The sequence below is a fragment of the Amblyomma americanum genome, chromosome 2 (assembly GCF_052857255.1).
Source record: "Amblyomma americanum isolate KBUSLIRL-KWMA chromosome 2, ASM5285725v1, whole genome shotgun sequence".
Classification (NCBI taxonomy): domain Eukaryota; kingdom Metazoa; phylum Arthropoda; class Arachnida; order Ixodida; family Ixodidae; genus Amblyomma; species Amblyomma americanum.
In genome coordinates this window covers 120,610,411-120,682,499 of record NC_135498.1, presented here as the reverse complement: position 1 = coordinate 120,682,499, position 72,089 = coordinate 120,610,411, and the positions used below count along the sequence as shown (strand labels likewise).

Here is a 72,089-nt window from a genome sequence, read left to right as displayed (position 1 = left end):
GAAGTCCGGGCTATCAAAAGTCTTTTCCTTCCTGTTTACTATTATTTTAATAAAAAAACCACTACCACCACAAAAATGCGTATTTGTTGCCGGAATTTCTGCCAAGCAGAAGCACTGAACAAAGTGCAGACAAAGGAAATAAAGATGCTCATTCCGAGTGATAACTTGTCATGAACGTCCGGCGTGAGTGGCGCAGTGAGCTTTCGAGCAGCTGCCGAAGGTGGCCCATAATTATCTGAGCGTTTAAGTATAGGCAAATGTTCGAATTATTCCGCATGTGAATCAAATTATTTTCTAACGGGGTTGTGCTTCTACTCAACTCAAGGAGTAAACCGTGCCGAATCTTAAAACAATTCTGACTAAGACGAGGGTACGAACGCGATTTCGTCCGTAATAATGCTCTGAGTTTTGGCGGTGGCAGTCATCATGCTTTTTTTTTGTTAAACAATTCAATACAACGCCTCCCGTGCTTTAAGCACCGCGAAATTAGCGCTGGGTGCTGACAAAAACTCTATCGCAAATAAAGAGTTCAAGTTGGATTTCCTATACCACAGACAGTGGTATAAGCTGAGCAAAAGAATTTCTCAATACCAGAGTAGCACAACTTGCATCAGAAAACATGCCATGATCATGCCAGGTGTTCCCTAAGGTAATCGTTGAAAATTTTGAGGAATCTTAGACTTTCGTTGACGAACGAAGGTGGCTGGCCTTTCTAACGGCGAGGGCTGTGGCCCTTATTTACACCTTGAACAAGGTGATAAAGATATACGCAGAATATAAGCAACCCTATATTTTCCCGCGTATACAGTAGGAGAAAACGTTTCACTTATATGAATCCACAGCAGTTCAGTTGGCATTGCCTTTCCAGTGCTTATAAGATAAATATGGAACGCTGCTGAAGAATACAACTATAGCGGCCTTTTTGTACAATATACATCCGTAATGAATGTAATAATATCCATGACGGAAAGGACGTCAGTCCAGGGCGACAATATCTATTCGGTACTATTCACCGCGCGTTAAAATTATGTATTCAAGACCGTGGACTGAGAAGAGTTAGCGGTAAATGCTGATCGGCAACAGCCTTTTCATTCGCGATTCGTTGATCCCACTGCTTTGATAAGTACCTTAGCAGACAAATATATCAAAGCAAAATTCAGTGCCCAGGCAGGCAAAGTATAAAGATGCACCTTCAAAATATTTCAAACATGTATAAAGTTTCAAGAGCGTTAGGTGTTATTCAGGACGTTTCTCGATTTCGTGGATCCTGCTACCACCTCCATTAGGCGTGAAACCAAAAAATTGAAGATGGTGGCCACCCATAGTAAATCGATATAGCAACCCAGTTGGTGATTGATTGGTGACATCATTAGTATATCGAGCAGGTGAATGATTGGTGAGGTCACTGATTTTGTTACGCCAAATTATTCAGTGACGTGACTATGACTGCTCGCACATACTGTGTAATAATGAGGCCATCCTAAACGAAATTAGTTATTTGGACTCGACTATATCAGTAGAACACGTTAGACACCAAAATTAACAAATGAAGTTAACAATTAGTTATAGTTAAGATTAAATTCATTGCTTTTAATTGTATAACCGATGACGTCATAACCTCACTAATGGCATTTCGTAACGGGCTCGATTAGTACAACATGTAAGACACCAGTATAGCCTAATTAGGGTATTATTTATTTATGGTCAGGATTAAATTTGCGGCGTTGACGTCAGTACTCGGTAGCTCGCAACTTCTTACCTCATGGTGAATTGTGGTGACAGGGGCGCCTTTCGTCACATTATTTGGGAATGCTCCGATTCCCCGGGCGCCGGCTTAAACATTAATATTAAGAAGCCTGACAAGTCTCGCTGCGGAGCGAGGACCCCGGCATCCAGCAGCAAGCCACCCGCAAAGCGGCTGAGGCCGCAAAAAAGCAAGGCATCTTCATTGTTTGCGGAGGATACCCTACCCGCGTCCCAGGTCTGCGTGCCGGGAGCGCGGATTTGGGGCTCCTTCTCGGTGGAAAACAAAGCTGTCATTCATTCATTCATTCATTCACTCGGGGCACCTACCGCCTTGAGGTAACGAAAAATGGCGCTCCAGAGTCGAAGAACTTTTTCAGCCAAATTGGTCAAAAAATATCCGACCTCAAGTCGGAAGGCGCCCGCTCCCCGTGATGTATGGAAAAGTAGCTTAATCACGTGGGAATGCATCGCATCGACAATAGATCGCTCTACCAAGCAGCCAACGCTCTTTACTCCAACGTCTTCCAGACGGTGGCGGCACATTTTTTTCACTTGTCTCTCAAGGGCAGAGTATTTTACTTTTGTATGCGAAACATGAATGCATCTACTAAGGACAGATAGAGACTCATTATGACGACGCAATGGAAATAACCAGGAAAATAAAAAAAATAATCTTGTGTCGTATATTGAGCAGCAACTCTCAGGTCATGAATAGCTGATTTCCAGTATCCTTCGCGACAAAAGCATTAAACATTTTTATTTTGCCCGCGCTTACATATGACGCGGAAACATTGCCTATATTGACGGAAAGCCTTGTAATTAGGTTGCAGGCAGCTCAGCGGACTATAGAAATCAAAATGGTAGATGTACGTTACGACACAGGAAGAGAGGAGAAATGGCCACTGAAGACACGGCTACATCTTAGCGTATTTGAAATCAAGAACAAACGGCCATTGCGAACACATTTGATGTGAAGGCAGGTAACCGATGTCCATAAGTGGAAGGATCGTAGGAGGAAGCAAGCGAAACAGTTGGCAGAATATCAGATGGGCAGATAAGAATAAGTGGTTTCCAGCGATAAGGTGGGCGAACCTGTAAAAGGACACGACTTGTTTTAAGGATATGTTAGAAGCCATGGTCCTGAACCGGGATTAGTCAGGCTGATTTACATGAAGGTGATGATATAGGGTGAAAATATAGCGCACGCGGCCTCATAGGGGACTCAACGAGAAAGATGTGCCATTCAGGAAAACTGCAAAGGTTACAAGGCCTGTTGGAATGCATTACGTGTCAAAACATGCAAAAATTGCGACATTTTAAAAAGACGACAGTGTCAAAATTACGTTGGCTACACTTCAATGCTGTTCTATTACAAATCCGTCTCCGGCGATCGACGAGTAGTCGTCTGCATATGTGAACTACGTAGTAACGAGTCTTGGAATATATTACTCATTCGTTATACACAACCATGAATTAAACCAAAGGGACATTAGCGTAAGCATCCGATAACTATACGGAACAACGTTAACTGTTGCGATGCTTTGAAAAAATGACGAATTATAAATCGCCATGTTTCGGGAATATCGAATATACAGGTTGTCCCACATAACTAGAGCCAAGGTTTCGAACATGAAAGCAACTTTGGACGCGAATGGAACCGAGTGCATAATATTGGCACTAGCGTAGAGTAATTAAGTCTATTTTGAAGCGAAAAGCTTCACTACGCTATTCCACAGCGACCTTCGGGCGAGCCGGCGTAAGTCGGAGCACAGGTGACGTCACGCAAAACGAATTCTCTCTCTCTCGCTAATAATAATAATAATAATTGGTTTTTGGTGGAAAGGAAATGGCGCAGTATCTGTCTCATATATCGTTGGACACCTGAACCGCGCCGTAAGGGAAGGGATAAAGGAGGGAGTGAAAGAAGAGAGGAACAAATAGGTCCGTAGTGGAGGGCTCCGGAATAATTTCGACCACCTGGGGATCTTTAACGTGCACTGACATCGCACAGCACACGGGCGCCTTAGCGTTTTTCCTCCATAAAAACGCAGCCGCCGCGGTCGGGTTCGAACCCGGGAACTCCGGATCAGTAGTCGAGCGCCCTAACCACTGAGCCACCGCGGCGGGGCCATCTCTCTCTCTCGCTCCCTAGTCACTACTGCGCATGCACCACTAGTAGGACCGAGCCACAAGTGTTCCGCCGCTGCGCAGCGCCGCACCTTTCCTCAACATCCTACTTTCCATTTTCAGTTCTATCTTCTTTCCCTCCCTCCTTTTCCCCTTCTTTTACGCCGCGGTTTGGGTGTCCACCGAGATAAGTAAGACGGTTACTGTGCCATTTCCTTTCATCAAGAACCAAACAAAACAAGTTAGCCTACGGTCATGCCTTTGCAAAGGCCGTTACTTTTCATGATAAGAAAGGCGCACAAACGACTACGTGGGTCAGTGGAAACCTCAATCTCGCTTTTATGTGCGTGGTGTTGGTGTCCAACTGCAAAACCCTGCTTTGACTGCTTTCCGCACACTGCATAGGCAGCGGGTCCTCCCTGCCACCCTGGCAGATGGAAATGCAGTTAATTGTTGATCGCCAGAGATTGATCACCAAATGAACGATGCGGCCTAGCTCTTGCTGCAGTTCCGCATGTCAGCCACAACGCTGTCATCGCTAATAAATACAGGCCACATCTCTCTCTCATCACCGCCAACGCGGAGTTTCTCCAATGCGTAGTTTCTCCAACGCGGAGTTTCTCCAACGCGTAGTTTTTCCAACGCGCAGTTTCTCTGCCACATGCATCGAAGCACGAATGAGGCCTCCTCCTATCTAGCCAGCCAGTTATGCGCCCTTGCTTTGCTGAAAGCCATCGCCATATAGAACGTCGTCAACGCCAACGCAATGAACACACTGAACGCCGGTACCTTTCGCTTTGTATACCCTAGATTAGCTGAGGTAATCCCTATTAATTTTTTAATTTTTCGCGTAACTAATTCACTTGCTTCATTTAATTCATCAACTTTTTAAGTATTCGCTGCAGATCCCAAGTGTGATACGCAAACTTCTAGACCACCTGCAGAAACCTCTAAAAAAATGGTTTCCTACACGATACGTCTCACGTGGTCCTTTTTTCCGCGTTCCAATGAGAAACCGCGAAATATGAAAGATACCACGTGACAGGGCTCTTGGCTAAAGTCTGAATTGTGCACGCATGTGCCCAATTCTGACTTTTGGAGAGAGCAATGGAGGGCACAGCTGCAAGCATAACGGTCCGCTATGGTCGCCGCATCCTGCAGGTTGGCTTCATTGTTTCTGAGGGAACCCTGCGTGGCTCATATTCTGACGTCATCGGCATACAGAGCATGCTGCACACTGGCAGTCGACTGTGCCCAGCTGGGCCCGTATGTGCATCATAGCCGTAGAGAATAACAGGTAAGAGAGCACCGCGCGCTGTGGTGTAGCCCTGGCTCCCTAATGAAAAGGACCATGTTCGTTATCCTGGATTCGAAGTAAGATCGTCTGCGGGTCCAAAATAGCCGCATGTATTGAAATTGGGGTTTTTTTTTTGGGGGGGGGAGGAAATGCCACATATCGGCGGACACCTGAACCGCGCCGCAAGAAAAGAGATAAAAAAGGGAGTTACAGAAGAAAGGAAGAAAGAGGTGCCGCCACAGACACTTAAAACTGGTTACGAGTATGAATTAGAAAGCTCTATAGCCCCGCGAGTGAAACGTTTGAACGTTTCAGGGAAGTAGGGCCGTGCGGAGGCCCAAGCACCTGCGTGTCCTAAACTCCCCTGAGTCCATTAAAGCTTTCACCACCACCACCTACCTGAGCCTCCTGTTCGCGCCTCTGCGGCATTGCTTCCGCTTCACATTTCCGCAACCCGACGTTGGCCGCACGCTTCTGTCGCTTCATGTCCGCTTCTCGTTGCGTACATCAACGCCTCTTCAACCGGTCGAGACTAGCTTTCCCAGCTGTTACCGTAGCGGTGATCGTCGATGTTGAAGCCCGCCTCTGCAGCCATCGTGTAGGATTTATCGGCTCTCGTCCCATGGAGCTCTCGTCCCTTGGAGCGTACCTTTGTGGGCGCTCTCGTCTCCCTGTTCACGTAGACGCGGTCGCCTCGCATGCCACAGACATTGATGTCGTCGCCGTTCCATCACACTGCATCCAGTGTTGTAGGCGTTGCCGAAAAAATTAACGTTACTTTTTACACTAAAAAATAAGGGACGCGTTACTGCCCTACCTTAGCTACAAAAAAAATGTAACGCCTTACCGTTACCGTTGCCCTAAAAAAGTACCACTCGTTACTTTTTTATTACTGCATGGCCACAAATTTTATTCAGTGAGTCTTCGCTGCAAGAACTCACGTTAAAAATTTTATAAAGGTTGTATTTAATCTAAAGCTTCTAGCCAAAACAGAAATTTTACCAAAATTCTTGATTTAACAGCAATAATTTACACACATGTGCTGGAGCTCAGCTATTTTAGAGTGACCTAAAGTTGCCTGCAGAGTTCTATGTGATGGTTTCAGACACTGTGGCAAATGGTGAAGCCATTTTCTAAACATGACATTAAACACAAAATGACCCTACAACATTAATTCCTGCTTTCCAAAGAAAACATCGCTGAACTCTCAGAAAATTTACAGTAATTTTGAACAATGTGATGTTCCAGAATGCCGGGCACGCTTCCACTCTTTAGAGATTTCTGTGTGCAGTGGTTTGGGAAGGGAGGTGGGTGAAGTAATAATAATAATAATTGGTTTTTTGGGAAAGGAAATGGCGCAGTATCTGTCTCATATATCTTTGGACACCTGAACCGCGCCGTACGGGAAGGAATAAAGGAGGGAGTGAAAGAAGAAAGGAAGAATAGGTGCCGTAGTGGAGGGCTCCGGAATAATTTCGACCACCTGGGGATCTTTAACGTGCACTGACATCGCACAGCACACGGGCGCCTTAGCGTTTTTCCTCCATAAAAACGCAGCCGCCGCGGTCGGGTTCGAACCCGGAAACTCCGGATCAGTAGTCGAGCGTCCTAACCACTGAGCCACCGCGGTGGGTGAAGGCAAGTGCGTGAATGCGTGTTCGTTCACGTGTTTCGTGATATATGGGTATTCAGTCTTTTTGTTTCAGTTGGGTGCGTCGTCAAGGGCAAGTGCTTCTGGCATGCACGCGAGCCGCAAGGGTTGTCGAGAACACCTGTATATTTTGTTTATCTGCAACATCACTTTAGGCACTCCGCGCTTTCTTTTTTAAAAAAGTGAGGCGAAGGGGGTCCTAAATGAAATAAAAATGTAACTAGTAACGTGACACCTCACGTTACCGAAAAATGTTAACGTTAGTACGTTAACAATTACAGTTTCAAAATGGTAACGGGTGCGTTACTAACTTACTGAAAAAATAAAGCGTTACCGCCAACACTGACTGCATTGCACACACATCGTCGGCATTGGAGTCTGAATACACTGTGATGACCGCGCAGCCACGGAACCCTTCGCAAAGACACTTATAACTCATACTGCGTGAGCACTGGTGCGACTAACTCTTGCAGCAAGTGGTCGGATGCTGGCCCCTGCTGCCTCCTACGCTCCGCCGCCTTCTGCCATCTGAAGTCATATTTCGACTGCGACGCCCTTTCTGGTAATGCCTCCTCGCACAGAAGCTGCTCCAGTCGCTTCTCTCTCCACTTCTTGCCAGGTGTATTACATACCCGCCTTTTTGTCAAACCGCTACCGAAGAATCGGCTGCCTCACCGACACGACGCGCGCCTTTAGCACAAAGTCCGAGAAATGGTTGATTTCTATCGTGCTGACGAACCCACTACACTCATGGACGCGGCAAGATAAGGTGCAACCTACGTGGTCCGTGCAACCACGCCGAGACCTACCCTTATCTCCATCGCCGCGGTGTGCGCCCCCTCCCCCGCCGCAGCAGGAGAGAGTGCGACAGCGCTATAGCTATCGCTGACCGCCGTACGCGCAGTCCTCGATGACACAAAACGAGCAATCCTATTCTCGGCAGGCTGCATCTGCATTGCCGTCGCACGCATCCTGCGCAGCTGCACTACCGATCGGAAAATTAACACAATCTGGGTACCCGCCCATGAGGTCAGCTGTGGTAACGAAGGGACATATATGAGGTTGGGGCAACCTAACAAGATTGAAAAATAATAAGCCCCTGCCTAAACCACTGACGCATAACAGGCTGGTAAGGAAGGGGCCGGCCGACTTGCCCGAGGGTTAATCCTGGCGACTGCGCCACCGATTCTAGAGTCCTCGCTGAAGCTCCCAGACTTGTGCCGACATCACCAATGTTCATAAAAAGACGTGATGCCCTTTCCCGCCTCTCCAACCCGACCTCGACAGAGCATAAGCCATCCTGCTCCGAAGATTGCAGACGCTCTTAATTCTCAGCCACTCAAAGCTATCACTCATCACCAATGAAGAATACAACCCCGCATGCCCAAATTGCAACCACGTCCACGTATCGTCCGCAACTCAGGCGCACATCCTCTGGGGATGCGAAAAAAACCCTCCTCCAGAAGCCCTCCTGCCAGCTCCCTCTGCGGAATGCTCGGACCAACTCCTCAACCAGCCAGATAACACCACGCAACGTTCACTTCTTTTTATGGGCCCTGTACGTCGCCCCCACCTGGGGGCCGCACAGGGCCCACCTGCCCTAGTTCGCGGCACCTGTGGCAAAAAAGTTCTCTCTTTCTCGACTTCTTGCCATCTCCATGGCTCTCCGATCTTTTGTGCTCCGACTCCGTCAACTAGCAGCTTTGAATCAGTGGAACATATAAAGCGTTCTCCTTGAAATAAAGTGTATGAGCACGAACACATGCTTATATTAGCCCTCATAAAACTTCTCCTCGGGTTCGGCATCGCTCGGATCTTTGCAATACATCAAAAATAACTTCACAGTCCCGTTTACATAGCAGGCGAATCATCTTGTGCTGCTCGCAGTAGCGGCGAAAACGTTTTCACCGAGTCCACCGTGACAAGTGGATGTCCAAATTCAGACTCGGTCAGCTGGCTTCTATTCTGCGTGGAGCCGACGAAGGTTGTAATGTGAACGGTCGGCGCGCTACTCGTCTTGAGTGCGCAGCCAGGCATGATGTCGGGGTTCTTCTGCGGACTGCACGATGTAAACATAACGGCGCTGAAATATAGTCTGGCAGCTTCATCATCCTGACTACACCGACTGCAGGGCAAAGGCCTCTCCCAGGGCTCTCCAATTAACCCTGTCCTTTCCCAGCTGGGCCCACCCTATGCCTGAGAGCCTCATAACCTTATCCTGCCACCTCACTTTCTGCCTCCACCTGCTACGCTTGCCTTCTCTTGAAATCCACTTCGTTACTCTTAAGGACCAGCGGTTATCTTGCCTTCGCATTAAATGCCTTGCCCGTTTCTTCCTCCTGATTTCGACTAGGATGTCAATAACCCGGGATGGTTCCCTCACCGACTTCGCCCGCTTTCGATCTCTTAATGTTACACCTATCCTTTTTCATTCTATGGCTCGCTGCGTTGTTCTTAACTAAAGCTGAACCCTTTTCGCTAGCCTCCACGTTTCTGCCCCGTAGGTGAGTACCGGTATAATACAGCGGTTGTACAGTTTTCTCGTCAGGGATATTGGTAATCTGGTATTCATGATCTGAGAGAACCTGCCATATGCGCTGCACCTCGTTCTTACCCTTCTAGTTATTTAACTCTCATGATGAGCTGATACTACCTGCCCTAAGTAAATTCTTTACCACTTCCTGCACCTCGCTGCCAATTGTAAACTGCTGTTCTCTTGGTGGACTGTTGAACATCACTATGGTTTTCTACATGTTAAAATTTAGATCCACCGTTCGGCTCTGTGTAACTCATACATTATGATTTGCCGTTCATCTCTTGACTGTGCAAGGAAAACTCATTATCGAATAGCAGATTATTTACGTATTCTCCATCAACTGTTATCCCCAACTGTTCCTTATTCAGGCCTCGGAATACCAACTGTGAACAGGCGGTGAATAGCATCGGCGAGATCGTGACTCCTTGCCTGACGCCCTTTTTTATTGGAATTTTATTGCTCACTTTATGGAGGACTGCGGTAGCTTTGCAGTTCTTGTATATATGATCCCGTATTTTGACATAAGGCTCTTATGCACCCTGATTACGCAATGCCTCTATGACAGCTGAGGTTTGCACTTGGTCAAATTCTTTCTCGTAATCAATGAAGGATATATGTAGGGCTCGATTATGTTCTGTGCATTTCTCTATCCCCTTATTTATAGTGTGAATATCATCAACTGTTGAATACCCTTTACGAAAGCCTGCCTGATAATTTGGTTCATTAAGGTCTAAGGTTGTCCTTACTCTAATAGAGATAACCTTAGTGAATATCTTGTAGGCAACGGGCAGTAATCTGATCGGTCTGTAATTTATTTAAGTTGTTGCCGTCTACTTTCTTATGAATTAAGAAAATGTTTGCATTCTTCCAAGCTCGTTGTACGGTCGAGGTCGTTAAGCATTGCGTATACAGGGTTGCTTTTTTTGTAGCAGTATCTGCCCTCCGTCTTTCAACAGATCTGCTGTTACCTCATCCTAGCCAGCTCCTTTTCCCCTTTGCACTATTGCTAATGCTTTCTTTACTTCCTTTTTCTTTACCGGCGGGACGCCGCAATGGTGTGCGCTACTGTCTTTATCATTAACGTTCTGATTACATTGGCTACTGTATAGATTTGCGTAGAACTCTTCGGCTACAATAACTACCTTATCCACACTGCTAATGGCACTGTCCTCCTTGTCTCTTAACCCACATATCTGGTTTTTACCTACGCCTAGTTTCCTAAGAAGCATACGCCCTTTCTTACTCTCATATAGGCGTATTCGTGCTTAGAGTGGAGTGCAGGTAGGCTGCGACGTCAAGGTGGTCCTCACTGGTGACGTCCTGTAACCTTGCGACGAGCGTTGTCATGGCCTCCCTGCCATTTACGAGGTAAGGGTTCCACGGGGTTGCCTCCTTAACTGGGGTTTGTAGGCGAAGGAAACGTAGAGCAAGATCGCGTTCACTGATCTGTGTTCGGTGTCAACGAAGACGGAATGTACTTACATGCAGTTCTTTTCCAATTTAACCCCTTCACGAAGCCTTTGACGTGTCTACGGCAAGCGAGAGGTACAGCCGTCTAACTGCGTTTTATAGAGTCAGCGTAGGTTATCTCACAAAGCGGATTGCAAGCAGAGCAAGTTGTTACTACTAGTGAACAGCATTAAGAAAATAAACGAAATACATTTACGCTTGTCAACTGCCATAAATTATGACCGGTATCAACCTTTCTTGATTTTGGAAGACATCAAGGCACTGACAAAGAACGCATTACCCCTTAAAGAAAAAGCGCTAATGGTCCCGTTCGGAGGAAAACCCGGCATCGGCGCGACTGGGAAATTCAAATTCGTGGAATGAGTGTAGTGACGTAGAAAAACAGGTTCGCTGCAAAGAAAAAAAAATGGGTCAGCTTAGCTCAGCTAACCCTAGCTATGCAAGCGAAAACACGGATTACCGGTGAAGTCACTTTATAAGGTTCTTGGGGCCGAAGCACAGTCTGACAGGCAGACGGACCACGTGGGTCGTTGCGGGTTCAGTACTGCCAGAATTCGCTTCCAGCGGGTAGCCAGTCTCCTCCCCAGGTGCTAACGAGGCTCGTCGCTGTCTTCATTCGGTAATTCGGCATTTTAGCTCTCCGTAGAGCCAGGCGAAGCTCCCGTCCTCCCATGCTTTCGGCTGACCGTTTGGCGGGTTTACGCTCTCTATCGATTGCTGAATACCTCGACCAGTTTGCAATGTCGACCGGGTGATCATACTCGGTCCGATGTCTGCGAGTACCCACTCTCGAGGACGTCGGCTCCGACGGACTTGCTTCGTCCACAGCGAGACGGTGGTTAGACAGCGCGCAGACGCCGCGACGACGCGGGAGCGCGTGACTGCAGCTGCTGCGAGTCACGTGGTACGTCACGTGGTTACTTACGGAGCTCCGCTCCTCCTGTTCAGGGTCATTCGTAAAGACGCAGCAAAATCGGAGCCGCGTGGATAGTAAAGCCACGGCCGCTCAATGGCACCAAGTCCGTTGCAATTTAGCGGCCGTGATAAAGATTTCGCTTTAAAAGGTTGTCAAGCGGAAGTGAATCAGAGTCCCTCCGGTCGGGAGCGGGGCGCTTCTTCACTAATGAGGATGTTCGTACACGATGATAAACAGAGGATTTGTACAAGTATGTCGCAAAGCATCGTGCGCAAATAACATTAAAGGTAAACACAATTTTAAGGGCCAGTAATTAGCGGCTCGGATTACGTGCGATGACATGTAGTACAGCAGGATGTGATGCCACGTGAAAACCTGCCGCTATCTGCGTAATGGTGCGCCAAGAAATCCCCAAGCGACCGCACGGACACTTTAAAACTATCACGCCGAATTTGCAAGGTGAATTTAAATATCGAATAAAGTTTATGAATACGGGTTGGCTAGCCCTAGCTACATACGCCTATTAAATGCAAAAACCGAACCTTGACCGCCAGATCAGCAATAAATGTGTACAAACAAGGGTACATGGGTGCACATGAAATGCCTGGCCGAGACAATTAGTTACAAAACCAAGTAGCGGTGAACATCAACTTGAGCAAGCCCGAGTTCGTGAGACCGAGAACTGAACCGCAAATAGAGCCGGTGCGTACTTGATTAGGTACTGTTACTAATGCATTCAGCGAACAAAAAATCAGTGGACCAGTAAGATTCTTCTGCTAAATAAATTCAAAATCTAAGTAGAATCCTTGCTTGCTTTCAACGCTGTTAGTGTACTGGCGGCGTTTCATAGACGTTTTAGTCAATGTCAATTAGAATCTGAGATTTAAGCGAAGCGGGATTATTATTGTTACTCTTAACTTTGCTTTGCCCTGTTGAAGACGCACAGAAAAAAACAAAAAAATAAACAGCCGTGTGCTGTACAATGAAAATTGGCTTTTGAAAAATAGGTTGTTTCAAGAAAGAAAAACCCGCCGCGGTGGCTCAGTGGTTAGGGCACTCGACTACTGATCCGGAGTTCCCGGGTTCGAACCCGACCGCGGCGTCTGCGTTTTTATGGAGGAAAAACGCTAAGGCGCCCGTGTGCTGTCCGATGTCAGTGCACGTTAAAGATCCCCAGGTGGTCGAAATTATTCCGGAGCCCTCCACTACGGCACCTCTTCTTCCTTTCTTCTTTCACTCCCTCCTTTATCCCTTCCCTTACGACGCGGTTCAGGTGTCAAACGATATATGAGACAGATACTGCGCCATTTCCTTTCCCCCAAAACCAATTATTATAAGAAAGAAAACGGCGCAATAATTGTCTAAGCTCGGTGGACACCCCAACCGCACTGTAAGAGAGAAGAGGAAAGTGGTAGTGAAAGAAGAAAGTGTTGCCGTTGTGGAGGACTCCAGAAAAATTTAGACCACCTGTGGATCTTGAATCGCACAGAACTCGGGCGCCATGTCTTTCCTATAAACTACCATTTTCATTATATGGAGTCGGTTGTGCGCCTTTCCTTTCGTGAAAATGAACGGCCATTGCAAAGTTGTCAACGCCAATAAACTCCGAACGCCGTCATCTCACTTGTTTTGTTTGGATATTGAGGAAAGTGAATGGTACAGTAACCGTCTCACATATCTCGGTGCACACCACGGAGCGAGACAGGGAGAGAAACAGGCCGTTTATCCAGACGTGCCTGTCGTACTTCTGGTGATAATAATAATTGGTTTTTGGAGAAATTGAATGGCGCAGTATATCTCATATATCGGTGGACACCTGAACCGCGCAGTAAGGTAAGGAAAGAAGGAGAGAATGAAAGAAGAAAGGAAGAATGAGGTGCCGTAGTGGAGGGCTCCGGAATAATTTCGACCACCTGGGGATCATTAACGTGCACTGATATCGCACAGCACACGGGCGCCTTAGCGTTTTTCCTCCATAAAAACGCAGCCGCCGCGGTCGGGTTCGAACCCGGGTACTTCTTATGCGAAGCATACTAGCCGCACAACCGAGCTCTTCCTTGCTGCGCCGCGCGCGGCCGCGTAGCTACCACTTGACCTACATCGGCGCACCACGTGATATGACGTCACAACAGCTGTGAAAGCTGGGGCTCAACTCGTGCGCTCGCTTTCGGACGCGCAGCCTCCGCCGGCGGCCTAACTCCCGCTCCTACCGCTAGGAGATACTGACGTCACGCAATTGTATAAAAGGCGACTAACTCATTGAGTCAGTTGAGCAGCGAGATGTCGGCCAGGGAGAGGGCGGCTCGCCAGACCGCAAAGCGCAAGTAACAAAGAGCCACGGAAACGGGAGAAGAACGAGAAGTACGCCTTGCCAAGCGACGTAAGCTTCGCATCCTAGGCTTAACCATAAGCTAAGCCAGGCCATTTTTCAGACTCGGCTTTCCTGCGCTGTTTAGCGAGACGTTCTTTTCATTCTTATGGAGGAAAAACGCTAAGGCGTCCGTGTGCTGTGCGATATCAGTGCACGTTAAAGATCCCCAGGTGGTCGAAATTATTACGGAGCCCTCCACTGCGGCACCTCCTTCTTCCCTTCTTCTTTCACTCCCTCCCTTATCCATTCCCTTACGGCGCGGTTCAGGTGTCCAACGATATATGAGACAGATACTGCGCCATTTCCTTTCCCCAAAAACCAATTAATATTATTATTCTTGTCGTTCTGGTGTCTCGGACGCTCGTTGAGCTTTCAGCCTTTCATTTCTTCGCTGCATTTCAGCCAACTCTTGTGGTAGCACTTCTGTATCGGTAGTATCATTCTTCTCCTTCCACGTTGAATGCGCACGCCTATTTTCTGGCAAGCGGTTATACAGTCAGCCTCAGTAATAATAATAATAATAATTGGTTTTTGGTGGAAAGGAAATGGCGCAGTATCTGTCTCATATATCGTTGGACACCTGAACCGCGCCGTAAGGGAAGGGATAAAGGAGGGAGTGAAAGAAGAAGGGAACAAATAGGTCCGTAGTGGAGGGCTCCGGAATAATTTCGACCACCTGGGGATCTTTAACGTGCACTGACATCGCACAGCACACGGGCGCCTTAGCGTTTTTCCTCCATAAAAACGCAGCCGCCGCGGTCGGGTTCGAACCGCGGCGGCTGCGTTTTTAGCGATAAACACGCGTTTGCGGCGAACGTCAAACGATGACGCATAGCGCGCGGCAGTGGCCACCTGCGCCGCGCGTGACGTCACTCGTGCTCCGAGATACGGCGGCTCAAGCGAAGCGCGGTATTGACTAGCATAGTGAAGCTTTTCGCTTCAAAAATTGGTGAGTGCACGTTGAAGATCCCCAGGTACTCGAAATTATTTCGGAGCCCTCCACTACGGCACCTCTTTCTTTCTTTCTTCGGTCAGTTCCTCTTTTATCCCTTCCCTTACGGTGCGGTTTAGGTGTCCACCGAGATGTGAGATACTGCGCCATTTCCGCCAGTAGCACAAATTGGGCTCTGAACTGCGGGCCCTTCTGGGCCCGGCACGGGCTGCCCATAGGGGCCCGACGTGGGATATGTGCGGGATTTGCAACTCGGCATCGGGGGGGGGGGGGACCCTCAAGGGCTGCCCAGTGGGCTTACAGCATAGCCCCACAAGGCTCCGCGCTGGATACCCTTGGACTGGCCCGTGGCGGGCCTCTGTGAGCTGGCCCGTGCCGGGCCTCCGTGGGCTAGCCCGTGCCGGGCCTCTGTGGGCTAGCCCGTGCCGGGCCTCCGTGGGCTGGCCCGTACTGGGCACCCGTGGGCTAGCCCGTACTGGGCACCCGTGGGCTAGCCCGTACTGGGCCCCTGTGGTCTAGCCGTTCTGGTCCCAGTGGGGTTCTTATTTGATAACTTGCGGGAAGTCAACAAAGGTAACCCATATAGAACCAATAGCTGTATGTCTTTGCGCCCACCGACCCAATTAGACTTCCGGCCCACCTTGCCAACCCAGAGAGGCTTTCTTCACTTCATCAGTATTCTTTGTGTACGTGTTACTACTGAAATTACAATGCAAGTAAGAATGCTTCTTATTTATTTATTTGTTTTTACAAGACATTTTGGGCATTCTTGCATACAAAGCCCAAATTACTGGGGTGAAGGGTCCGCCCCCTTCATCCGAACTTTCCGACCGCCATCCGACTCTCTCGCCCCCAGCACGAACGCAGCCACTCTGTTGTTGCCTTCCATGATGGCTGTTTGGATTCTGCGCTGCATAGCAGATGTAAAAGTGAACAAATATACAAACATCAAATTTATATTCAGTATGGTGGATAAAAATTACTTTCCAAAGTATTACAGTCACATATTTCAGGAAATGCTTCATAGCCGTATGCAATGCTAGAATGCGCAATGCTTGAAATATCAGCAAATGTCGTTTCCTGTTAATATCCGTAACCATAATAAACATAAATATCTATAAATAGAATAACCGAAAGGTGCATGAGCCATTAAAGGAATATAAGCATCTAAATTTATTGCGCGTTTTCTTCTGTCAAATGATGCAATAAATAATAAAATACATGGATTACCAGGTAGTACTTGCCTACAACCCCGCTAAATAATTTATAATCAAATTTCTTCTCTCATGCTGTTTTGGTTTCGTAGACCGAACGCTGACTGTCGTCAAGTTGATGTCTTGGTCACATGATGCTACTAGAAAAACTAATACAATCGCTGATATGTAGCTTTAATTGACTACGACATTTAATCCAGCCTCTTCCAAGACCTGGAATGACAAAAAATGACCTGTCAGCAATAATATAACCGATTTTTTATGCCTCGTGTGAATTAAACACAAACTACACGTCACAGACACCGTACGACTGATGAAACCGAAATAGCGTCATGAAAAAATTAAATTGCAGAAAAACTGCACATTGCGCTACTTGAGTTGATGCATAGTGGTGGTTCAAAAGCGCAAACACACACGGACCATGTAAGAGACGAGACACACAAACCAGCGCTGAACTCACTATATATTTTTTCTTAGGAAGAAGCACGTCATATATACACACACGAAAAAACAGCGCACATGCGCAGTGACAACAAGACTCCTAGTGCTAGTACAAGGAAAAAACTGCTTTAAAAGCACGTGAATATCTGCAGAACCACTACCCACTAAGTAGCATATTGATTTCTCGAAGCGATAATGTAACAGATAGCATACTCACGCACCCATTACTTTTTCTGAAATATGAAATGCCTCAGCTACTTCTCTAGTGCGCTGGTCAGAATGAGCGAACAAGACATCAGTATCGTCAAAAAATGGCGTACATTTGCACGTGAAACAATGCTTAGCTAGGTTAGTTTTTTCCTAAAGAATTAGCGTGCTCCATTAGCCGCACGTTAACGCAGCGGCCAATTTGACCTATGCAGGTAAGGCCACAGGACTGAGGGATTTGATACGCTACGCCAGTCTTACAGGGAACACATCTATTTTCATGAGTTGTGTTGCAAGCATTTCTTCTGCGCCCTTCATGCTTTATTTGAACTGCCGCCCCCACTCTCTAGCTTGTTAGATGCAGGGAATAGAACCTTTACCCCATGCTTGCTTCCCACTCTTTTTAATCCGGTGCGATAGCGTGTGGACATATGGCATAACCACTACATTTCCTCTCCCTTCTTCCGAACCCTTTTCCAGCCCCGAGGTACTTGCAGACGATTTCAGCTCATGGAGGACTTTGTCTGCACTCGAAACGAGAACTGAGTCCCAGAAACCAGCTTCCCTACATCTGCCTATTTGGGCTAAGAGACTGGGCATCATTTTATGATAAGATTTCTTTACTGCCATGCCTAAGCATCCCGTAACGATGCCACTTTTTGCAAGCTTTTAATGAAAGGGCCTGTAATTCAAAAGGGACTTTTCACTTCTAGGGGAATACTGCCAACAGACATGGTTGGGTTCGAAAGAGAATTTTAAATCAAGGAATTGCAAGACTCTTTCTTGAGGGACTACATGTGTGAACCTCAGCCCCGACCAACTACTTGCAAAACTATGAACATTTGACACAAATGCGGGATTCACGGACCTAGCCAGCACCAGGTAATCATCCACATAACAGAAAATGCATGTGCAATAACCGGCTAGATCAGTCTCAACTTTCATATCAACCTTGCTTAGATAAATGTTACTGAGAATGGGAGCTACCTTGGCCCCTATGCACACACCCGATTTTTGCATATAAAGACGACCATCCCACTCAACAAAAGTGTTACACAGGCAGTAAGATAACAGTTAAAGAAAGGATCCTTATGTGATTCCACACTCATTTTGGAACACGCATTCATCGCTCTCATCCGGAATACAATGCTGAACATACTGGATTAGGTCAATATGTGGAAGAGAATAAAACAAATCAACCACATCTGCGCTAAAACCATCATATAGTGCCCGGCTCTCATTTCGGTGGAAATCCGCTACTGCCTCAGAATTAGGTACGAGAAACGGATCCTTTACGCGAAGTGACGACAAATGTTTGCGAAGATAGGTAGACAAACAACTGCCAAGAATTGTGCTCAGATACGCTTGCCCAAAAAGGAACTTTAGGCTTGTGCATCTTAGCACTCAAGAAAATTTCTAGAACCGATTGTTCAGCTTCCCTCACTTTCTTTGCTATACCTTCATACTTAAAACTTCCGAAGTAAAGTCATTGCCTTCTCTCAACATCGGTGCTAGAAATTTTCTTAGCGTTAAGACGCACAAGCCTGATGTTCCTTTCCGCGCAATCGTCTCTGAGCACAATTTTTGGCAGTTGGTTGTGTCTATCTTTGCAAACATTTGTCGTCACTTCGCGTAAAGGATCCGTTTCTCGTACCTAATTCTGAGGCAGTAGCTCATTTCCACCGAAATGAGAGCCTGGCACTATGTGATGGTTTAAGCATTGATGTGGTTGATTTGTTTTATTCTGTTCCACACTTTGAACTAATCCAGTATGTTCAGCAATGTATTTCAGAGGACAAGAATGAATGCGTGCTCCAAAATGAGTGTTGAATCACAATAGGTTCCTTTCTGGAACTGTTATCTTACCACCTGAGTAATACGATTGTTGAGTGGGATGGTCGACCTTATATGCAAAAATCGGGTGTCTGCATAGGTGCCAAGGTAGCTCCCTTTCTCAGTAGCAGTTATCTAAGCCGGGTTGATATGAAAGCTGAGACTGATCTAGCCGGTTATTGCATACGCATTTTCTGTTATGTGGACGATTACCTGGTGCTGGCTAGGTCAGTGAATCCCGAATTTGTGTCAAATTTTCTTGATGTTCCTGCACGTAATGGGTCGTGGCTGAAGCTCCCACATGAAGACCCTCAAAAAAAGTATTGCAATACCTTGATTTAAAATTCTCTATCGAACCCAACCATGTCTGTTGCCAGTATTCTCCTAGAAGTGAAAAGCCCTTACGAATTACAGGCCCTTTCATTCAAAACTTGTAAAAAGTGGCATCGTTACGGGATGCTTAGGCATGGCAGTAAAGAAATCTTATCATAAAATGATTGCCAGTCTCTTAGCCGAATTAGACAGATGTAGGGAAGCTGGTTTCCGGGACTCAGTTCTCGTTTCGAGTGCAAAGTCCTCCATGAGCTGAAATCGTCTGCAAGTACATCGGGGCTGGAAAAGGTTTCGGAAGAAGGGAGAAGAAAGGTAGTTGTTATGCTATATGTCCACACGCTGTCGCACCGGATTAAAAAAAGCGGGGTGCAAGCATAGGGTAAAGGTTCTGTACCATGCACCTAACAAGCTAGAAATAGTGGGGGCGGCAGTTCAAAGAAAGCATGAAGGACGCAGAAGAAATGCTTGCAACATAAATCATGAAAATAGATATGTTCCCTGTAAGACTGGCGTAGTGTATCAAATCCCTTTCCTGTGGCCTTACCTACATAGGCCAGATTGGCCACTGCGTTAACGTGCGGCTCATGGAGCACGCTAATTCTTTAAGAAAGAAACTAACCTAGCTAAGCATTGTTTCACGTGCAAATGTACGCCATTTTTTGACGATACTGATGTCTTGTTCACTCATTCTGACCAGCGGACTAGAGAAGTAGCTGAGGCGTTTCATATTATCAGAAAAAGTAATGGGTGTGTGAGTACGCCATCTCTTACATTATCGCTTCGAGAAATCAATATGCTACATAGTGGGTAAAGGTTCTGCAGATACACACATGCTTTTAAAGCGGTTTTTACCTTTTACTAGCACTAGGAGGCTTGTTGACATCGCACATGTGCGCTGGTTTTCCGTGTGTATATATATGACGTGCTTCTTCCTAATAAAAAAAATCAGTTGTAAGATCAGTGCTGGTTTGTGTGTCTCGTCTCTTGGTCCGTGTGTGTTTGCAGTTTTGAACCAACACTATGAAATTAAATAATAAATTATTTAGTGGTCTTACATGTATAGAATCTCTAACGAATGGTTTGGAAGAAGAAAACACACAAGCAAAAATTTGGTACCTATAGTCCTTTAAATTTGGATGGCTACTCAGTAATTGATAATGGAAGTGCTGAAAACCACACCAGGTAAATTGAAAGTAGCTTTTACCTGCAATTAGATGGTGTGTTCACAAAGTGTCTATAACCTTCTGAAGATTCACATGTACTCACCAAAAATTGCGCTGTACAGCCGTAGGTTCTTATACGCTTCTTTTTCGCCCCGCCCCTTCAATGTGTACCTAAGGGCCACAGGAGTCTTCACTAGTCTTCATAATAAGTTTTGTAGCCTCATCAGCTGGCTCACTCCCAATGAGTGCTAGCTTTTTGATCTGAAATAGATTGTACAGATTATACAAAGTGAACTATGCTACAAAAACCATACTTTGAACCATTCATAAAACTCCCTCTTCGAGGAACCATGTGCAAATCAACAAAAAATCAGAAGGATGTAGAACAGGATAATACAGAGGACTCAAAAAGACCTATGATCACAGTGGTGTGACTCAGCTTAATGATAACAGAATTCTCTGTTTTCTAAACACCCTTTGCATTGTCATATTAACTTCCTTTTGTGCACGACTCAAGGGCATACGCTTCCCAAACAATAAGATAAGGGGAAAAAAGTGAAGTTATTACTTTAAGGCCACCTTAAACCATGGCAAAATTTTAGTCTGGAGCTAAATGAGTGATGTAACAACATAACCATCACCTGCCACTATGAACAGCAAGGCTAATGCTTGTGCTAATTTCTTGTAGTAGGCTAGATAATATATACAGCAAATCCTCCTTCAAATACACTTGTACAAAATGAAGATTTTAGGTCTACAAATCCAAATGCAACATGTGGCAATTTCGAAGTCCCATCTTAATCTGAAGTGGACTCACCGTATATAGAAGGCTCAAATTAAAGTACAGCTGAAAAAAACACTATGCATCAAAATTATATTAAAAGGAATCAATACGTTGCCAGTAGTTCATGGGCAAAATTCAAAGAAATGCCATATACCCAGTCGAAAAAATACCAGCCAGTTTCTGGTGTTTACACCAAACTGGCTTTTTTAGACACGGGTTCTGGTGTGACTGTGTCTGGTGTTCCGACCAGACCAGAATTTTCAGACACGGGTCCTGATGTGGCGTAGTGTTGTGTGCTTTAGTGTGTTCTCGTCTGGTTTTCTGTGATGTGACCCGGTTGTCTGATACCGGCTCTAAAGTGGTTTCGTTCGGTGTTTCCTGGTGTGGTTGATGTACCATTCGATTTGGTGTGGTTGGTATACCGTAGAATGTCTAGATTGAGATGCTGTGAGTTTGAATATACTATCGTGAGAAAAATTAAGAGATCCAAGCGAATGCATGCCAAATGGTGTAAAACGGCAATCACTCCTGATGTCGAGTCAGGTGCACTAACATCCATCAATCGCTGCGCCGGCCTTGATGGCACGAGCATTTCATCAGATGGCACCTGCACGCAGTTAGGCATAGTATGGCACACACTCGCAGCGTCATAATTTTTCACATGATAGTACACTGGAGCATGCACATAACCGCATCATTTCTGTTCTTGCCAAAGACGAAGAGCAAGCAGGTATCGTAAACAGAAATGCTCAGATTTGCACAGAAGCATCCTTAGCTTCATTGGTAGGCAAAATTGGCAGTATAGTCAAGATGGAGGCTCCTGGCATCATAGCGTGCATCTTTTCTGACAAAGTCGAATAGGTTGAACTTACCTGATAGCAGCTTGACTCCAGCTGTGTAGCCACAATGCCTGAAGAACAACAGAACAAAATCACGAATTTGTGTGAAATACATTATAATAATCACAGTGCAGACAACCAGCAAATACTGCTATTAAATTTAGCTCAGTGGTGCAAACATACAGTACACATTCAATACGACTTGCAATGCCTTTGCAGTAAATCAACTGTGTTCTGCTTTAGAGTAAATCAATGCTACTCACATAAAGCACCCCACTTGCATTAATTTGCTTGAAATCAGTGTCTGGATGAGCAAGTATTTCACACTTTTATTCACACAGTACAACGATGAACACGGACAAAGGGGAAGACACCGAAAAATACTTTGAGGTGCCTCCTCCCTTGCCCCTGTTCATCATCATGATGTGTGAATGAAAATGAGAATTATTGCGTTGTGTTTTTCTTTTGTATTCATAGCTAACTGCATATATTTACAACACAGCTGGGTACGCCTGCATCATAATCTGAATTCCTATAATATTTTGGCATTGCAGCTGATATTGAGCATGACAGTCCTTCTAACAGTCAGGCTTTCTCAGACAATCAACAGCACTCTAGCATCTCCGGTAATTTGATTCATTACCAGGCTCGGAGATACTAATACTTGGTAGCGTAGAGAAATAATTTGATATGAAAATTCTACTGCTGCAGAAAGCAAAAATAAGAGAAATTAAGGACTTACAGAAATTATTACAAGATGACCCTAAAGATGGGCACAAAAAGGAGATAAGATGTAGTTCGACTAAAAAAAAATATCTGATGCGAGTATATTTCAGGGTGACAAAATCCATGTATTGAGACTTTTTATGTGCACAGGGTGCAGGACTGTAAAGCACTGCATGGCTGGCTGCTTCTATTTAGAAGACCATTCCTCTTCCTTTCTTCTAAAAAAGTGGCAGCAAAGCATAAAACCCGACTGCTGAAATTTATTTTCAGCTGAATGCCACATACAAAATGACAAGGGTGAAATGTTAATTATTCGAAAGGAAACCTTAAACAAGATGCGATGAACTCTGGCACTGATAAAACCCCAACAGATGTGCAAAAAAAGCTGCAGGATTATTTTTCCTGCTGAATGTATTAAAACCAAAGCTGCCTGAGCGCACTTGAGTTTTGTTTAGGTATAGCTTGCTATACACATCCTGAGCCTCTGGTGCAGTTGACTGCAGAGTTCCTGCAGACACTTGCACACATACAAACCCACACTAGATTCTGCGTACTGTGCATTACCCACTATAGTGCCTAGCACGCCCTTTCTTCCAGTGAGATGCACTTATTCTGGTGCATCCAGGCGTTAGGGTTCCAGTTATAAAAATGTCCGAGTTGATTATGAGTTAAGTGAATAAGCTTAACAAGTTGACTGTTTCTAAGCAGGCAGATCACTTGCAAGATCCGCTTCTCACAGCAAGGCAGAAAACAATAATGGCTTCAGGACACTGTAGTGCAGGGCTCCAAAATAATTTAGACCAAGTGGGGTTCGTTAAGCTTCTCTGAAATTGTATGGCAGACCGGCGCCTTTTCCAAAGTAGCAATGTTTACTGCCACACATATGCGTAACTCACAAGTCGCATGATTCCTCCCAACATGTGTGCAACAAAGTATTGCACCCGCTTCGAGCCATCTCTACAGGCCCCACTGGGCCGTCCCTGCTAAGTGTAAAAAAGTAGCTAAAGTATGCTTTGTCATATTCAATGCTACAAACTATTTTTACAAAGCATGCAGCAGAGCTAGCGAAAAAGTGCTCAAGCACACCTATGCTTGAGTAAAAAGTAGCCAAAATCTTTTTACATGTAAACTGAAGTATCCGAAGTTAGAACGTGGCTTGTAAAACTGTGTGCATAACAGCTAGACAAGAGAGCAGAGAAGGTAAGGGCAAACAGGGGCTCATTATGGGCTACATGATGGACTCTAACAGTCACTTCCATCATGGCATCTGACAGTTAAACAATAGGGCAGCTCGCATTCAATTCAAGCTTATTTTCATGCAAAATGCTTTCGGTGATGGCTACAAGTTATAACATACAAATTTTCGTTGTTAAGTAGAGGCAACCAGAGGATTCATGGACGATGGCAAATGTGGGGGCACCCACGAATGCCTACACTGAATCAGCATCACTTAGGCCTCAGTACCTAAAATCCAAGCTTCAGGGCAAATGACTGCTAACTACCGTCCGTCTTCTGTTTGCATGGCATGAGAAGTACATATTCAATAAAAGTTCCCAGAACTGCGGATAACACGAGCGAACAACAAAAATGAGTTTTTCCTACCTGCTCCCTGAGGAACTAAAAGATGTTCTTGGTTTGAAGTACCATTCATTATTTAAATGTTTTCATATAAATACGCGGTCGCTAAATAATAAACTTTCGGAAATAGAGCTATTGTTATCTTCATTTCATTTCAGCAATGATGTTATCATGTTCACCGAAACTTGGTTGTCTGATGACGAGACGTTCATTCTGCCCCACTATAAGAGCTTTTTTCTTAACCGCAGCAGTCGTCGTGGCGGCGGCGTGTCTTTGCTTGTAAGCAACGAACTGAAATCTGACACGCTTGATCAATATTGTGTTTGCAGTGATGACTATGAGATATTGACTGTAATTACCGGCGACATGGTTCTCTCTGTAATCTACCGACCACCAGACGGAAACATTTCGAACTTCATTAATTTCATTGACCACTTTCTTGCCTTTATAAATGAAAAAAAGTTAAAGATAATACTTGGTGGTGACCTGAATTTAGACATGATGTGTGACAATATTCATACGCGATGTTTCAATGTTGTGGTTAAGAGCAATAACTGTGAAAATGTCATTTCTAAACCAACTCGTGTTACTTGTTCTACTGAAACTTTACTTGATCTCTTTATTACAAATTATGACACCTCATGTGTTGAATCAGAAGTACTGCTATGTGACATTAGTGACCACCTTGGTATATTTATGGGTGTTGAAAAGACTAACCGCCATAAAAAAACAAAGTCATGTCACGCTACCCAGTTCGTCTCTGAAAAAAGCTTAGAAATGTTCCGCGATGATATTAGCAACGCAGATTTCTCTGAGCTGTATTCTATGGAAGACTGCAACGTCGCCTATGAGTTGTTTATTGATACTGTGAAAAAAGTGTACGCAAAGCATTTTCCATATGTAACCAAAAGGCAATCGACACGTATAAGAAAACCATGGATTACACGTGATTTATTAAAGCGAATAAAGGAAAAACACAAAATATACAATAACTTTATCAAATGTAGAGATCCTGCAGTGTTTTCAACATTTAAAGCCTATCGAAATAAGCTAAACAAAGATATTAGGCTTGCTAGAGATCGATATTTCTGTGAATATTTTGAAGGATGTAGTAATAATTCAGACCTGCTATGGAAAAAACTTAATTCGCTGTTGAAGCCCTCGAGAAAGGAAGGCGCTATTGAAACCATAACATGTGGCGATAATGTCCTCACGGGTGCCGCTATGTCGAACGCTTTTAACAGCTTTTTCACAGATGTCACAAGCATGCCTTGTGACAATACTGACTACCCCTACATTAATGATCGCTTAGAAAATAGCTTGTTCCTTCATTCTGTTTCTGAGGCTGAGGTTGTGTCGGCATTTTTGGAACTTTCTAATAGTTCGGCCTGTGATGCGGACGATATCCAGGTCAAGCCAATTAAGTTTGTTATAGACATATTATCATCGCCACTAAGTTATTTATTCAACTTATGTTTTTTAAAGGGCATATTTCCAAATAAAATACAGGTGGCTAAAGTAGTAGTTATTTACAAGAAGGGTGACAAGAACTCCCTTGGAAATTACAGTCCTATTTCTTTGCTCCCTGTCTTTTCTAAAGGCTTAGAAAAGCTTATCTTCTCTCGACTGCAAAAATTCATAGAAAAAAATGATATTATAACAGGATGGCAGTTTGGATTTCGGAAGAATAAATCCACTGAGCTTGCGCTTCTTCACGAGAAAGAATATATCCTAAACAGTTTTGAAAAGAAACATATCGTGCTAGCTACCTTCGTAGATTTCAAAAAAGCATTTGATTCTCTAAATCAAGAACTGCTGATTAGAAAGCTTTAAATGTATGGAATTAGAGGTCTTCCTCTGGAACTTTTAAACTCTTATCTTTCTAATCGTGCACAATATACAACCATTATTGGTATTGAGTCTTCTTTAAAGAATATAAAATGTGGAGTGCCGCAGGGTAGCATATTGGGGCCTTTGCTCTTCAACTTATTTATTAACGACATAGTAAACATCACCGACCAAGCATCGTTTTTTATTTATGCAGACGACACAAGTATATTCCTCTCAACGAATGACTGCGATTCCCTGATAGACAAAGGAAACAATATTTTATGCCAACTAAACACCTGGACAGAACTAAATGGGTTAAAAATAAATGTGAATAAAAGCAAGGCTGTTATCTTCCGACCGAGGAATAAACTTCTGCATACAAATAAAAAGCTACTACTTAATTCAGAGGAGATTGAGATAGTAGAAAAATTTAAAACACTTGGAGTCGTCTTTCACGAAACAATGTCATGGGACCATCATGTAGATACTATCTCGCCTAAACTCGCTCGAGTCGTAGGACACCTATATCGCCTGAAAACAATGCTTCCTTCGAGGATTAAGGAGCTCATATACAAATCGTTGTTTTTGTCCCATTTAAATTATTGTCACCTTGTCTGGGGCATGACCACTCTGAATAATCTAGACAAAATTTATCTACTTCAAAAGAAAGCGATAAGGTGCATATTCCAGCTTAGTTTCAACCAGCATACAAACCAGTACTTTGAAGATGCATGTATTATGAAAATTTTTGACATCTATAGTTTTCAACTGCTTTCGAGATATAAGAAGGAGCTACTTCGTCATACTGATTATTTGGGGAGACTGGCCTCCCTAACGCCGAGCGAGAAGCTGTATAACACTAGACAACACTCCCCGTGGCAGACTAAAACTCCAAGAACAAACTACGGATTACAAATGATTGCCTTCCAGTTGCCTAAACACCTAAACACGTTACATCATAAAAATATTGACATAATTAGTACGCCGATCCGTGACCTTTGTAAACACTTCCTGTGTTTCAAAAATTAGTCTGCTTTTATAATCTTTTCATTTTTCCTTTTTATTCAGTGTTTGCATCAAAAGTTTGTAGTACTAATTTTGTTATTGTGATACTGTTGCACAATATGTATTCTTTGTTCCGCTGATGCCTTTGTATATGTAGGGGCCGAGGGCTCGTCAAGCCTTGCTGGCTTTTTTCCTCGGCCCTTTTCATCGTTGTGATGAATAAATCTCTATTATTATTATTATTAATATTATGAGTAATTTCACTGATCATGCACTGCCGCACTGCACATAGAGCCTAGGCTCTTAAGGTGCTTTTATCCTCACACGAGCTAACTGAACCCATCAATTAACCTCCTGTAAATAAACTTTCACATGAAGGCAACATCTACAATTATTTGATCACGTCTTGTATGTTTGGCATTAACCTTTGTTTGGCGCTTTCATATTATAAACCCCTAACAAACCTGAGTCGTACTTCTCACATACACTGATGGGGTGAGTATATGCCCCTTAGATAAATGCAGCTACAGCTAGCAATTACCACTCAGTGCATCCATTTTTCACTCTCCAGCGCATAAAAATACACGAACGAAGAGGATAGACACCACGGACACCGGACATATTTTTTGTGCGCTGGAATGATGCCTCGTAATTCTTCCCAGAACCGACTATCCCAGCCCACTATGCTTAGCCTTGTGGAGAATCTTTTCCTTGACTTCCGCTGTCACCTCCTGAGCACTTGCCACTGGAACTGCATGGTACAACTGCTTCTGTTGACCAGATGGGAATGGAAGTTCTCTTGTGAAATACTGCATCCTTTGGGATTCCCTTCACGGTATCATACATTGCCTTCTCTACCTTGAATTCAGATACACATAAAGGAAAAATAACACGCATATATAAATTCTCAGCCATATTTGCAGCCAGCAATATGATAATAATTGTATTTGTACGCTTCACAGCAACAACAGCAGTATGCTTCAACGCCTGTTGAAGCAAGAAAGTAAGAAATCATTTCGTTTATTACCAACACAAGACTTGCACCTTGACGTTGATGGTGTCATCCAATAGTGGTGAGTTCTGATAGCAGTGTGAAGTACAAAATGCAACTGATTGCTTCGAATTTTAGAACATGCAACTTTAACTGCACACTTATTGAAAAAAATTGACTTCATCCTTGAACATAGCTGATTAGGATGTGTGGTAGCAAATACTGAAAATAAAAATAGTAGGAGCACTGCCAGTGTTTAAATCAACACGCAGTGACTGGTTTGGTTTATGGTTTGGTTTATATGGGTTTAACGTCCCAAAGCAACTCAGGCTATGAGAGACACCGTAGTGAAGGGCTCCAAAAGTTTCGACCATTTGGGGTTTTTTAGAGTGCTATGACACCGAACAGCACACGGGCCTCAAGAATTTCGCCTTTATCGAAATTTGACCGCCGCGGCCGGGACTGAACCCGCGTCTTTCGGGCCAGCAGCCGAGTGCCATAATCACTCAGCCACCGTGGCGGCTTTGCAGTGACTGGTAAGAGCAGTTTTCTAATTGCAGTTCTTGACCATGCCCTTGTCAAGCAAGGCACTAATGCCGGTTGACCTGCAGTAAATCTAATGTGTCCTCAACATGCTGCCTAGTTAGCAAAGTTCTTGTCGACAAAATTGAACGAAACATTACTTATTTTTTCAGCAAGATGCGCATGAGCTATTGATATAGTCCAAGGCAAACAACTTAGTGCCTTAGAATAGTGTTCAACGAGGGGCCCACACGCAGAGACACTTGACTTGCCACTGTTTCCGTATACAAAGTAATATAGGAGTGCATGGCCTGTGGTGTTCATGGTAAGAAATACAAAATATAAATAGAAACAAAACTGAAGTGCAAAGAAAAATTAGAGACAAGTTCTGTTATTACACCTTATGTGACACTAGAGAGTACATGTTCATAAAGAAGAAGTAAAATGGTCATTTTGAAATTTTGCACAATCATCAAAGTGTCATGAGCACAATCAGTATGCCTTTTCTTCACACAAAAGGTTCCAGCGGCTCCAGTGCACTTCAGTTTCTTTTTAGTACAGTGCCTTTAAAGGACAGAAATTGGTCAAGGGCCACAAAATGGTATTAACTGTGTATCACCATTTTCATATCTATGCTTCATTACTTTTTAACACAACCTCAAATATGACCCACATGATTTGCTGCAGGAGCAGGATTCCAGTGTGCACCACTCGCATTCAATGATGGACCTGATTGCCTTTTCCCAGCGTTATACTAATTTTCACAATGAAAGTGCCGTTGGGCGAGTTTGACAGCAAGCAAAAACATGATTTGAACCCAATAGCATAAGGAAATTTTAAAGTGGTCCGTAACATTATGCTTGTAACAAGACAACTTCAGGTGTCAATACTGATCAAAGTTGCCATCAGATCTCAGCTTTGGTGTGCTCATAAAGGGAGGGTGGGGTGCTTAGTTATAATGACCAATTGCCACGGCTGGTACATTGTGCTCCTACTTCAATGATGAAGGATGCGACAAACTAACCTCCTAAATCTGACATCTGGCATACAGGTTGAAAAGCAAAAGCAAATGAAGGACCACTAAGACCTGAAATTATTTACTACTTGAACAGTTATGCACACCATGAATAAAGCTGACTAACAGCATAAAGTTATACTGGTATTTTGGCCTCAGATGCTCGCTCATTTGAGCCCCAGTATCCTAAGTAAAACAATAAAAAAGATGATTGTTGAAGACATCATAAGTTCCTGTAAAGCTCATCAGCAGTGAGAAAAACAAATTCTAACCTTCATAATAATATAAAAGTCAGCCAATGAGGCCACTGTGTCAGCCACCAACTAAGAGACCATATACAAACTATACACTGTAAATGCACACACTCTACATGAGAGCAAAGCATGCCCTGCACTTGTGAAACAATATTGTGTCAATGTAAGATTCTTGGCAACAGTAGGCATCACCATTAATGGCATGTGCTAAAAAGGAAGAGGGCACCTTAATGATGCTGTACAATTTAGAATTCAGCTTTTCAGTAAACTATATTTTGTCTAGTACCATGAGCACCATCAGAGGAGAAGGCAAAAATGAAAGGAAAGCTGCCAGCTGTCATGAGGCCTACCACAAAAAAAAAACACTGAACAGAAGTGGTGCACAAACAAAAAAGAAGGGATGCACTATGCGATTACAGAACACAAAATAACACAGGAAAACAGGGCCGAACCAATGAATGAAAAGAGAACAACAAAAAGAAGGTAAGCAGTACCGAACACTGCTACCTCTGCAAATTAAGAAAAGTGAAATAGACAACACCTAAAAAATAAGTTTCAAGGACTCTAAAAACGTAACTTTGGTCACATATTTTTTTTAAACGCTGCATTAGACATTAGATTACATGAATCCCAAAGTGGTATTTTCCTACCATTAAATAATTTATAATTCCATTTCCTTCTCTGATGTTGTTTAGGCTTGATCAGCCGAATGATGGCTGTGATGCCTAGTTGGCCTTTAGGTCTGCAGAGGCATGAAAAAGGCTACAATATAAATGTTGATATGCAATTTTAATTCACTACAACACCTAAAACAGCCTGTTTCAAAAGCTGGAATGACAACAAATGCCATAGCAGCAGTAATATTACCAGTCATAGAGCAAATATCACGGGGTGGTGCATGTACAGGTGCGGACAGAAATGGAGCGCGCCGCACAAGAACTGCGTGTCAGCACCGCCTAGCCAAACCAGACGAAAGCTCGAAATCGCCACGCGCATGTGCAGGCCCGCTTCCGGCGCGACCCTCTCAATGCTCCGCTTGCCTCGTATTTGTCCGGCTTCTTTGTCGTGCTGATGATCATGATCGCATGGTCGTGGTCTGTGTAGCTAGCGAAAATTTCGGAAAACAGAGACCGCTGTCTTGATAAGGCAAACTGCGCGGGGACGGCTCTATCATTAAGCCACTTCGTTTGAGACAGCTGGAGGCCTGTCTGCGCCGCAAACAACCCGCGTGTTTCGAACTTTTGCTGCCACTGCGACTCTGCTGCGTCTCACTCGCAAGCAAACGCGCTCGAAACACTCGGCGTACTGCCGCAGTTTTGTGTTAATTTTCTACAGTTATCACTGATGATTCGCCTTGTCCCTACCAGGCGCTGACGCAGCACTAGTGCATGCACCCTGCCTGTCTCCCCCGAAACAAACTGTCCCTATACTGGATCCTGCTCTTATCACCACTGAGACAGTGCGCTGCGTATCGCTCTGTCATCTGCGGAGCAGAGCTCTTGGTAATCACTTTGCATGAACCTTCGGATCTTAGGATGACTACAAGCACCCGCTGTCTCACCCACACGAATGCCGCGGCAGCAGTGCGTCACTGTTGCGTGCCCCGCGTGCGAAATTCAGCATATAAGTACCAGTGATCGCCCACTAATCAGAGTATGAGCCACAACAGAACCCGGCAAGTGATCCAAACTCTTCTGTGCGAGCTGTATTACTTCACTGCTACCGGTTACATATAGACATGGGTCTGTTTGAGAATATAGGCGTGGAAACCCAACAGCTGCATCCAGCACATTTGGAAGCAGCCACTATCCTTGAGACGCTGGATCGCGCTGCAAAATGCGCCGAGCGGCAGTTTCATCTTATTTTAAGCTGACCTCCTAGGCGAGGTTCCAATGCAGGAGCACTGGGGTGCAGTACAGACACAAAGGCCGCATGCTTTGCCGCTCCGTCGATTCCTCGTAGGAGCAAGCCGAAAATGAACGGTAACAGTATTAAAAGAAACCGAAACTGCGGTGGTGGATCGAGTGTTTTTGAGTTTATTTGTTCTATAGCGAGATGGAAATGAATCACAGAGGCAACTAAAGTTAGAAGGCCGCGCGCTTTTTGCGATGGAAACGCGCCTACAGCTGTCACAGATGAAACGACATAATGATAGCGTCGCCCACGCGGGATTTGTGGCATCAAGGCAGCGGTCTGTGCGCTCCGAAATGCCCGCTCGCAACTAAGGGCGCAACCATCCGACCATAATCATCATCAGCGTGACCCTGACTATGGCCGAATGCGAGGCGAGCCTTCGCAAGGCCCCCTTCCTGACAATTATTTGTATTGCTGGCATTTCACACAACCACAAGTAAATGTTTAAGCAGCCAAACTTCAAATACATAACGCCACTTGCTCACACTAGTTTTTATGATAAGCACTGTACTACTTCGGTTATTCAAGACCACCTATTTGAAAGGGCTACAAAGCGCTCTTTTTCTAGGGCTACTTCTTCGTCATCATTTAGCAATGATTTTTATTCGCGGCCGCCAGCAACTAAAAGAACTTTACAGCTGAAGGCAACGTTACCAATGTTACAAAAGTGATTGAGCAGGCAGCTACCTGTTGTGGCATCGCTGTGACGCGTTGCTTCAATTCACTCAGTCGCTTGCATCCCTTGACGCGTCACACCCCTCCCACTCTGAGCTTGACAGCTGGTGTAATCGGCTCGTAGAGGTGTCTTCTAACCTTAAGACGCCACATCAGATCACTATAAAGACGCACGTACGCGTAGCGAATAACAGAACGCTAAACTGACCGAGCGGCGCACGCTATCGGCAGTCCGCAACGGGCCGATACTGGCGTAAAAAACACGCGTGCAGGCAATGCACGATCACATCCCACGTCGAATAATGAACAGGAAGTCGGGTAACCACCTTAACGAATGCCCAAAACATAGTCACGCACTTTGCTGAGCGGTATACAATTGGCACATTTACATTTGGGACTCCTACGCGTGCCTGCCATTCAAGAAAACGCATCTATGCATACACCTCGGCGCTCGCGTCGCAACGCATACACTGTGAACACTAACGGACCAGCAGTTTGATGATTCGATGTGGAATGCACTTTGCTGCCGCGGAAACAACCAGTGACTCACGCGCAATGCCGAAGGGAAACGGACAGGACAGAGCTGACAGAGCCTTGCCCTTCCGCTTCTTCTCGCCTTTGCACACGATCGTTTATTTTCGCGGTCGCAAATTGCACGCACTCTTGCGCTACAGTATGGGTCTCACCTGGAAACGAAGACTCTGCGCATTCCAGTAACCGCTTTCTTCTCTTGGTTGGCGGCTTCTATGGTTGAAGTCGAACGTGTTGTGGAAGCGAAGACTCGACGCATTCCAGTAACCGCTTTCTACTCTTGCTCCGCGGTTGCTACGGTCGAAGCCAAACGTGTTGTGAATATGAAAAGGGCTCCATGCTTCTCGGCGTAGTCACTTTTCACAAAGTACGCAAACGGCTGCATTGCTGACACGCGGCGCAAGCTACGATAAGCAGAAAATCCAAACGGAAGTTTCAAGGAACGATCTTGAAATCAGACACAAACCGGACACGAACAGCAGCAGCATGGAGCACGGCACGGCGCTCCGGGCGCGGCGTAAGGCCTAGACGGATATCACTCCGGAATGCACCGAGGGAGAGGGGGAAGGAGGGTGTGCTGCGTCCTGCCACGTGACCTGGCCGCAGCGCGCTGGATTTGAACGATGTTGGGAAGCACGCTAGGCGCTGGCGCGTGGCTATTAGCGTGGCTATTAGCATTATGGTAAATATATACTGCGAACTGTTACAAACATGCACTTAGACTAAGGCGCTCCGCGCCTCCGTGCATCATTGCCATGCAGTTTTTATGTCAAAAGCAGGCGACAATGTTTCAGCTCCTTGCAGAACAACTTTACGAATTGTTTTCTTAGCTTTTCTCTTTTCTTTCTGGTCTTTTGCCGACCGGATTAACGACCTTTCAGTGCGTATTTTTTAGCACAGCACCAAGTTTCTCGTAAACCACATTTCGCCTTATGCTACAAAGATATTGCTACGGTTGTGCTTGTGCTTGGAACGCTCGTGCTTGGTGCGCTCGCGCTTGGAACGCGAAGAGGACGAAGTGCGTTTCTGCTGCTGGGCTTCGCGTGCCCGGTTGTTCGGCTGCGTGGCTGTAAGCTGTTTCCCTGTAAATATATTTTTCCCTTTTGGTGTGCACATCTTCACGTTACATTATTGGTGTGAGGTGCTGGGTACAGCCACAGCAAGCACGGAACTTCGCAGCGGTCGTCAGCTCGCCGGCTCTTCAACCATGACCAGCGAAGGGGCCGCTCCGTCGGCGTCCGCCAACCCGGCGTTCATCATTGCCCATCCGAGAGATCCTGGGACCTTCAACGGAACGGACGGCGTCGACGTGGAGGACTGGCTCGCAATGTACGAGCGCGTGAGCACACACAACAGGTGGGACCCGACCCTAAAGTTGGCCAACGTCATCTTCTACCTGACGGGCACTGCCAGGGTATGGTTCGAGACCCACGAGGATGAACTCACCAGCTGGGATCTCTGCAAGCGCAAGCTTTGTGACCTGTTTGGTAAGCCATTCGGGCGTCAGCTCGCTGCGAAGAAGGAGCTCGCATGCCGTGCACAAACGTCCACAGAGTCCTATGTATCATACATTCAGGACATATTAGCTCTCTGCATGAAAGTCGACGCCACTATGTCAGAGTGCGACAAAGTAGGTCACGTGCTCAAAGGCATCGCAGATGACGCCTTTAACCTTCTTGTATACAAGGACTGCGGAACGGTTGACGCAATCATCAAGGAATGCCGCCGGTTCGAACAAGCGAAGAGCCGCCGAATTTCTCCGCAGTTCACGCGGTTGCCGAATACGACTGCGACGTCGTCCTGTGTAGACTCGACTCCACCGAGCCGTCTGCCGACATCTGAGAGCCTGACACGACTTGTGCGCCAAGAAGTAGAGGCAATGTCCCCCGTTGCGTTTCATCCTCCCGCAACAGACAGTACTCCAGCAGTATCCCTTATACAGGCTGTCGTTCGCAAAGAATTTGCCAATCTTGGGATTCAACCTGTTTGCTCAGTTAGTGCCCCATATGCTCGCCGCATGTCCCCGGAGCTCGGTTCTGAACGTGCATACTACCCTCGACGCAGCCGCAATCCAGATGAATGGAGAACACCTGATGACAGGCCCATCTGCTTTAACTGCTCCCGAGTTGGCCACATATCTCGACACTGCCGAAGCCGTCCGTCCTCGACCTACAGCCGCTACCCGCCGGGTTCTGCATATTCCCGCCGCTGTCCCTCGCCCTCGGAAACGACCTGTTCTGGCCACAACGCTCAGACCCCGCTTACCAACCGTTCGTCGTCATCTCAGCGCCGTCGATCTCCATCGCCCCGACCTCGCCGCCCTTCGTCGCCGGCCCCATATGCCCGCTCCCGGTCGGAAAACTGATGGCTGCATCGTCTGGGGGTGATGCTGCTCTGACGACCCGACCAGAAAACCCTCCTTTAACTCTTCATGCTCATCGGAACATCCTTAACGTCGACGTGGACGGGGTCCCTGTTACCGCTCTGATCGACACTGGAGCGCACGTCTTAGTCATGAATGCTCGTCTTCGCCGTCGCCTAAGGAAAGTGCTCACTCCTGCCCCCTCAACTGTGGTCCGTGTTGCAGATGGCGGTATGTCTATTGTCGTCGGAATGTGTACTGCTCGTGTTTCAATAGCCGGCCGCCATACTTCTGTGCTCTTCACTGTCCTCGAACACTGCCCTCATGACATCATTCTCGGCCTTGACTTTCTCACCGACCATTCCGCCCTTATAGATTGCGCCACAAGCATCGTTCAACTCGCTCTACCTGTTCCTTCAGAGCCACCGGATCCAATTGTTCACCGACTGTGCACCGCCGACTTTGTCCGCCTGGACCCCGATGCCGCCACTTATGTCCGTTTCTCCTCGGTCCCGCCAGTTCCCGATGGTGACTACATCATTACTCCGGTTCCTGATGTGCCCTTTACACGCAGTGTTGCCCTTGCGCATACAGTTGTCACCATGTCGGCAAATCAAGCGTCCCTTCCGGTACTCAACTTTGCCTCTTACGTTCAGCCGCTCCCACAAGGTATGTCGCTCGCCACGCTGTGCCCTGCTGCCGAATGCGTCGTATCGGCGGTGAGAAGCGTCCCACCCTCGTCGAACTGCCGCGACTCTGACGTCCCACCACCTGATGAATATGCAAAAATGATTGCTGCTGACCTCTTACCAGGGCAAGCTCACGACCTTCGGTATCTTCTGTCGTCTTTTCGCGACATCTTTGACTTCGATGACCGCCCTTTGGCTCGAACATCTGTGGTCACGCATCGCATCAACACCGGTGACGCAGCTCCTATTCACAGACGACCCTACAGAGTGTCCAGTACAGAACGCACCATTATACAGCAAGAGGTGGACAAGATGCTCAGTAAAGACATCATAGAGCCCTCGTCGAGCCCTTGGGCCTCGCCAGTTGTGCTGGTTAAAAAGAAGGACGGCAGCTGGCGCTTTTGCGTTGATTACCGGACCTAAACAACATAACAAAAAAAGACGTCTATCCACTCCCAAGAATAGACGATGCTTTGGACTGCCTTCACGGAGCCAAATTTTTCTCTTCAATTGACCTTCGGTCCGGGTATTGGCAAATCTCTGTTGATGACAATGACCGCGAAAAGACGGCATTCGTCACACCGGACGGCTTATATCAGTTTAAAGTTATGCCATTCGGTCTCTGTAATGCGCCAGCTACTTTCGAAAGAATGATGGACTCCTTGCTTCGCGGTTTAAATGGTCCACATGTCTATGTTTCCTCGACGATGTTGTGGTTTTTTCGCCCACGTTTACCACGCACCTCGAAAGACTGGCGAGCATTCTTTCTGTCTTCCGTCGAGCCGGGCTACAGCTCAATTCGTCGAAATGTCAATTCGGTCGCCGCCAACTCACCATTCTCGGACATCTAGTCGACGCTTCTGGTGTCCGCCCGGATCCTATTAAAGTTAAAGCCGTCAAGGACTTCCCTATTCCCCAGTCGTCTACGGATGTGCGCAGCTTCGTCGGCCTCTGCTCGTACTTCCGCCGTTTCATCAAAAATTTTGCCGGCAACGCTCGCCCCCTGACCGACCTTCTAAAGAAAGACACCCCTTTTACCTGGGGCCCTGCCCAAGAGGAGGCCTTTTCTTCGCTAGTCGACTTACTCACCTCCCCACCTATTCTGGCCCATTTTGATCCGTCGGCTCCGACTGAAGTTCGCACAGACGCCTGCGGTTACGGGATTGGCGCCGTGCTAGCCCAACGTCACCAAGGGCAAGAACGCGTTATTGCATATGCCAGCCGCCTCCTTTCTACAGCTGAGCGAAATTACTCAATTACAGAGCGCGAGTGTCTAGCTCTTGTTTGGGCCGTAGCTAAGTTCCGACCGTACCTGTTTGGCCGTCCATTCTCCGTAGTGACCGATCACCACGCCCTTTGTTGGCTGTCTTCACTGAAAGACCCCACAGGCCGGCTCGGACGTTGGACGTTGCGCCTCCAAGAGTATTCTTACACTGTTCATTACAAGTCAGGGCGTCTCCATCAAGACGCCGACTGCCTGTCTCGGCACCCTGTAGAGCCGCCTGATCCTAGAGACAACGACCTCGGCCCGTGCCTCTTCGCTATCTCCGATCTGGTTAACATCGCGGACGAGCAGCGAAAAGACTCTTCCTTGCGTATTCTCATTGATCGCCTCAACTGTGCCAGCCGAGATCCTTCATTGCAACTGTTCGTCATTCAGGATGGCGTCCTATACCGCCGCAACCTTCGTCCTGACGGACCTCCGCTCCTGCTAGTCGTTCCCCAGCGTCTCCGTTCATCTGTCCTAGCGGAACTACACGACCTACCGACCGCAGGCCACCTCGGCGTCTCCCGCACATACGATCGGGTCCGACGCCGCTTCTTTTGGCCTGGTCTGTACCGCTCTGTTCGGCGTTACGTTGCCTCCTGCGACCTCTGTCAACGCAGGAAGAGACCATCAACGTTGCCTGCTGGCCTTCTACAGCCTATTGACGTACCTCTCGAACCATTCTACCGTGTTGGACTCGACCTTCTCGGACCTTTCCCGACGTCCTGCTCCGGCAACCATTGGATTGCTGTCGCGACCGACTATGCGACCCGGTACGCTATCACGCGTGCGTTACCAACAAGTTGCGCAACCGATGTCGCCGACTTCCTATTGCAGAACGTAATCCTTCACCACGACGCTCCACACCAATTGCTGACGGACCGCGGCCGCTACTTTTTGTCCCGAGTAGTTGACGATATCCTCCGGTCCTGTGGCACGCAGCATAAGCTCACTACAGCTTACCATCCCCAGACGAACGGGCTTACCGAGCGCCTCAACAGGACTCTGACCGATATGCTATCCATGTATGTCTCGCCCGACCACCGCGATTGGGACGTTGCCTTGCCTTATGTAACATTTGCTTATAATTCGTCGCGGCATGATACCACCGGCTATTCTCCTTTCTACCTTCTGTTTGGTCGGCATCCTGCGCTGCCATTGGATACATTACTACCGAGTTCTACTGCCTCGACCACAGAGTATGCACGTGACGCCATCTCCCGAGCAACTATGGCCCGTGAAATCGCCCGAGACCGGCTCACCGCATCTCAGACCTACCAGAAGTCAGTTTACGACCGCCGGCATCGCCCAGTACACTATCCGCCGGGCTCACTCGTCCTCCTTTGGTCTCCTTCTCGCCATGTCGGTCTCTCTGAGAAACTTCTACGTCAGTACAGTGGCCCTTATCGAGTTCTCCGTCAGGTGACCGACGTGACCTACGAGATTACACCTCTTCATGCTCCGACGTCGTCCACTAGCCCTTTGACTGACGTCGTTCATGTAGTACGTCTCAAACCGTACCACACGCCTGCTACATCATCCACTTAGCACCGGGACGGTGCTTTTGCCGCCGGGAGTTATGCTACGGTTGTGCTTGTGCTTGGAACGCTCGTGCTTGGTGCGCTCGCGCTTGGAACGCGAAGAGGACGAAGTGCGTTTCTGCTGCTGTGCTTCGCGTGCCCGGTTGTTCGGCTGCGTGGCTGTAAGCTGTTTCCCTGTAAATATATTTTTCCCGTTTGGTGTGCACATCTTCACGTTACAATATGATCTGCAGAACAAGTCTGCTTTACTCAACGTCAAAAAAAAGTTAATCTCAAAGGTGCTATTGCAGATTTCAACAAAATGTGTATTACTGCAAAACCTCATTAAATCGAACATCAAGGCACCATAAAAAGTTCAAATTATCAAAAGACCCTCCACAAAACTGACAAGAACCATTTGTACCAGAGTTTAGGTCGGAAGAGGGGACCGCCTCAGTTATTGCTGGCAGCCGGAATTCGTCTACCTATATGCTTTGCCATTTTGAAGCGCATATAAATTAAATTACATGCTTAATTGCATATTCTATGCAGAATATATTTAGCTTGAACGCGGGAATGCAAGCTATTTGCCCCAATTCGTATGGCTTCATCAACGTGCTGAGTGGCAGCCCATATACTGAGGCTAAAGTAAGTGGAAATACATGTCCATAGGTGTCGCCGGGCAACGATCGGTAACATTACGCGTGATGTTTCTGCACTGCAAACTCCAGAATAATCGACGCAGGACTTACGAAGGCTACAGGCTGAAATATATTCCTGTTTCCACACACAGTGTCGTCCGAGTGATGCACGGCAAGCCCCCGTCGCGGTTGCCCGCAATTCACCGTCGTATAGCCCAGGTTCACGCACACACATTTTGCCACTGCATAGTCCACACATAGCCCGTTTCTACCAGATATGTAGGCGGGGAAGGTGTGGGAATGGCTGATATATGCCCATGCGCCGCCCACGTATTTTCTACGCAGTGCCTTTGTAGGCTGTAGGCGGGAATATTGTGTTTGCCCACACGCAGCTAGCCTCCTTGGATCCTTGAGGGTGCTGCAGGGGCCGCCTCTATTGGGTTTGCCCGCACTTCACCATCATGTAACCCCATATTTTATGCACACGAACTGCATGCAGCCCATGCTTAGCCCTTTTATACCCTGGTTAGGATAAAGGCGGGGAAGATGCGGAAATGACAAACGGGCCCACGCCTAGCCCATGCGGGACCAACGTAGGCGTTGCTCAGACAGCCCAAACTGCATGCCTACAACGCTTCGCTGCTGTTCAGCCCAAAGTTTAGCCCCTGTCTTTTCCACACAGGACGCATGTAGGGCGAAGGCGGGAATACTATCTCTCTGCCCACACAAAACCACCGTGGCTCCCTCAAGACGCTGCATGGGCAGCCCCAACAGGGGCTGCCCACACTTCGCCATAATAGAGCCCGCACTGTTGCCCGCATGTATCTGTGGTGGGACCCAGGTGGGCTGGCCGCTCTTTTTAAGCCCATCCGTAGCTGACGAAGGGCCCACTCAGGCATAAAATTTGCAGTCCAAAACTTTTTTGCAGTACTGCGCCCACGAGGGACCCATGTAAGTTTTTTTGCGGGCAGCCACCAGCCCTCATTTCCCATGTCGGACCCGCATGGGCCCGCCACCTTGTGCTACTGGGGTCCTTGCGCCAAAACCAATTTACAATATACATTTTTGAGGACAGGGAATGTCGCGGTGACTTCCTCACATGTCTGGGTGGACACCAGAACCGCGCCGTGAGGGAAGGGATAAAGAAGGGTAGTAGTAGTAGTAGAAAACATTTATTCCAAAGATTTAGATAGAGGAGAAAATACAGTTTTTGGGTGGAGTCATTATTTCAGGAACCCAATATCCACCGCAGTTGCTCTTGCTTGGGGATATCAGCTTTCGCTGTGTCGCCAAGCAAGAGCTGAGCAGGGCAGACTCCCACTGTTCCTCGGACTGATGTTCGTCTAGTTCGGAGGGCTTGGGACCGGAGCAGCCCCATGTTACATGATATGTTGTTGGAATTCCGCCACACCAGGGGCAGATGCTGTCATATCTGTCGGGGAAGATGATGTGGTACTTGTGTAGGTTAGGAAAGGTGTTCGTCTGTAGTTGTCACCATTCCCTCCCCGCCGTTAGCTTACGGTGTGGTGGGGAATAGACTTGTCTTTGTGTTCGGAGGAGGAGGCGCTCGCTGCACGTAGAGGGGAGAGGGGTGAGGTCGGGGAGGTTAGTCGCTCGGTTAGTATATCCTCGAGCTAGACTGTCCGCGGCCTCCTTTCTCTCGAGACCCTCGTGCCCAGGAGTCCAAGTGATTTGGTGCTTGCATGTGGAATTTTGAACTTGTGGGGTAGTCAGAATGGGAGCGACGGAGTGTTGAAGTCTGCCAGAGAGGAAGAGGCGACACGCGGACTGGGAGTCAGTAATGATTTTTAACTCATTTCCTGAAGCATCGCCGTGCTGGATTGCGAGAGCAATTGCAGCAGTTTCTGCTACTGTGGGAGAGCAGTTTCGTAGGGAGGCGCTGGCGATTTCGTTGAAAGTGGTGTCCAAGACGACCGCCACCGCGTTTGTTGAATCGGGGTACATGGCTGCGTCGACGTATACAGCACTTTGTGCCTATCGATGTGTGCGGCGCAGATAGCCCACTCGCGCCTTTCGTCGTCCCTTTTGTGAGTCCGAGTGCATGTTCTTCGGGAGTGGAGCTACATACACGCAAGTTCGCAGAGTTGAGGATAGGTCTCGGTTGTCCTGGACGGCGCGTAGCGAAAGAAGAAGGGAAAAAAGAGGTGCTGTTGTGAAGGGCTCCGGAATTATTTCGACCATCTGAGAGTCAATAATATCCACTGACATCACACAGCACACTAGCGCGTTTGCGGTTAGTCTCCATCGAAGCGCTGCCTCAGCCGACTGCATTGATCGCGTGTACTCTGGCGCAGCAGTCGAGCGCCCTTATCACTGAAGGGCCGAAGCATCGTGGACTTGGTGGACTGCGAAATTCTTCGTCACCGTCGCCTCATATTCACATTGTAAAAAAATTGTAGGACCCTTAAACTTCGCCTTTCAGAGTGGAGCGTGACAGCGTGTTGCAGCACTTCCAGGGAGTCCACGGAACGCAATCGCCCGCTCGGCGTGACGCATTGCCCTTTAGACAGATCTCTCTGCTTCGTACAGTGAAACGGACGCGCGAAGCGGAAAACCACGTAGAAGCGGTGCCAGGCGCCTTGCCGAAACGCGCGGTACTCAATTCGCAGTCTTCGTTCGTCGGCACATCGTTCTCGACAAACCCGATGCCACGAACGCCAGCATAGCTTCCGCGCTGAACGAACGGGCAGCAAGCCGCAAGTTTCGTGTGTAACCGCTTCGGACGTGCGCTGCGTTGTTAGCCGCTCAACGCGGGATTCCTGCGTGCCTGCACGGCCCCTCTGCGCCCAAACTAGAGTTATGTCAGACGCGTCACTACTCACCACTTACACGGACATACTCCAGCACTACAGACTCCAAAGGTGCACATATCCTCCCGCACACCGCGATCTAACAAGGCGCGAGGCCGTCCAATGGCGCAAACTACAAACTGGCAGCTTCCCACACCCCCTCTTATACAGCAGGATCTTTCCGGAACAGATAGCCCCCATGTGTAAACACTGCTCAACTCCGGCCACACTCATACACATGGTGTGGACTTGTCCACATTACAACAGAGACAACGCAAACACCCCAGAGACGTGGGAGTCTCTCCTGTGTACTTCCAAGCCAGCAGACCAACGCTGGCTTATCCAGCGCGCGGTGGAGGCCGCGGCATCCCAAAGGATCCCCGCCGACCTCCTCTAAGTCAGCGCAACCGGTCCTTTGACTGGTCCCCTGTTTTTGGGCGCAATAAAAGAGTTTACCTACCTACCTACGCGTCACTTCCTTTCTTTAAAGGTCAATTTTCATTTCATTATTCTTTTCTTACGGCGAGGCTCGGGTGTCCACAAAGATATGTGATACAGGGCCCACTTCTTTTCCTTAAAACGAATTTTCATTTCATTTTCCATCCCATGCGGCGCAGTCCTAGTTGTCGACCGAAATATGTGACAGGCGTCCCTGCCTTTCTGTGCGCTGCCGTCGCGTGCTAGCTGTCGGGACAGTGGCGTACATTGTGAGTAGGAGGAGGAAGGATTTTTCGCTAACGGCCGACGCCGACGACACCGGCTTTTCTGCGGCAGGAGCTCCTTAACGCTGTCGCGTTGACATTGTGTCAGCCTCTGACATCCTCACATTAACTCTCAGTTCTTTAGACATGTGTATTGCTGCTTAATTCGAGTTGAATTAAGGAGCCATAATCCTATAGCGAAAATCATCAACTGCTACGTGAGTGAAATAATCCTTACCTTATTATGCGAAGCATGCATTCATTTCTTGAAACGTGTATTCTTGGAATTCCTTGAGCCTGAACGTCTACAATGAATGTAGCAAAGCTAGGTGGTTTGCCACGAATAAAAATAAAATTTCTTTAATTGCAAATTTTGCTGCCGAGCTCAAGACGCAAGATGCAATCTGCTCTGCGTGGCTTGTGTTCATTGAATAAAAATGGCTAGAAACTTTATTTCATTAAGCATGGCAAATTCAATAGATTAGTGTCTGTATTCGGCTGTTTGGAGTGTTACTCCACTGAGGCTGCCAGTTGCGCGATTCTAGAAATTACGGTGAAGACAATGCACCTCATTCACTCTTCATGCTTTGGAAATCAGTCGGATCTTGCTACGATAAGAATGGGATAAGAAAAAAGATGCGTATTTGTTGCCTGATTTTCAGTCCAGCAAAATCACTGAACACACCTCAGACAAAGGAAATAAAGATGCACACGGCACACAAAATGAAATTTTCGTAAAAATTTTGAGCGATAACTTCTCATGGAAGTCCGGCGTGACTGGCGCGGGCAGCTTTCGAGCAGATGCCGAGGGTGTCCCACATTCTCCGAGCGTTTAAGTATAGGCAAATGTTCGTATCATTCCACATGTGAATCAAGCCATTTTTAACCGGGTTGTGGTTCTACTCAACTGAAGGAGTAAACCATGGCGAATCGTAAAACAATTTCGACTAAGACGAGGGTACGAACACCATTCCGTCCGTAATAATGCTCTTGGTTTTGGCGCTAGCAGTCATCATCAAAAGTTTTTTTTTGATAAACAATTCACTGCAACGCCTCCCGTGAATTAAGCACCGCGAAATTGGCGCTCAGTGCAATAAAGTTCAAGATGGATTTCAGACGCTACAGACAGCGGGATAAGCTGAGCAAAAAAATTGCTCCATACCAGAGTAGCACAGTTTGCATCACCAAACATACCACGACCATGCAAGGTTTTCCCTAAGGTAATCGTTGAAAAGTTTGAGGGATCTTAGACTTTTGTTGACCAACGAAGGTGGCTGGCCTTCCCAACAGCGAGTGGCTGTGGCCCATAATTACACCTTGAACCAGTTAATACAGATATACGCAGAATATAAGCAACTCGGGTATTTTACCGCTTGTAGTAGGAGAAAACGTTTCACTTATACGAATCCACAGCAGTTCAGTGGGCATTGCCATTCCAGTGTTTAGAAGATAAATATGCAAAGCTGCTGAGAAATACAGCTATAGCGGCCTTATAGTTACAATATACATCCGTAAGGAAAGTTATAATATCCAAGTCGGAAAGGACGTCAGTCCAGGGTGGCAATATCTATTCAGTACCATACACCGCTCGTTAAAATTATGTATTCAGAACCGTGGACTGAGAAGAGTTAGCGGTAAAAGCTGATCGCCAAAAGCCTGCCAATTCGCGACTCGCTGATGACACTGCCTTGATATGTACCTTAGTAGACTAATAGCAAAGCGAAAATGAGTACCGAGACTGGCAAAGTATAAAGATGGCCCTCCAAATATTTCAAACATCTAAAAAATTTATACATACATGTATATACATACATGTTAATAAAGTTTATACATACATGCATATACATACATGTTTATACATGCATGTATGTACATACATACATGTATAACGTTTATAAGTATATACATGTATAAACATGTATATAAATAAGAAATAAATAAAAATAAAACCAGGAAAAAAACTACAGATAAAGCAGATTAAAAATTAAGGTGGAATGAGGACAGGGATAGGCTATCGCCTTTGCGCCTTAGGCAGACTTATTATTTCTGGCGGGAGCGTCACTGACGCCTTAACCAACCAACGACTGCGTCCTTTGTGCGCACCTCACGGGAAAATAAACATTGCTTCATTTTGTTCGGGGAAGCATCCATGAGAGCAATGGCGTGCTTTCTATCGCATATCAGGATGAAACAAGCGGTTCGTGTTATTTAGCCGTATGAGAAACGGGGACCATCCCCACAGATGTCAGACGCTTTTAACATAACGCGCACCATGCTGTATACCATTACCCGAGTACCGTGAGTCCGCGCGTTCGTCAGTGCGCATGCGAAGATTGCTTTCATGGCGCCAGATGGCGCTGGTTAACCTGCTGCTGCGTGCGCGCCTGCCGCCGCATCGGGTACCAATCGGGACGAATCAATGGTGTCCAATAGTTTGAGATTTCGACTCTTGCTCGAGCAGCCGCGGAGATGTCGAGTAGCGCTATTGCGCCCATAGCGCGAGGAGGACAAAATGCCTAGGATTTGTCTGTCTTGTTTGCGTTTTCTGAAGTGGTTCTTAGAAGGACTCTCTATAGGGCGGACTTTCGGCCACAGATACCTGAACAAGCAGGCGGTACAGATAGCAAGAGATGTGCTGGGCGGACCACGAAAGACAAGATTTCCGCTTCTCTCGGCTCCGGGGAATTTAAAGTTGGCCAAGAAACTCCCATTGAGCCTTAAAGGTAACTGCGCAATCTCGAGCAATGAAAGTCTTTAAAACGTGGCTGCAGTCATTAGAGATAAAACTAGCCATTTCTCGCAGCAGAAAATGTTAAAGCCGCGCACCGGCGTCTGTGAGCATGAACAAAGGTTAAGAGCCTTCGCGGCATTGCCTGTATTGCAGAAGAATCGATCACATGCTCATCAACGAAAAATAGGCGGGCAGAAATATTCGCCACTGACACTTAAGACTGGTTTCGAGTTTGAATCAGAAAACTCTATATCCCCGCGAGTGAAACGTTTGAACGTTTCAGTGCAGTGGGACCGTGAGGAGGCCCAAGGACCTGCGTGTCCTAAACTCCCCTGAGTCCATTAAAGTTTTCACCACCGCCACCTACCTGAGCCTCCTGTTCGCGCCTCTGCCGCATTGGTTTCGCTTCACATTTCCGCAACTCGACGTTGGCCGCACGCTTCTGTCGCTTCATGTCCGCTTCTCGTTGGGTTCTTCAACGCCTCTTCAACCGGTTGAGGCTAGCTTCCCGCGCTCTTACCGTAGCGGGATCGTCGATGTTGCAGCCCGCCTCTGCATCCGTCGTATAGGAGTTATCGGCTCTCGTGCCTTGGAGCCGGTAGCGCACATTTGTGGGCGCTCACGTCTCCCTGTTCACGTAGACGCGGCCGCCTCGCAGGCCATAGACATTGATGTCGTTGCCATTCCATCACACTGCGTCCAGTGTTTTTAGGCGTTACCTAAAAAATTACTAAATATGTTACTCTTTACCCCCCAAATAAGAAACACGTTACTGCCCTACCTTAGCTACAAAAAAATATATAACGCCTTACCGTTACCGAAAAAAGTACCACTCGTTACTTTTCCATTCCTGCATGGCCATAAATTTTAATCAGTGTGTCTTCGCTGTATGAACTCACGATAACAATTTTATAAAGGTTATATTTCATTTAAAACCTTTAGCCAAAACAGCGATTTTCCGAAATCCTGATTTAACGAGAATAATTTACGCAAATGTGCTGGAGCTCAGCTATGTTAGAGTGGCCTCAATAGTCGTGCAGAGTTATATGGGATGGCTTCAGACACTGTGGCACACACATGGTGAAGCCATTTTCTGAACGTGACATTAAACAAAAAATTACACTTCATCATCAATTCTAGCTTTCCAAAGAAAACATCGCTGAACTCTCAGCAAATTTAAAGTAATTTTGAACATTGTGTTGTTACAAAATGCCAAGAATGCTTCCACTCTTTGGAGATTTGTGGGTGCAGTGGTTTGGGAAGGGAGGAGGTGGGTGAAGGCAAGTGTGTGAATGCGTGTTCGTGCACGTGTTTCGTGCTTTATGGGTATTCAGTGTTTTTCTTTCAGTTGGGTGCGTCGTCAAGGGCAGGAGTTTCTGGCATGCACCGGAGCCGCATCAAGGGTTGTCGAGAACACCTGTACATTTTATTTATCTGCAACATCAATTTTAGGCCCTCTACGCTTTCTTTTTGAAACAAAGAGAGGCTGAGGGGAGGGGGGAGGGAGGTCGACAACTGGAATAAAAAGTAACGAGCAGGAAGAAGACGAACTGTCCCTAGAAAGGTGGCTACACATCGCTGCAGTGAAAAATCTCTCCTTCCGCATAACTACGTTCGTTATTTCAGGAGAATTCACTTCGCACCACCAGAGGAGGCTCCCGAAGCTCATGCGCCGTCTGTCAGCGTGGCAGTAAGCAAATGCCCTTCAGTTATCCAGGCAGTTGGACTTGGCTCCGAGTATAATCCTAGAGGCACCGGTGACGCGCTGGCAGAGGTGGCTTCGCAGGCGCCGGTCACCACGGATTCAGCAACACCTCTTTTGACAACTGAGCCTGGGTCACAGCTCTTGGTTCTTGCTCCCGTCCCATCAGCGCAGCTCACATCCCGCTTTCTCCAAATGCATCTCTGCCTGTGAGCGATCTGCCCTCTGGGCGGAACTCGGAAATGGCTGCCGAGCCTCTACTGCTGGATGGGGCTACAAGCGTGCAGCGTGTGGAGGAGAGCTCTCCAATATGGACCTGTCTTCAGCACCTCCATCCGTGCCACCGGCTTTTTGCAGTTCTAAAAAGCGCGCCCATCAGGAGACACTGCACAGGATTCGTCTTCTGCCAACTGCAGCTCACAAGGCAAGCGTTCTTCTCAGCGTATGCCAGCCAGTTCGCTGTGCCAACATCGAGATCGGTAGCGTATAAAGTGGCCATTAAAGCTCTGCCAGCCAAAAGCCTAACAGACATTCTGAACAGGATTCTTCAGGCGAACCTGTACGAGTGTCTTGGGACCAAAGGTTTTCGTGACTTCACGTCTAGAACCAAATCTAATACCATCAATGTGTGGCTCCCGAATTTGGCTTCTGTCAAGCGTCTGCAAACGCTGAAGTGCATATCGATTACAAGCGAGATCTCGGTGCCGGTCCAGGTGTACCTAGTAGAAGCTTCGGCCCTGCAACGCTGTGTTATTTACAACGTCAACGTTGCCGAAGACCAGACGACCCTCCAGCGTGAGCTGTACTGTCCAACCCACCGTGTTATCCAAGCGCGGTATAGGAATGGTGCGCTCGTGCATCGTCACACTAAAAGGCCCACCAACTCTCCCAGAACGACTTTACTGCAATGGCTGTATTCTGCGGCCTCGCCCTTACAGACCGAATGCTGCCTATTGCTACAGCTGTTTCAGACCTGGCCACATGCGCCGATCATGTGCTTTTGCAAAGCAAGATGAGGCTCGGCCACAAGACACACCGTCTTACAGGTGCTGACTTTGCAAGACTGATGACCACGAGACCGCCTCTCCAAATTGCCCAAAAAACAGAAAGCAACTGAGAAGGTTCGGCGTGGGATCCGTAAGGAAGTGCGTCTGAATGAAAACAGAGCCCCGATACAGACATCCAACAGGTTTGCTGATCTTCAGTGGGATGAAGACGACTGGCCGGAGCCTTCTGAGCCCAATCCACCTGCAGCCCCTGCCCAACAGTCGTACAGAGATTAAGTGTGCAAGGATCGCCGCCGCCTTCAAGCTACACAAGAGCACGGCATACTTTAAACTCTGCGTGAGAACATGCCATCCATTCCAGGTTTTAATGGACACATGTCTGCTTCAATGAACGTTCGTCGTATGCACACTGTTGCCCCTCCGGAAAAGGCGGCGGTGTAGATTGATGCGCGTTTTCTTCAAGTTCGTCTCTCTCTAGAAAACTGGTGCACCTCATATCAAGGGGTAGTCGCTGTGGCTGTGAAGCTTCCCAAGGTAACTGTAGTGGTCTTGTCAGGCTATGCAACACCCGTCGGTGGAGCTCCCTCCCGCATTAATGTGGGGTGGTTTTTAACTCTACGAAGACAGCACCCAAGGTGGCCTGTTTTAGTCGGTGGTGACTTTAACGCGCCTCATCTGGACTGGGGGTACTTCACTTCAAGCCCATGTTGTAGGCGTGTGCGGGACGCATTCGCGGATGCGCTTTTTGTTTTACTCAACCATTTAGATTCAGCAACGCGGACTGTGCGCAATTCTCGCAGTACAACATATGCTCCGGACCTTACGTGGTGGTCAGGACCCGGGACTCCTTCGTGGCACCTGGAGCCAGACACTTGCGGTAGTGACCACCATCCTATCATCATCAATCTCCATCCATCAAGTGCCGCCGATTACTCTGTAGGTGTTCTGTGGTCAATTGGGACACGTTTCGCACCACCGTTGAAGATCTCACTCTTCAATCATCTACACTACTTTTGGACCGCATACAAACTGCGCTCAATAAGGCCACTGCTGTTACCTGGACGGACGTGAATTGCCCGGTGCCGGATGTGGGTCTGCTTAACCTGTGGGCTGCTCGCCGACAAGCGGAGATGACAGCTTCCCAAGACCCGACTTCTGCGCAAGCACGGACAAGGCTGAATTACCTTACTGCCAAGGCTCGCACATATGAACGCGATCTCTCGCGACGGCAGTGGCATGCGTGGTGTGACCGTTCTTGACAAAGTCATCGAAAGCTGCTCTCTGGCGAACGTTTCGTGCAATTGAACATGGTTCCCATCGTCCTCACGCAGCGGCCACAGTATTTTTTGCAATTAACTTAGCTCCGGATGATTTCGCCAGAGAGGCAGCACGGAAGTTTTTCCGCTAGTATAACGTGTCCCTCCAAGGGTCATAGGAGCCCCCTTGGCTGCCATTACAACATATGTCGATACGCTCCCATCTACAGCTGACGCCGAGGGAATTGCAAGCCCATTTTCAATGCTCGAGCTGCTTGCAGCAATAGACGAGGCCCGTCGGAAGACTGCGCCCGGTCCGGACTTCATTCCGTACGAGGTTTACAAGAACTTAAGTTCCGCGGTACTGCCTCAACTCCTCGCCACTATTAACAAGGTATGGATAGAAGACGTCGTACCAGAAACCTGGAAATCGGCTATTGTGATCCCCATACCAAAGCCGGGGAAGCCGCCGACAGACCTCGGAAATTTCCTGCCTGTATCGCTTACGCCAACAATATACAAGCTTACCGAAAAAATGCTTGCCACAGGCTGTCGTGGTAGCTTGAGCAGCATGGTTTCTACCATCCCGCCCAAATTGGCTTCCGTACGTCCATAGGTACAGAAGATGGACTGGATCTCTTGGCGTCAGCAGTTCTGGCCTCAACTTGTAGCCACAGTGTACGTACTGTACAGGCCATGGACGTTGAAAAGGCGTGCGATAATATCAGTCATGCTGCCATCCTGGAATCGCTTGACATGCTACATTTCCCCGTTAGAGTGGGATATTTTGTTAAATCCTTCCTTGATGATCGACACTTTGCCATGCGCCTCAGTAGTGATGCTGTCGGTTAATTTGTGCCTCTTCGCGGAGTTACCCAGGGATCGGTGTTATCGCCAAAATTATTTAATATTGCTTTTATCCCCCTTGCTTGGCGCTTACATGATGTCTCTGAGATTAAGTTCTTTATTGTATGTTGATGGCATAACGGTGTGGACCACATACAACGACCTGAAGACTCAAGCAGCAGGCCTGCAATCAGCCATTGATATTACGTCGACTTTTGCTTTTTCAATTGTTCTGCAGCTTTCAGTGAGGAAAAGCACGTTCCTGTCAGTCGCCAACCGCTGGGGCGCCGTAAACTGTCTGCAACACCAATTCGTCTCCATCTATCCGGAACTCCAATTCAAGAAAGTTCAACCGTAAAAATTTTTGCATTGACAATACACGACTAAGGAACAGGTACTGCTTAGCTTTCTCGGGCTAAAAAGCAAGCAATTCAGGAGTTGGGTCTACTTAGACGCATTTCTCCTAAAACAGGCGGAGCGCTCTCAGATGTTGCACGACTGTCGGTGCGGGCAGTTGCGCAACCGCTCCTTGTTTACCAAGCTCGTTTCCAGCATTTGACGACGGCTCAATGGGATCGTCTAGAAGCTGTTAATCGAGAGGCAATGAGGGTCATCACTTGTCTTCCCTGTATTACCCCGATCATGGCACTCCAATAACATGCGCAGCTGAATACACTAGATGAGCTGGTGCAGCAAAGACGCGATGCTCGCCGCCTAAAGTCAAGCCTTGCACACACAACTTGTGCACTCAGGGCATATGCTTCATCGCACTTCATTCTACTGCCGCCTCCGCCATTTCTTTCTCTCTGGCGTTTTGTGCAGCTAAGAGACAACAAGCCAACTGATCTACGTCGGCCATCATCTACCAGCGCTGCATCGTCGTTTCGCGACCAAATTACAGAGCAAGGCACCAATCTGCCGCATGGCTCCATCGTTATGTACGTTGACGCAAGCATCCAGGCCTGCGAAACAACAAAGGACTTTTACTGTCCTTGCAAGCCTGCTCTGAAGAAAACGTCAAGGTTTAGCCTCTCAGAACCTCCTTCCTTCTTCTGTGCGGAGATGCTTGCGGTTCAAGAGGCACTTTGCTCTGTGCCCGCCTTTCGCATGCTACCCATGGCCTGCATTGTCATTCGCACCGACGCCCTACAGGTCACACGCCTACTACGACGAGTCAGTCACACCCCAGAAATCTTCCAAGACATCCATCGTCTAGCGGCACGCATCCCGTAGCAAATCCGTATAGAGCGGGTACCGCGTGACCTCCTGGACGCAAAAAGACACGCAGATTATGGGACTCGCCTTTCGACCCCAACCTCGTCTTTGCCTCGAGTCCTCACTCTGGATGACACCACTCTCCTTTTAACAAGAGAGGAACACCCCCGGCGCCGCACACCAGAACTAATCCCTCCGTGTGCGGTAACCCTCCTTCGTCGTCTTCCCATGCAGAGTAGGTTGCGCTTCGGAGGATACGGGTCGGGATTGCCCTAACTTCAGCTCTGACACGCAAGTTGCCGCACTTCAAAGATTTATATCCCAGCCCCGGGTGTTCAGTCTGGCAGATCAGAGACTGTGAGGCGGATATCCATCACCTGTTGTGGGACAGCCCGGCGCTGAAGCCGACGAAAATTCGGCAGCTGGCGGCAGAGGGCCTCTCACCGGACAATCCGGACTCCTATATCTCCTGGACACAGGGTCCACATCATAGTTAACATCTTGATTTCATCAGATCAGCCTACCTTTTTTCATTTATTTAAGCATCTTACTCGTGTCTCACTTCATAGTTTTTATGCCCTGAGGCTATAAACATCGCGTCAAATGAAACGTAACTAGTAACGTGACACTTCACGTTACCCAAAAATGTTAACGTAGGTACGTTAGCCTTTACGGTTTCGAAATGGTAACGGGTAGGTTACTAAGTTACTGGGACCAACTCAGCCAGCCACGCAACGTTCACTCATTTCATGGGCCCAGTACGTGGCCCCCATATGAGGCCGCACAGGACCCACTGGCCCTAGTTCGCGGCACCTGTGGCAAAAAAGTTCTCTCTTTCTCTACTTCTTGTCATCTCCATGGCTCTCCGATCTTTTGTGCTCCGACGCCGACAACTAGCAGCTTTGAATTAAGGGAACATATAAAGCTTTCTCCTTGAAATAAAGTACATGAGCACGAGCACATGGTTATATTAGCGCTCATAAAATGGCTTTCGACCCACGACACGCACTACTTCTACTCGTGTTCGACGTCGCTCAGATCATATCACTCCATCAAGAACAACTTCAGAGTCCCGCTAACATAGCAGGCGAACCATCTTGTACGGCACGCAGTTGTTGCTAAAACGTTTTCACCGAATCCACCGTGACAAATGGGTCTCCAAAGTCAGATTCGGTCAGCTGGATTGTATTCTGCGTGGCACCGACGAAGATTGTAATGTCAATGATCAGCGCACTACTCGTCTTGAGTCCGCAACCAGGCATGACGTCGGGGTTCTTCTGCGGACTGCACGATATAAATATAACGGTGATGAATTGTAGTCGGGTGTCCTTTAGCACACTCCCTTTATAAAAGGGAGTGCTCTAGAGAGCAGCTTCGCCATCATCCTTGCTACACCCACTGCAGGGCGAGGGCGTCTCCCGTGTCTCTTCAATTAAACCTGTCCTTTTCCAGCTGTGCCCTCCCTATGCCTTAGAGTCTCATAATCTCATCCTCCCTCCTAACCTTCTGCTGCCCCCTGCTACGCTTGCCTTCTCTTTGAATCCAATTCGTTATCCTTAAGGACCAGCGGTTATCTTGCCTACGAATTAAATGCCCTGCCCATTTCTTCCTTCTCATTGCGACTAGGATATTATTAAACCGCGTTTGTTCCCTCACCCATTCTGCCCGCTTCCGGTCTCTTAACGTTACACCTATCCCTTTTCTTTGCATGGCTCACTGCGTCGTCCTTAATTAAAGCTGAAACATTTTAATTAGCCTCAACGGTTCTGCCCCGTAGGAGAGTACCGGTAAGATAAAGCTGTTGTACACTTTTCTCTTGAGCGACATTGGCAATCTGCTATTAATTATCCCAGAGAACCTGCCATATGCGCTGCACCCCTTCTTACCCTTCCAACTATTTCTCTGTCATGATCCGGATCAGCTGCCACTACCTGCCCTAAGCATATCTTTACCACTTCCCGCGCCTCGCTGCCAATTGTGAACTGCTCTTTCCTTGCTAGGCTGTTGAACGTTACTTTGGTTTTCCGCGTGTTAATTTTTAGACCCACCGTTCTGTCCTGCGTAAATCATTGATCATGATTTGCAGTTCACCTCCTGAGTGACTCATTAATGCAATGTCATTAGCGTATCGCAGATTATTTACGTATTCTTCATTAACTCTTATCCCCAACTGTTCCCTATTCAGGCCTCAGAATACCAGCTGTAAACAGGCGGTGAATGGCGTCGGCGAGATCGTGACTCCTTGCCTGACGCCCTTCCTTATTGAAATTTAATTGGTCTCTTTATGGAGGACTATGGTATCTGTGCGGTTCCTGTATATATGTTCCAGTATTTTGACAGAAGGCACTTATGCACCCTCATTACGCAATGGCTGTATGAGTGCTGAGGTTTCCACTTTATCAAATGCTTTCTCGTAATCAATGAAGGATATATATAGGGGTCGGTTATATTCTGTGCATTTCTCTATCCCCTTATGTATATTGTGAATATGATCTATTGCTGAATATCCTTAACGAAAGCCTGCCTGATCATTTTGTTGAATAAAGTCAAAGGTTGTCCGGACTCTATTAATGATTACCTTAGTAAATACCTTGTAGGCGATGGACAGTGAGCTGATCGGTCTGAAATTTTTTCATGTCTTGGCGTCTGCTTTCTTATGAATTAAAATAATGTTTGCCTTCTACCAAGCTTGTGGTACGGTAGAGATCGTAAGGCATTGCGCATACAAGGTGGCTTGCTTTTGTAGCAGAATCTGTCCTCCGTCTTTCAACAGATCTGCTGTTACCTGATTCTAGTCAGATGCTTTTCCCCTTTGCGCTGTTCCTCATGCTTTCTTTACTTCCTCTTTCGCTACAGGTGGGCAGCCGCAATGGTGTGTGCTACTGTCTTTATCATTTACGTTCTTATTACATTGGCTACTGTATAGATTGTTGTAGAACTCTTCGACTACATTAACGATCTTATCCATCTAGCTAATGGCATTGCCCTCCTTGTCTCTGAAGGGACACATCTGCATTTTACCTACGCCAAGTTTCCTAGGAAGCATACTCTCTTTCTTACTCTCATATACGCGTATTCGTGCTTAGGCTGGAGTGCAGGTATGCGGCGACGTTGAGGTGGTCCTCACTGGTGACGTCCTGCAACATTGCGTCGAGCGTTGTCACGGCCTCCCTTCCATTTACGAGGTAAGGGTTCCACGGGGTTGCCTCCTTAACTGTGGTTTCTAGGCGAAGGAAACGTAGAGCAAGATCGCGTCCACTTATCGGTGTTCGGTGCAGCGGAGACGGAGTGTACTTACATGCAGTTCTTTTCCACTTTACCACCTTCACGGTGCCATTGAGATGTCTACAGAAAGCGAGAGGCACAGCCATCCAACTGGGTTTTTAGAGTCAGCGTAAGTTATCTCACAAAGTGGATTGCAAGCAGAGCTAGTTGTGTTCGGTGCAGCGGAGACGGAGTGTACTTACATGCAGTTCTTTTCCACTTTACCACCTTCACGGTGCCATTGAGATGTCTACAGAAAGCGAGAGGCACAGCCATCCAACTGGGTTTTTAGAGTCAGCGTAAGTTATCTCACAAAGTGGATTGCAAGCAGAGCTAGTTGTTACTACTAGTAAGCAGCACTAAGAAAATAAAAGAAATACATTTACGCCTGTCAACTGCAATGAAATATGGCCGATTTCAATCCTCCTTGATTTTAGAAGACATCAAGGCACTGACAAACAACGCATTACCGCTTAAAGCAAAAGCGTTAATGGTACAACTAGGTGGAATGGGTGAAACGGCGTGGAAAATCAGGCTCGCTGCAAAGAAAAAAAGGGTCGGCTTAGCTCAGCTAACCCTAGCTATGCAAGCGAAAGCACAGAATACATCTGAGGTCGCTTTCTAAGGTTCTTGGGGCCGAAGCATAGTCTGACAGACAGACGAACCACGTGGGTCGTTGCGGGTTCCGCATTGCGAGAACTCGCTTCCAGTGTCTCGCCAGTCTCCGCCACGGCTGCTAACAAGGCTTGTCGCTGTCTTCATTCGGCATCTTTAGCTCGCCGTAGAGGCAGGCGAAGCTCCCGCCCTCCCATGCTTTCGGCTGGCCGTTTTGCGCGTTTACGTTCCCTATCGATTGCTAAATCCCTCGACCAGTTTGCAATGTCGACCGGGTGATCAGACTCAGCCCGACGTCTGCGAGTACCCAATCTGGAGGACGTCGGCTCCGGCTGACTTGCTTTGTCCGCAGCGAGACGGCGGATAGGCAGCGCGCACCTCCGCTCCTACTGTTCGAAGTCTTTCATGCAGACGCAACGAAATCGGAGCCGCGTGGATAGTACACCCACGGCCGCTCATTGGCACCAAGTGCGTTGCAATTGAGCGGCCGTGGTGAAGCTTTCGCTTTAAAAGGTTGTTAAGCGGAAGTGAACTGGTGTCCCTTCGGTTGGGATCCCGGCACAACTTCTTCACCAATGAGGATGTTCGTTCAGGAGGATAAACAGAAGATTGTACAAGCACGTCGCGCAGCAACGTGCACAAATAACATAAAAGGAAAACTTAGTTTTAAGGTCCAGTGATTAGCGGCTCGGATTATGTGCGCTGACGTTCAATACAGCAGGATATGATGTCATGTGAAAAGCTGCCGATATCTGCGTAATTGCGCGCCAAGAAATCCCCAAGCGACCGCACGGACACTTTTAAACCATCGCCCCATAATTGCAAGGTGAATTTAAATACAGAATGAAGTTTATGAAGACGGTCTGGCTTGCCATAGCTACATACGCTTATTAAATACAAAAAGGGAAGTTCGACCGCCTGCCCAGCAATCAATGTCTACAAAAAAGGGTACTTGTGAGCACATTATATACCGGGCCGAGACAATTAGTTACAAAACTATGTGGTGCCGGACATCCACATGAGCAAGCTCGTGCTCGGGAACGGAGTGCGTTCTAACCGTAAATGAAGCCGGTGCTTATTTCATTAGGTACCGCTAACTAATGCATTCAGCGCACAAAAAATCAGTGGTCCAGTAAGAGGCTACCGCTCAACATATTCAAAGTATAAGCGGAACCCTTGCTTGCTTTCAACGCTCATTGTGTACTGGTGGGGATGCATCGAAGTTTTAATCAATGTCAAATTACAATCTGAGATTTAAGCGAAACGGAGATGTTATTGTTACTCTACATTTTGCTTTGCCCTGTTGTCGACGCACAGCAAAAAAATAAACAGCCGTGTGCTGTAGAATGAAAACTGGCCTTTGAACATTTCCTTTCCCCAAAAACCAATTATTATTATTAAAAATAGGTTTTATGGCAGCAAAACAAAAAAAATGCCCCGCCGCGGTGGCTCAGTGGTTAGGGCGCTCGACTACTGATCCGGAGTTCCCGGGTTCGAACCCGACCGCGGCGGCTGCGTTTTTATGGAGGAAAAACGCCAAGGCGCCCGTGTGCTGTGCGATGTCAGTGCACGTTAAAGATCCCCAGGTGGTCGAAATTATTCCGGAGCCCTCCACTACGGCACCTCCTTCTTCCTTTCTTCTTTCAATCCCTACTTTATTCGTTCCCTTACGGCACGGTTCAGATGTCTAACGATATATGGGACAGATACTGCGCCATTTCCTTTTCCCAAACCCGTAGAGTATCTGTTATGGGTCCAAGTTGGACTTATTTTTGGAAATGTGGCGGAGAGTTTGAAGGATGCTTCACTCCCGCCACCGTTTGGCCCGGTACTGCACTACCTCCGGGATCGGCCCTTTCTTTAGCGCGTCTTTACTATCCTGTCTTTCAATCCCATCTTTCAACTCTCCTCTATCTGCACGTGGTAGCGATTGTGGCTCGGCTTGAGCCAGTGAGCAGGCCTGTGCACTTTCTTTCTTCCTGGCACCGACAGACAGACTTTTCCTTTCCCCAAAACCAAATATTTAATTTATTCTTTCACTCCCTCCGGTGCAGTGGAAACACTAGAACATCTGCTCCTTCGCTGCTCCGCGTTCGCCGATGCTCGTCGCGATATGCTCGCGGCCTATAGGGCGCAGGGCATACTACCAGACTCCATCAAGACGCTATTGTGGCTGCAGGGCATTGCGCGCACTCGTGAGCGAACTTTGGTGAGCCTCTGTGCATTCCTCGAACACACGGGCTTGACGTCGCGTCTGTTCTCCGTCAGGTAGTTACACGCAGTGACCGAACGCTCCGCGAGTTCTACCTTGAACGATTAATAACTGGACGCCCCAATCCTGTTGTAACCTACACAGTGCTGTGCGCGTGAGTGATTTAATTCCTCTAAAATGAACTAATCACGCGCACAACCTGGACAAATTTCTTATTGTGTAAATAGTTTGTACATATTACTTCTCCCCCTATCCTCTCTTCCTGTCCCCTCACCTCTTTCATTTCATTTCTCCATTCTGCCTGCTATCCTTTATTTCCGCTGCCCCAGCTCAGGTGCTTCAGTATCGATGGCAGATGCCGGGGCTAGCAAAAATCTTTTCCTTCTTTTTTACTATTATTTTTAATAAAACCACTACCACCACCACCCTCCTTTATTCCTTTTCTTAGTGCGCGGTTCAGGTGTCCGCCGATATATCAGACAGATACTGCGCCATTTCCTTTCCCCAAAAAATTAATTACTAGTATTAAAAATAGGTTGTTTCAGGAAAGGAAATGGTGCAAGAATTGTCTAATCTCGGCGGACAACCCAAACGCACCGTAAGAGAAAGGAGGAAACATTTAGTGAAAGTTGAAATAAAGAGACGTTGTAGTAGAGGGCTCCTGAATAATTTAGACCACATGTGGATCTTTCATCGCACAGAACGTGGGCGCCACGTCTTTCCTATAAACTAGCATTTTCATTATACTACAAGAACACGGCAAAAATGAAAACAAAAATTTGTCAGTGCGCGTTAAAGATCCGCAGGTGCTCGAAATTATTCCGGAGCCCTTCTTCTTCTTCTCCTCAAGTAATATTATGATTATTAAACTACTGATCCGGGATTATTAAACTGCTGGTCCGGAGCCCTTCGAACGGCACCTCTTCGTTCCTTTCTTCAGTCAGTTCCTCCTTTATTCCTACCCTTACCGCGCGCTTTAGGTGTCCGACGAGATATGAGATACTGCGCCATTTTTTCCCCCAAAACCAAATAATATAATAACAATAATAATAATTGGTTTTTGGTGGCAAGAAAATTGCGCAGTATATGTCTAATATATCGTTGGACACCTGAACCGCGCCGTAAGGGAAAGGTTAAAGGAGGGAGTGGAAGAAGAAAGAAAGAAATAGGTGCCGTTTTGGATGGCTCCGGAATAATTTCGACCACCTGGGGACCTTTAACTTGCACTGACTTCGCGCAGCGCAGGGCGCCTTAGCGTTTTTCCTCCATAAAAACGCAGCCGCCGCGGTCGGGATCGAACCCGGGAACTCCTGATCAGTAGTTTAATAATCATAATAATAATAATTGGTTTTGGGGGAAAGGAAATGGCGCAGTATCTGTCTCATATATCGTTCGACACCTGAACCGCGCCGTAAGGGAAGGGACAAAGGAGGGAGTCAAACAAGAAAGAAAGGAGAGGTACCGTAGTGGAGGGCTCCGGAATAATTTCGACCACCTGGAGATCTTTAACGTGCACTAACATCGCACAGCACACGGGCGCCTTAGCGTTTTTCCTCCATAAAAAATAGCCTGGCTTAGCTTATGGTTAAGCCTAGGATGCGAAGCATACGTCGCTTGGCAAGCCGTACTTCTCGTTCTTCTCCCGTTTCCGTGGCTCTTTGTAACTTGCGCTTTGCGGTCTGGCGAGCCGCCCTCTCCCTGGCCGACATCTCGCTGCTCAACTGACTCAGCGAGTGCGTCGCCTTTTATACAATTGCGTGACGTCAGTATCTCCTAGCGGTAGGAGCGGGAGTTAGGCCGCCGGCGGAGGCTGCGCTTCCGCAAGCGAGCGCACGAGTTGAGCCCCAGCTTTCACAGCTGTTGTGACGTCATATCACGTGGTGCGCCGATGTTGGTCAAGTGGTAGCTACGCGGCCGCGCGCGGCGCAGCAAGGAAGAACTCGGTTGTGCGGCTATTATGCTTCGCATAAAACGCAGCCGCCGCGGTTGGGTTCGAACCCGGGAACTCCGGATCAGTAGTCGAGCGCCCTAACCACTGAGCCACCGCGGCGGGTGATCAGAAGTTTACAATTTACATTTTTAAATAAAGGAAATGACGCAGTAAATTCCTCACATGTCTGGGAGACACCCGAACTGCGCCGTAAGGGAAGGGATAAAGGAGGAACTAAGAAAGGAACAAAGAGGTGCCCTTAGTGGAGGGCTCCGGAATAATTTCGACCCTCTGGGGGTCTACAATGTCACTGACGGCACAGCACACTGGCGCCTTTGCTGTTCGGCTCCATCGAAACGCTGCCTCCGCCGCATTTGTGTCCTTTTACCGATGATTTTTCGAAGCTAGTGTTTTAATCGCGCGTTAAACACGACAGCTCTGAGGCTGCGTATTCTTACACACGGCGACATGAGTTTGTCGTTAAATGCTGGCCTAATTGCCTCGTATCAGGAGACCTTTACAGTCGTGTTTTCGGCGAAGTTGTGTCAATGCTGCTGTAATTTTTTTTCATTTCATTTTATTACCTTAAAGGCCCCAAAAGAGGGGTGTCACATAAGGGGTGGCAACAATTAAAATCACAGATTCACAATAACAGGAAAGTTTTTACATTTTCAGCGAAAAGACTTGGGCAAGTGATGATGGAGAGGAAAGAAGGAATTAGAAACGAAGAAAGAAGGAATTAGAAAAAGTGACGGTGCGTGAGCGTGGACGGGCAACTTGTAGTTGATGGCTGGTGCGATGAGATATGCCTGCTGGGGGAAGAATATAAGGTGCGATGTGCATAGGGCTGTGGAAGAATTTGCGAAATAAAGACAGGCTGGCAATGTGATGGTGGAGCGATAAGGGTGATAATCCGGATGCTGCTTTTAAGGAGGAAACACTGATGTCATAAGAGTACGATGAATGAATGAAGCGCGCAGCGCGATTTTGAACAGATTCGAGGGGATTGATGAGGTAAGCTTGATGAGGATTCCAAATGGGCGATGCAAATTCATGTTTGGACCGGACGAATGATTTGCAAGCTAATAACTTGACATGTTTTGAAGCATGGTGAAGATGGCGCTTGAGGAAACCTAGCGTCTTGTTTGCTGACGATATTATGTTAGCAACATGCAAGCTCCAAGAAAGATCACTCGAAATTGTTATGCCTAGGTACTTGTATGACTGAACTAGTTGTACGGGAATTTCTGATATTTCGTAAGAGAAAATTAGAGGATTACGGCGGCGGCTGATGGACAAAAGATTGCATTTACGTGGGTTAAGTTCCATTACCCACTTATTACACCACTCCTGAACTGCATTGAAATCATTTTGAAGAGAAGATTGGTCAGCAGTGGAGAGAATCGTCAGCGAACATGCGTATGTTAAATGTTACGTTTGAAGGCAGGTCATTAATGTACACGAGAAACAGTAGTGGGCCAAGCACAGATCCCTGTGGAACGCCCGACGTTACTAGGAGTGAGTTAGAGTTCTTATTGTTAACGGAGACAAACTGCGTACGATTAGTTAAAAACTCTTCAATCCACTTCAAAATATGGGAATGCAAATTTAATTGGCAAAGTTTTATCAGGACGCGTTTATAGGGTACTTTATCAAAGGCTTTTGCAAAATCTAAAAATACGATGTCAGTCTGTAGATTACAATCAAGATTAGCATGCAGATCGTGAATGAACGTAGCAAGTTGGGTCTCGCAGGAATAACCCCGACGAAACCCGTGCTGAGCAGGTTGAAAAAAGTTGCTCGAATCAAGGAATGTCATGATATGGGTATAGATGACGTGTTCCATGATTTTGCTGGGAATACTAGTTAGAGAGATGGGACGGTAATTAAGTGGCGAGTTCTTGTTACCTGATTTGTAGACTGGAACGACCTTCCCAGTTTTCCAGTCTATGGGCAGTTGACCTGTGAAGAGTGACTGTGCGAATAACAAGCACAACAGAGATGAACATATATCTTTGGTATTAATCAGTATTTTACCGTTGATATTGTCAGTTCCTGCAGAGGATGAAAGTTTAATGTTTTCAATTAGTGACGAAATTCCTGGTGAAGAAAATGTAAAAGAAGGCATAGTATCTTTAATAACGGGGCGTTTGGAGGAAATGCCGGATCTGTTTCATTAGTAAACACGGAAGAAAAGGCTGCGTTGAACATATTGGAGCATTCTGTTTCGCATACAGTTTCACCCGAACCATCGGTGAGGGAAATAGTCCGTCTGTACTGGGGGTTAATTACTTGCCAGAACCTACGGGGGTTAGTTGACAACATTTTAGGCAGATTGGAGTTGAAAAAGATGCGCTTGGCTCCTCGAATACTTGATAAGTACGTTTTTTCAGCTGCGTAATATTTGTTCCAAGCGTTCTGACTAGGAAGCAACTTGGCCGATCGGAAAAGACGCTTCTTTTTATTTTTAAGGCGTCTGAGTGTATTTGTGAACCATGGGTTTTGAGGGTTAGTTCGTATATTTATGATCGGAATAAACCTGTCGACCAAATCGCCGATTTTCCTCTTAAACAAGGACCAGTTATCATGACTGGATCTTTGATTAAAGTTAGACTGAAATGCTGGCCAAAATACGCGAATTTCATTATTTATTGCTGAATAGTTTCCTTTATCGTATAATCGGATAGTTCTTTTAGTTGTTGCGCGTAAGGATGGTTTAATCGTGAAGCCAGCATGTATGACGTGATGATCGCTGACGCCTGGTTAATACGTGATAGAATGAACGCATTCAGGGTTATCCGTTAATAATAGATCTCGAATATTTGCACAGTCTTCGGTTACACGAGTTGGCTCGGGTACAGTTTGAATGAGATTAAAATTAAGGCAAACGTCTAGAATTTCATTAGCATCCTTACTACCTGTAGCGGTTAGATTATTCCAGTCGATACTGAGAAAATTGAAGTCTCCGAATAGGAGAGTGCATGTGTTAGGGTGTTTAGGTTTAATTTCATTAAATGCGTTATTAAGTTTTCGCGAGAAATCTGGGCTGTTAGGAGGCCTGTAGCAAACGCCGATCACAACTGATTTAGGTGAAGCGTGGCATAAAACCCATATTATTTCTATATCTGATGAAAGGTTATTGGCTGAGCATGATAGTTCTCGAGCGGTGGCAATCAGTACCCCTCCTCTCCTTCGATATGGGCGATCTTTGCGAAAAACGCAGAAATTTGGCAAGTCAGCTAGCACTTCACTATCGGAAATATCGCTGTTAAGCCACGTTTCTGTCAAGACTACTATGTTACTGGCAGATGAAGTGACGATATGGGAAACAATGTCGCGCTTTGAAATGAAACTTCGCACGTTAGTAAAGATTGCTGACAATGAAAGCGCTTCTTGGTGTACATGCCCAGAACGATCTGTCGACAGGGGCTGAGATGGTTTCTATTTTACCTCTTTGACTGTTTGTGATGATTCATCTATTATGTAGCGTTTAGGACCAATGTATACTGTATTGAAGCGCAAAGAGAACTTAACGGATACCGATTTGGCAAAGGCTACAAGACGTTTGTGGGCGTTACGGACGGGAAGGGAGAAGTCTTCTTCAATACTGTAGATGGTGCCTTTCAGCTTATTGCCTAAGGAAAGGATGCTTTCTTTAGTTTTAGATGACGTGAATTTAACGATGATTGGCCTGGTGCGATCAGTAGAGCGGCGCCCGAAGCGGTGAGCACCCTCGATTAGATTGGGCTCGATGGCAAAACCTAGTTGAGTGGAGCAATGGCGAATGACTGTTTCTTCCGAGTCTGCATACGATTCAGTGGGGTTAGTGTCAGGAATATTGTGAAAATCAGATTGTTACGGTGAGACCGATTTTCTGCATCGTCCATACGTGCTTCCAGTTTGTCGACCTTGCAGGTAAGTTCAGTGTTTAAAGTTTTCAGGGCGTCGATTTCAGAATGGAGAGTAGAAAGTGTGGCGTAGTGTGATTCTAGAGTGTCCATGCGCTTGTTTAAGTTGGCCAAGGTTGTTTCGGTAGTTGTCAGTTGGTGTTTAATGTCCTGCAGATCTGAAATTATTGTAGCTTGTCCGGTAGTTAGTTTCTGGAGCTCGGAAAGTATGCTGTCGTAACGGTCGGGGCCTGGGTTAGTTTCAACATTCGGCAGCAATACTACAGCAGCACTGAGGGCTCGGCAGCTGCATTAAAAAGTAGTTACTGGTTTTTTTAGCAAATAGGGAAAACTTATTACTAACCTGCATTGTGAAAAGTATCGGATTAGTAGCCTGCGCTGATGCACAGCTACCGAGCCCACAGAGCGGCGACGATGACAGCAGGGGCTTTATATGGCTGATAGAATTATCAGATGATGTTCTTGGTGATGGGACTGGCCACTGATGGTCCAAGATGACGTCCTCTGGCGGGGATGATTGTAGGCGATGGTGCAGCAACGGAGATGGGGCAGGTGGATGAAAAAGGCCTTTTTCAAGGAACTTCGGAGCAGCGGCCAAAACTGATGAAAAGGAGGCAGACGGTAGAGCGTCAAAAATCAGTTGCACAGCGAAGGCAAACACCTGCATTGTGAAAAGTATCGGATTAGTAGCCTGCGCTGATGCACAGCTACCGAGCCAGCTACCGAATGAAATCATGTTTTGCCGTGGTTTTTCTTCAAAGCTTTGCACTTTCTACTGGGATTTTGGCACCCTCCTCACAAATCTTTACTACAACTAAACCGTGGAGGCTGCTATAGGCTTATATGAAAGTGACGCTAGTCTCCTGTACACTTTTGAGGCGGAGCAATCTTAACGCGCAAAAGTAAGCGTTTACGAAGCTTTGGATGCAGTAAGAGAATCTGGATAGCGGGATAACGTCGAAGTCCCAAGTTTAGAAAATCGCCGCATTGAATGACATAAAGAATATTAAAAAGCACACGCATGCGTTATTACATAACCTCCACATATTTTGCTTCCTTTTATTCAGTTTAGCTTGACACAAGTGATCCTCGCCCACGGACAAAACTTTCTGCTGGTAAGATCTTTGTTCGCTGCTGTACGCCAATGGCCTCCAAAGTATTTTCATGTATACTTATTTCGCCGTTGTGTTTGCTGCCCTGCGGAATAATAACCTAATATAGGAATATAAATAAACGAAAGGAAACAAGATCATGTTTTAGTCACAGATTCTAACAAAAACTTCACAGTTCTGGTCCACTGTGAAGAATGGTTTTAAGTCCGTGCAAAGTCTAAACGTGCCGAACACAAATCTGAAACCGGGGCGCGTCGGTTCCCCACGCGCTCGGTTTCACTGCGGCCGCCTTTATGGCAATATCTCTTTGCTGATCGGAGCAGCCTTAGTTTTGTATGAAACAAGCATCGTTTCTCGAGGGCCTCCAGTAAAGTGTTCTTCTCGCCCACATATTGTTAGAAAGGCTTGTGACGCAAGTCAATATTTCCTATACTGCCACTGTATGTCGGACCCCGCGCTGTCATTTTGTCTTCTAGCCCTCTCACGAGAAGAGCAAAAATGGGATCGAGTGCGCTTTGCAGATGCAGTCAGTTTATAGCAGATGTTGTCAGTTTATAGCTGCCTCATATTCTTCAATAGAATACAATACCCACGTGTCCCACATGTGCTGTTACGTGTGTGACGCAAACATGAGGCCCAAACGAGCACATCTGATAACTACACTAAGTAGAACGCGGCAAGCGATGCAAAGGAAATTGATAAAGTCAACCCCCAGAGATCGGCAGAGAACCGTGGATTTAGAAAGCAGATTGCCCGAAATCAAGAGGAGGAATTCAGCTAATTCAGGGTCAGGCAACAACAGAGAACAGCTATATCACATCGAAAGGCGAGGCAGCGTAGCTGGCAGCTGTCAAATCGAACTCGGTCTTAAGACTTTCCATTACAATGAACTGTCAATGCGCACATCGCGGCGTTTGAATTTGTATAGTTTTGTGACAATATTAAACCACTGCGTCTCTGGACGCAATGTGAAGTCGTTAGTGCAAAATACTTTGAGAATTAACTGACCGGTGCTTTTATTTCAGCAAAAGCTATTCAATTTGCGTTCATAGCGAATGTTATAGCACCGCTCTCGTAGAAATACGATGTGCTGTCCAACGTTTAGGGGAATCCCTCAAGGCAGAAAAGAACAGGTTAGCAAATTGGTAGAGCTACCGCCCCGGTGAGGTTGTGGACCCGGGTTCGAACCTCGGACCAGAACAAAATTTCTGCAGAGTTTCTGTGAAATCTTTCCTTCATAGCTGTATGGCTACACTTGGGTGGATGATAATGGGAAATTGCTGCTTTATTATGCTCGACGTGAAGCCTGGCCCGCATGCAGTGTTTTTCGCGGGGCGAAAACGCACGAAGTGTCAAACGCACGTGGTTAGACCGCCAAACATGCACTATCACTGGGCGCTTTTCGCGCCTCCTTCTTGCGCCCATAGTGGTGCAAGTTCGGAGGAGCCGCCGTGCGCATGCGCATAACACGCGGCAGGTTTTGGCGTGCATAAAACGCTCCATGCGGGCCAGGCTTAACGCTTTCTGCGGCGGTGGTGCGGACCCTTCTAAAATTTGTCTATAGACTATCTATAGGCTTTTTATAGACTCCATTGCCTTTCTGTAGATATCTTTTTGTGTAGTTATAGTCTACAGACTGTCTGTAGACAGTGTATTCATAGTCTACAGACTGTCTTTAGACGAAAGTGTACTAAAACTGTATGACCATAAATCTGTAGATCGTCTATACACTTCCTAAAGATTTTTATTGCTATAGACTGTTCTGTAGGGTTTATCTATAGAGAGTTGATAGACGTTATAGGCAGACTATGGACAGTCTAGAGACTGTCTAAAAATTTTTATAAGGGGAACTCCTAACCTGCGAAAGCTTTGTGCCATTCTTTCTTTAGAGCCGAATGTCATACGAAGATGTAGTTTTTTTTTTTCCAACGCAGATGTGCGCTTCCAAATAAGCGTATCCATGGATGAAGTTTGGTGTGGCAATCTACGACACCGAGTTAGACGGCAGGATTGAAAATGCGTCCTGCCTGCAGCAACATTGTAAGTAGCATCGATGGGATTTGTTGCGTTTATATCTATAGGCTTTATTTTTAAGGCTCGAAGATCAAATGTTATGCGACAATTTGACCAAGATATCTAAAAACTTGCCTTCTCCAAATATCCGGTCAGTGGTAGCGCTCACCTTTAAAAAGAGACTACAAACAGACGACATTAACTGATTTATGCTTATTCATAAGAAAAATTGAAAGCAGCTACACGAAAGAAATTTCAATTCTGAAAAGCAAGATAGATAACGCGAACCAGACGGTATTTTTTCGGCTCGAGAGTCTTGGGGCTTTGAACTTGCAGCGCGGAAAAGAATCAAAGGGCGGTAGCCTTAGCGCGCATGCGCCGATGAGCATTGCGGTGGCTTGCCTCAGAAGCAGCAGGGTTCTCTTCATGTGGTGGCAACAAATATTTGTGCTTCAGCGCCGGGTGTTAAGGGCGACGGCGACAAGTTCCGTTCCGGACCCTAGGTACATTGTGTCTACAGTTTGTAGACATTTCATGCTTACAGCTGTTGAATCAGCGAATCTCCGTACAAAGAGACGGGCCAAGTTTTCGTTTGTAAATACCAACCAAACTAATTTTTAGATACGATTTTGTTAGTCAAAATTGTCTTGCAAGGCGTTCTCTTGTATCCGCCGTCCCGAATTTCAACAAGATGTATTAGTCGCTTTCTTTTCCTGGCACCGCCGGTGTTGCTTATGGTGGAGGGCCTGCCCATGTGGATCAATTAATTTCACAGTTCACCCATTTAACTGATCTGGAGAACTACTACCGAAGTCGGAAAGCTGCCAGCCCCAATTGCATTAGGCAAAGGTGACCATCTGGAAACAACCCTAGTGTTTGCCAGTGATTTGAGCATCCGCTTCGCATGCGGGAGGTTCGAGGTTCGACCACCACTGCCGACGAGTATCCACCGGTGATGCAATGGGCAAGCGTTGCCGTGGCCTGGTGCTCAGCTTATCTTTGGTTAAAAGCAGGAGAAATGAGTCTCTGGCTGAAAATACTGTGTGCAAAGGTCGTCTTCGGAGAAGGCTGTGCTTGCGCTGTTAAAACCCATCATCATCAGCATCATCATCATTAGCCATCTGGAGACATCGTATAACGAGCGAGGTACGGTGTGGCAGCTTTTTACGCTTGATGCCTGTGAAGATAGATAGCACTTGGTGAACGGCGCTTATTTATTTGTAAAAATATTCAGACGCAATTCTTTTCAAAACCCAGATGAACCTCAACGATGGATTCCAGCGAGTGTACATGCTGCAGCAGATCCTGAAAACTCTGCATTTTCCCGCGCCGACATGGACGAAGGAAAACAGCGCGAACTGCAGCTCATTCGCCATCAACAAAATTCGGCGAGGGTACACCGTTTAGGGTCTAGGAAGTGTATGCGACTTTTCTGGCGTCTGGGCTCCAGAAGTTGTTGGACGATCCTTCCGCCACTGTTTCCTAAAGAGCACGAACAGTCCACGTGGATTCGATGAAACGTCACCCTGTCTGTCCATTTAAACGAATGAAAATCTTTTTAAAAAACGAAGAAATGAAAGTTGGGATTTCTACCTCGGCGCCAGCAATGCGTCACTACCCTTTGGTTTCGTGATGGCGTAACTGGAAACGATTGTGAAACAACCGTTGGCTTTTTCCTGGACATTGACGGCAAAAAACGAATGATTTACAGCTTGTGTGCCTCTTTTTAGAACTGGTGTTTTTTGCTTTGCTCGGCAAGCCCGACTCAAGGTGGAGTGCACCTATAGATTAAAAACATCGCATATCGTTATGTCAAAGGGACCCCTGTGCTGAGGGGTGCACTGTAGCTACGTCCGCTGGACTAACGTCAGTCTCGTCGTGCTTGAGTGCTATATGGTACGGCTTTGAACAGCAATCTACCGAAATTGTTTCAAATTCGTCACCGTTGTATAAAATCTCTTCAGCTCCCGAATATATGCAAGTCGTCAATGGAGGGAGCACAGCCTAATATTACGCGCTTTTAAAGGAAGAAATAGGTGCCGTAGTGGAGGGCTCGGGAATAATTTCGACCACCTGGGGATCTTTAACGTGCACTGACATCGCACAGCACACGGGCGCCTTGGCGTTTTTCCTCCATAAAAACGCAGCCGCCGCGGTCGGGTTCGAACCCGGGAACTACGGATCAGTAGTCGAGCGCCCTAACCACTGAGCCACCGCGGCGGGTTACGCCAAATGCGAATTTAGTCCCTAGCACTTTGGTTGTCACTTCGGTGTCTGTTTCGATTAGAGGCTTGGTTTTCAAGGTCAGGCAGACTTCAGACAACGATGGACAAAATAACACTTACGGGCTTAATGCGATATCGTTAACGGGTTAGGGCCCATATGCATGGAATTGGCCATCCTATACTTTAAGCTCATAGTTCTATGGGAGTCCTCTAATCCTTGTGGTATGTGCATCTTCTGTGATTGATTTGAGTGTATTATTTTGTCAATTCTGCCTATTTTGTGATCTTACGATATCAACGTAGAATGTAAAAATAACTAGTTATATTTTGTTTGTTTGCTGCCTCGTTTTTTTCTTTTTTCTTGCGTGTGCTTTATTGTGATTGCTCTTAAAGAATTGTCATCCGCATTGCTACTGGTCCCGATAAGCGGTTTTCAAAACTTGTCAAGCTGCTTCCTCCGCTTTTCTCCTCAAACCTTTCCGTTCTGAACTTGTGTATTGCTATCAGAAAATAAATCACTTCTTTACTTATTCGGTGTAGGGGAAAGGAAATGGAACAGTATCTGTCTCACATAACGGCGGGCACCGGAGCCGCGCCATAAGAGAAGGGCCAGATAAAGGAGAGACCGAGAGAAGAAAGGAAGGAAGAGGTGCCGTAGTGAAGGCCTAAGGAATAATTTAATAATAATAATTGGTTTTTTGGGGAAAGGAAATGGCGCAGTATCTGTCTCATATATCTTTGGACACCTGAACCGCGCCGTAAGGGATGGGATAAGGAGGGAGTGAAAGAAGAAAGGTAGAATAAGTACCGTAGTGGAGGGCTCCGGCATAATTTTGACCACCTGGGGATCTTTAACGTGCACTGACATCGCACAGCACACGGGCGCCTTAGCGTTTTTCCTCCATAAAAACGCAGCCGCCGCGGTCGGGTTCGAACCCGGCAACTCCGGATCAGTAGTCGAGCGCCCTAACCACTGAGCCACCGCGGCGGGGCAAGGAATAATTTCCGCCACCTGCGGATCTTTAACATGCACAGATATCGCACAGCAGACGCGTGCCTTTGCGTTTTGCCTCCACCGAAACGCGGCCGCTGCGGTCGGGTTCGAGACCGGGTACTCCGGACCAGTAGCCGAGCGCCCTAGCCACTGAGCCACCGTGGCCTGTTTTCATATTTGGAATGCTCTAGCTCAGTAAAATACGTTAGATGCTAAAATGAACTAATTAAGTTGATAGTTGGGCATATATTTAATTCCTTACAATTATTTAACCGATAATATTATGATTTAACTAATGGCATATTCGTAACGGGCTCGGTGAGTACATGTTAGTCACCAATATTGCCTATTTAGGTGAATAATTAGTGATGGTTAGGCTTAACATTTCGGCTGTGACGTCAGCACTCGGCAGCTCAATCACATGGTAATCGCATGGACAATTGATAGCGCTACCAAACAGCTAACGCTCGTTACTTCAGCGCCTTCCAGACGGTTGCACCATTTTTTTCCTTTCTTCTTTTAGTCCCTCTTTCATCCCTTCCCTTACGGCGCGGTTCAGGTGTCCGCCGATATGTGCGACACACTGCGACATTTCCTTTCCCCAAAGAAATTTTTGAAAGGAAGGGATAATGAATGGAGTGAAAGAAGAAAGGAAGAGGCGCCGTCGCGGAGGGCTGCGGACTAATTTAGAACACCTGGGGATCGTTAGCGTGCACCGGCATCGCACAGCACACGGGAGCCTGTTGCATTCCGCTTTCATCGAAACGCGGCCACCGCGGCCGGGTTCGAGTCCGGGAACTCCGGCTCAGTGGCCGAGCGCCCTAACCACTCATCCAATCCGGTGGGTAGTTGTGTCCTCTCCAAATTTTAAGGCGAAAGCCTTTAATGCCTCATACTTGCTTCAACGACCCTCTCCGTCCATCCGTTACGCTTCTGCACAATTGGTGGTATCAGTGCGCATGCGCGAGGGGGCGCCACCGGCGCGCGTGCCGACCCCGCGCCAAACGCCTCGCAGCTGTCGACCGAGTTGGGTGCCGCGCAACCTCCCTCCTAGCGCTGGCTTCAGTGGAGTCTCAGAATGCGGGCAAACGCAAGCATACTACTTCCCCCGCTATACAGCGACAAAAGACCAATGAGCGAATGCGCCGGCATCGGCTTCATCTTCGCCCGTCCATTCGCGAAAACTGTCACACTGTAGCTGTCGACCAAAGGACGTCAACTCGATAAGAAAAAATTCTTGCGCACGGCGCAATTCGAGCCACCATCCTTCAGTTCCGCAGCCGAGCGTGCTAACGACTATAGGCTGCTTCTGCCAACGTATATGTAGTAACAATTGCGTATTAAACTTCTTAACCACACATCAGTGACACAAGCAGCAACACCGCACTAAAGGCTTTCGCCTCGCCGCACTATAGGTCAACAAACTGCCCCCCCCCCCCCCTAAATTTTTACGCGACAGCGTATGCACCTCGTTCGGTCGAAAAGCCGTCGGCGTTGTATAGTAGTAGTAGTCGGCACCACGGGTTGTAAATAATGAGTAAATAAATGGTTTTTGGGGGAAGAAAATGGCGCAGTATCTGTCTCTTATATCGGCGTACATTATTACCGCGCCGTAAGGGAAGGGATAAAGGAGGGAGTGAAAGAGGACAGGAAGAAAGAGGTGCCGTTATGGAGGGCTCCGGAATAATTTCGACCACCACGGGATCTTTATAGTGCACTGACATCGCACAGCACACGGCCAACTTAGCGTTTCGCCTCTATAAAAACGCAGCCGCCGCGGTCGGGTACGAACACGGGAACTACGAATCAGTAGCCGAGCGCCCCTAACCAATGAGCCACCGCGCGTGTGAGACAGCGTAATTTCCTTTCTTTAAGACCAATTTCGATTTAATTTTCCTTCCCTTACGGCGCAACCCGCCACGGTGGCTGAGTGGTTAGGGCTCTCGGCTACTGATCCGCAGTTCCCGGGCTCGAACCCGACCTCGGCGGCTGCGTTGTTATGGAGGCAGAGCGGTAAGGCGCCTGTGTGCTGTGCGATGTCGGTGCACGTTAAAGATACCCAGGTGTCCGAATTTATTCTGGAGCCCTCCACTACGGCACCTCTTTCTTCCTTTCTTCTTTCACTTCCTCCTTTATCCCCTCTCTTAC

The 72,089-nt window shown here is 47.0% G+C and overlaps 1 protein-coding gene across 3 annotated transcripts; it reads right to left on the bottom strand.

The window, feature by feature from the left end:
* Window positions 1-15,787: 15,787 nt before the first annotated feature.
* On the bottom strand, window positions 15,788-33,434 carry LOC144121779 (uncharacterized). 3 transcript variants are annotated; one of them, XR_013312690.1, is made up of 5 exons: window positions 33,077-33,434; window positions 21,914-21,951; window positions 20,361-20,518; window positions 16,311-16,493; window positions 15,788-15,976 (listed from the first exon to the last, which is right to left on the bottom strand). XR_013312690.1 is itself a non-coding variant. In XM_077655176.1 (3 exons), the coding sequence occupies exons 1-3, from the start codon at window positions 33,178-33,180 to the stop codon at window positions 15,804-15,806; spliced, it is 315 nt and encodes a 104-aa protein (XP_077511302.1). In that variant the 5' UTR covers window positions 33,181-33,434; the 3' UTR covers window positions 15,788-15,803. The 3 variants fall into 3 exon arrangements, 1 of the variants encoding a protein (XP_077511302.1); XR_013312691.1 differs by lacking the exon at window positions 16,311-16,493; XM_077655176.1 differs by lacking the exons at window positions 16,311-16,493; window positions 20,361-20,518.
* Window positions 33,435-72,089: the final 38,655 nt, after the last annotated feature.

Excerpts from the sequence above, each read along its gene's own strand:
- LOC144121779 (XM_077655176.1), bottom strand. The coding sequence starts at position 33,180 with ATGCGTCGAGTCTTCGCTTCCACAACACGTTCGACTTCAACCATAGAA. Across the intron at positions 21,952-33,076 it reads CGCAGAGTCTTCGTTTCCAG|GCATTGTGGCTACACAGCTG; the intron begins GTGAGACCCATA and ends GTTGTTCTTCAG. Across the intron at positions 15,977-21,913 it reads TGGAGTCAAGCTGCTATCAG|CGCAGAATCCAAACAGCCAT; the intron begins GTAAGTTCAACC and ends TCTGCTATGCAG.